Source organism: Vombatus ursinus, unplaced genomic scaffold (assembly GCF_900497805.2).
Source record: "Vombatus ursinus unplaced genomic scaffold, bare-nosed wombat genome assembly UNPS02005659.1, whole genome shotgun sequence".
NCBI classification, from domain to species: domain Eukaryota; kingdom Metazoa; phylum Chordata; class Mammalia; order Diprotodontia; family Vombatidae; genus Vombatus; species Vombatus ursinus.
The window spans coordinates 18309924-18382012 of NW_020945437.1; the positions used below are offsets into that span (position 1 = coordinate 18309924).

The window sequence follows — 72089 nt, forward strand, 5'->3', positions numbered from 1 at the left end:
GCTGGTGTCTATGGTCCCTTCCAGCTACATATTCTTCCATTTTCCCCCCTCCCTCCGCAACTTACCTCTTCAAACCTGGGAAGGGAAAGGAAGCCTGCAGCATTATTCTTGTATGCGCAGCCCAGGGAGGAGGCTAAGGGAGGATGCAGGGGGTGCAAGAGGCCAATGGGTGCAATGCCTGGAATGCACTGCGGTGCATACGCACTGTCTGTCTGGCTGGGAGACAGCTGCGTTCAGTGCTGCCGCCGCCGCTGGATGTGTCCACAGCGCACAGTACCAGGGACTTCTGCAGCCGGCAGCACTGACCGCAAGAGCTGGGAGATGTGCAGAGGGGAGAGAGGGAGGGAGCACAGGGGGGAGGGGGGGGAGGAGATGCTGCTGGAGGGAGGGCGGACGCCGCAGGAGAGGGGCGGAGCTGGTGCTGAACTGTGTGGGGGAAGGGGGAAGGGGGAAGGGGCGACGTGGCTCAAAGACCCTTCCCAGGCTTGGTCCCCTTTAACTGCAGCCGGCTAGCGTGCGCTGGGGTGGAGAGAGATCGCCGCAGGACTTCCTGGGAGATGGAGTTCTAAAGCTGCGGCTGGACTGTGGCCGAGTTGGGGATGGGAACTACAAATCCCAGGAAGAACTGCGCCTGATATTGAGCCACCTCCCCACCACCACCTCCCTCCCCTAGCTGGGCTCAGCTCCCCCACTCCTCCCCCTCCCACTTCCCATTTCTGTGCTCCAGCGCCCGGCAAGGGGAGTCTCCGGAGCGAGGGGGAGAAGGTGGGTGCGGGGGGGATCATGGGCTGGGACTGGGGCTGTGCTGGGAGGGAAGCTCTGGGCATCTTTCTCACCTGGCCACCTGGCCCGGGGGTGGAAGGTGGCCGATTAGGACGGGGGTGATACAGGGAGCGACCGGGCTGGATTGGAGGATACGGGGCATGATAGAAGAGGACAGAATGGAATTGGCGGCGACAGGGCGGGATAGGAGAGGAACAGGGCAGCATAGCAACCTAGGAAAAGAAGAAACCAGGAGAGGGCTACGATAATAACAATTTTCTTTCTCCATAGCTTTTCACGGTTTACAAAGCACTTTTCTCCTAGGGGCCCAAGAAGTAGGGAATGTAAATGTAACTCTCCCAGTTTGAAATATGAAGAAACTGATAGTCAGAGTGATGATATGATTGACCCTAGGTCCACTCACTAATTCATGAGTTGGTAATCTTGAAGACTAGATACCTGTCTTTAGATCCAGGTTAGTCGGGGGCGCGGGGGGGGGGGGGGTTGGAGAAAATAAAGAATTAGGATCATTAATAATAGCTAGCATTTCTAGGTGCTTAGATGCTTGTACAATTTAATTAGAACTTACTAAGCAATTTCTTCATTTTATAAATGAGGAAACTGAGGCTCAAAAAAGTTTCATTATTTGCCCAAATAGTAAGGAGCAAAGCTGGAATTTAGACACAAGTTTTCTGATTCCGGTGCTCTTTCCACCATTCCGGCTGTCTCCGGCAGGAAAGAGTTAAAAGTATAGTAAGATCCTATGGAAACTGAGAAAGTTTTAAGTGTTTTTGTCCCATTACCTAAAGTAATGAGACAGATTGAATTGGGTGGATGTTGGTTAGCAGAAGGGTAAGTTATAATCTGAGGCATTGTGGGTTGGAGGACTGGATGTAATAAGAAAGTTGGGATTAATAATGGAAACCAAGCAAAGACTTAATATATGATAAGAGAAGGGACTTTAAGATGAATGGAAATGAGTGGCCTTCTGAGGAATGAGTGGACTAGAATAGGAAGCAGAGTAGAAAGTGGGATAGTGTTGGTCATTGCTAGGAAGCTGTAGTCCCTTCCCTGGTCAGAACCCACCTGGAGTACCTTTCATTCTGGGCACACATTTTAGGCTATTGATAAGTTTCAAGATGACCAGGGTGGTGGAGGATCTGGAGATCATGCCAGGTGAAGATCCATTAAAGGAACTGCTTTGTACAAATTTTGTATTTTTGGGTATTAGGTCATAGACCTCCAGCTAGGAGGGATCTTGGAGGTCATTCGTCCAGCTCCCTCATTTTACAGCATAAGAAACTGAGAGCCAGTAAGTTAAGTGACTTGCCCACACAGGTAGTAAATTCCAGAGGCAAGATTTGAACCAAGATCCTCTGACTCCAGGACCAATACTTTTTATGTAATTTGTTTGTGTGTATGTGTGTATGTGTGTGTGTATAACATATACATACATACATGTGTATGAATTACTTTTCTGTATATGTGTTCCATAGACTATAAACTCCTTGAGGGCAGTAACTTTCATTTTTGTCTTTGTATCCCCAAAGCACCTAGCACAGTGCTTTCTGCCACGTGGTAGACACTTAATAGAAGCTTGTTGATTGAGAAGAAAGGATTTAGAGGAGACAAGAAAACTATCTTCCTTTATTTGAAGAACTGCCATGGGGAAGAAGGAATAGTTTTTTTCTGCTTGGGCACGATGGGCACAATAGAACCTGTGGGCAGAAATGGTCCCACGAAGGGCTATTCAACAATGGAATGGGCCGTGTAGTGAGATAGTGAGTCACTGCCCCAGGAGGTGGCAAGCAGAGTCTGATGGCTGCTTATCAGGGATGTTGTGAAGTTGGCTCTTGCTTCCCGGCACTGGTTAACTTACATCATCAATGAGGTCCCTCCCATGATCACTTGAGTTCAAAACCTAACACCAACACTTACTGTGTTACTCTGGGCAAATCACCTAACCTTGCTGAGCTTTAGCCACCACACCTCGGACAATAATGTTTTTATTACCAGCCTTACAGGGTCATTATGAGGAAAGTGCATTCTAAAGCTATAAACATGTGAACTCTGAGAGTCTGTGTTTCTATATATGGACTGGAGAGTCTTGCCAGACCAAATGCGCAAAATGCCTTTTGAGCTTGAACTGGACAATTCATATTCAGGGCAGCTGGATATTGGCCCGCTCTTTTCCGTCTGCCTTCCTATGCAGACAGGAAGAAGAGTTGGAACAGCTGTAGTGTGTGTGTGTGTGTGTGTGTGTGTGTGTGTGTGTGTGTGTGAGAGAGAGAGAGAGAGAGAGAGAGAGAGAGAGAGAGAGAGATTACAGAGGAATTAAGAGGAGGGTGAATAAGGGAGTTCCAGAGTATGTCTCTACGTAACTTGTAAGACTCCTTTGCAGGTAACTGCATGCCATAAAAGGATGTGATATTGTGCTACAAGTTCCCAGCTTTTCTTAGTCACATCTAGGCACAGAGGTGGGGGTAGGAAAGGCAAACTGTGGTCTTAGTCATTCAATAAACACTTATTTGGTATATGCAAGGGCCTATGTTTGATTACCAAGACAGACATAACATTAGTCCTTTTGTCAGAGAGCTCACAATTTCAGGAAGGGGAAAAGATATGTATAGAAATTATCATGATAAAGGGAGAAGGAAATGAGTGGAAAGGAGAGATCCTGATCAAGTGCTATGGGAAATCCAAGGAGGGAGAGATTCCACCCTGGCTTGGGAGGGTGGGGCCTGTTTGTTGTCAGGGTAGGCTTCGTGGTGGATTTAACCTCTGATTTGGGCCTCTAAGGATGGGAGGGACTTCAGTGTGAGGAGGGCTATTCTAGATTATTCTAGGATCAGAGAGTTGGAAGAGACCTCAGTCCAAATACTTCATTTTAAAGAGGGAAAGAGCTGAGACCCAGGGAAGAGAAAATGACTTGTCTGGTTTTAGTAATAAGTATTACAAGTGGGATTCGAACTCAAGTCTTCTGACTCTAAATCCATTGCTTTCATTCCATTCCTCTACACTGTAAGACCTCAGCATGCACAAAAACAGGGAGGAGAAAGAGCAGGATAAGAATCTGGTTCAGTAAATTGTCCAGCCTGGGGAATAGGGAGAGATAAGACTGGAGAGATGTTCTTTGGGTCCCAGTTGTTGGGGGTCTTGAATACCAGAATAAGGAGTTTACACTCTCTTTAGTAGGAAGTGGAAAATGCCATGTAGCACTAAACCTAATATAGATGGAAAACTGTAATTTATGGGGGAAATTTTTAGCTTTGATATTTTAATAATTTAATAGTTCATGAAAATTACCCAACCTGCTTCTAAAATGGGTGATGATTCCATGACTGAGATCTGACCATGGGTTTAAGTGAGCCACTTTGACCTCAGTTAAACCAAGTTTCTTGTGCTTGGGGATAGGCAGTGTAGTATGGTGTTAAGAATGTTGGATTTAATGTTAGAGGACCAAGATCCAAATCCCGCCTCTGCTACTTAGTATCTGTATTACCTTGGCCAAGTAGCTTAACTTCTCTGGGCCTCAGTTTCCTCATTTATAAAATGAGCAAGTTGAACTAGGTGACCTCTCAGGTTCCTTCTATCTCTAAAACTATGATCCCATGACCTTCCTTGCCTATAAATATGGTAGTGTTGTATCCTCCCTTAGACTGGCACGAGTTTACCAGTCTAAAGTGAGAAAAATGATGATACTGAAAATTAATAATAATTATTATTTCAGGGAAGGATCTGTAATTTCGTCAAAGTGGGGAGGTCCCTCTGCCGAGAAAGATTGTAGCCTATACACATTTAGAAATAGTCCTTTATGAGTTGTCTGACTAGGAACAAAAAAAAAAAAATTATCCAGTGGCCAGTCTCTGAATTGTGATCCTTTTTGCATCCTTTGATGATAGGCACATAGTTTTGTTGTTGTATAGTCATTTTCAGCATCCAATTCTTCATGACCCTTTTTTTGAGATTTTCTTGGCAAAGATACTAGAGTGGTTTGCCATTTCCTTTCTCCAGCTCATTTTACAGATGAGGAAACTGAGGCAAACAGGGTTAAGTGACTTGCCCAAGGTCACACAGTTAGTAAGTGTCTGAGGCCAGAGTTGAACACAAGTCTTCCTGACTCCAAACCTGGCACTCCATCCATTGTGCCACCCAGCTGCACATAGTTTGGCCCAAGCCAAAGCCACTCAGAGCCTTTCCAGTGTGTTAAGGTATTCTAGGCCTTGTAATCCAATGGCATAACCTTCAAGGGCCAGTGTCACCTCCAAGCCATGATGAGGCATTGGAAGAAGACTCATGACAGATCAGTGGATTTGAAATCTTATCAATGTGGGTGTTCCCTCCATTGATACATATAGCAACCCTTCTGCCAATCCTCTGTCACTCTTGTCTAGGTCCTCCTGTAAATCCTCCAGAGTGGTTCTACTCACCATTCTGGGACCCTTCCTAGATCAGTTGACATTGTGTGGACAACAAAAGAGCGTGCCAGGTGAATAGAAGCTAACGCCCTCTGTGGCTGCATAACCGAGCCATCTTTTTTCTAGTCATCTGTATCTCTGATGACATACTCCATATCCATTGCTCCTGAATAATGCTTCTTTTTGTACATGTTGCCACCTGCTCAGGCCCACTGCTTACCTCTTCAGTGCCGTTGGGTGACAATCAACCTCATTTCTTCAGAGACCATAGTATTCCATACAGTGCCTGGCACATTGTGGCCACTTAATAAATGATTGTCCAACTTTATGGCTTATGGCTGTACAACATCACCGATAGAATATAGGTATTTGGGGTTTTTTTTTTTAATAGGCCTTTGTTTCAGAGAGAAGTTTAGTCTTTGAAGTTTTGAAGTATTTGAAAGAACTTTGCCATTCCCCAAAGGCCATCCATCCCAGCATATTTTCCATATCATACTTTATCCCCCTTGATCCTTTCAATAGCTATGAGGAATAACTATGAGGTAGGGAACATCATAAATCATAGATTTAGAGCCAGAACAGACCTTAGCAGCCCCTTTATTTTACAGATGAGGAAACTGAGGCCCAAAGAGGTTTAGAGACTTAGCCAGGGCCACACAACTAGTACGTATCTGAGGCTAAAATTGAACCGAGGTCTTACTGATTCTGAGTCCAGTACTCTGTATACTGCATCTCCATGAATTCCTTGTCTCATCAGTGTGAGTATTGCATGGATACAAATCTCTACTCATTCATGCCCCTTTATCCTCTTGTCCATCCCCTTCAAAAAAAATAATCTGTAAAGAATCAACCCAAAGCACTGGAGGCCATCTTTGGGGTCTTTGAATAAATTATTAAGGGTTACCAGTTCAGATAAGGAAACTGAGGCAAATAGTTAAGTGACTTGCCCAGGGTCACACAACTAGTCAGCGTTTGAGGCCAAATTTGAACTCATGCCTTCCTGATCTAGGTCCGGCCCTCTATCCACTGTGCCACCCAGCACATACGGGTTATCTATATGTTATTCATTACTATTCCTTTATGACTAGCCCTCCTTTTCCAAACATACAACTGTGATGATGCCTTACATATAACTTGCATGCGAGCCATCATCGGTACCATATCCCAACATGCTACTTACAAACACCAGGTATCTTTTCATTGCCCTTTTGGGTTATCCACAATTTTGATACTTTAGAAACTGTGGTATTTCATGATTTGCAGAAATTCAGCGTCATGTTAGAATATTAGTATTGAAAAGATGGACATTGGTATTGGAGGAATGGGGGGCAGGAGTGACCATCAGAAGTACTATGCACTGTCCCAAATGCAAGCTAACTAATTCTCCTCCTATTCCATTTTGGGCCCAGACCATTGTCTCGCTGCTCTACCTGTCCAAAATCTGTGTACTGATAGACACTGCCTGTCCATCAGCAGCATGTCATAATCTGAGCAACATGCCTTCTTCATTGACTGGCTTTCCTCCTGGGGATTGCAAGGCTGATCATTTTTTGAGGTGCTATGGACCAAGCCAGGAAGATCCTAGAGTATTAAGGAGTTTGGTGCACCGACATCTACAAACTAGAGCAATCAAAGAATCTCCTATGTAGGAAATCTGTCTTCTATTTGGATTCTACAGAGGGCATCCTCCATAACACTAGTCAATACTTTTGTTGAGCATCCATCTCCCTGTTTTATTCCTGTATTGATACTTAGAATCAAATAGCTGTTATTGATCTTCTGTGTGGGTGCTTCTTTCAAAGAATCATATGATCATGACATATACAGAGTGTCCTAAAAATCTTTGGACATTTTTAAGGTTTTAATAATAGAAAACTGTCCTAAGACTTTTGGGCCACATTGTATACAGAGAAGCTGTTTTGGTCTGCTGAACCAAATGCTTCCTTGTAATATAGTAAACACAGTGGGCTCTTGTATTTTCTGTACCTCTCTGGCAGGAGGATGACTGATGATGTAATCTTTTCTGGAAAACCATCTGTGAAAGTCTGCCTGTTCTCATGTTTTCACAACTATATGTGTTATAGGCCATTTTTAATAGGGAAAAAAATAGGGACATGGCTCAGTAATTGCTTGTTTCTCATTTACTTGAAAGGGTCTATTACACAGACTGTAATAAATAATCTATAATCTTTTCCATTTTTTAAAATCTTCCCTTTCAGATACCTTGAAAATTGATCCCTGGGTACCTTTAAATTTTGTTACCTCTAGACAGATTTAGCCTATGTATTATTGGTTAGGTCTAGCCTCTCTTCCAAGGACAGCTAGGTGGTACAGTAGATAGAGTGCTGGACCTGGAGTCAGGAAGACTAGTCTTCTTGAGTTCAAATCTGGCCTCAGATACTTACTAGCTATGTGACACTTCACCCTGTTTGCCTCAGTTCCTCATCTGTAAAATGAGCTAGAGAAGGATATAGCAAACCACTGCAGTATCTCTGCCAAGAAAACCCCAAATGAGGTCACGGAGAGTCAGACACAACTGAAATGACTCAACAACAATAACAACGAGCTGGAGAAGGAAATGGCAAACCACTTCAGTATCTTTGCCAAGAAAATCCCAAAAGGAGTCACGAAGAGTTGGACACAACTAAAAAACCAAACAACAAACAAAAACTTCTCTTCCCTTCTGATCTTCTTAAGTGACATTTCCACTACCCCAGATAATATAGGTTGCCAAGGTATTAGTCAAAATATGGTGCTTCCATTGTCATCAGTGATGAAAATAGCTATAGAAACGCTGCCAAATATATTCCACTTTGGAATTATTTGTTGTCCTTTTAGTTTCACTTAAAAATGCTCTTGGGGATGTTTTGATTTTTTGGAGCCTCATGCCAAACTTTCTTTAGTTTCATTTTTCCTATCTTGCCTCTTTCTGTTTTGTGAGACATTAACAATAGACATAATTTTGAACCATCTTCCTCTATGACACTTTGCAAATGAGACTGTATTTTGCTTGTATGTGCTGACTGATGGAAGCAGCTTCTACATTCATTTGGCCTCATTGGCTTTATACTCTAAGAAATGGTGATAATCAGGGTCAATGTCTTTACTTTTATCCATTTCTCTTTTTATCACAGCCAACAACTTGTTTGAATAAATGAGGCTAGAACTGTGGTAGCTGTATGTACTAGTATAAATTTTTTTTTCTAATTTGGTGTTGTTTTTGATCTTCAGTCTTAACTAATTAGAATATGTGATATTATACAGCTATGAGAGGTCTTAGGCATCTATAAACTATTGACATCTTTGATTTTTTTTCCTGAACTTTTTTGAAAAGGTTTTCAAACTTTTTCTACTATTGTCCCCAGGGTCAACCTTTGATTGAAGAAATCATTTAAGATGATTTTACTTGGTTTCAAGGATTTTGAGTTTTTCATAATGTTTCTTTATTTTTTTATCCTCTGATATGGATGTGGGCACATAAGATACAGTTATTTTCATGGTGACCTATGTGTTTAAAATTGTTATGAGCCCTGCAAGGTGAGATGACCAAATATCCCATGAAATGACATTTCTTATTAACTTTGAGTATCCAATGAAATTAACTTCTTTATTTGCCTCTCTGAGGAAAACCTGTCAGTCATCCTTCCTTTTACTTACAACTTCCTCATGTCTTCTGATTGTTCATTGGACAAGTATTTCCCACTTAGAGTACCACCAGTTAAATTAATATTTACTACATTAATATATTAATATTACTACAGCTATTATCATCTTCATTTTACAGATGAGAAAGCTAAAACTCAAGAAAGTTGTGACTTACCAAAGTTGTCCAGTTAATGAATGCTGGAGCTGGGATTTGAACATAGATCTAAATCCATTGTTTTTTCCTCTGTACCATAGCTGACTTTAAAAAAAAAATACTGGCTAAAATACAGGGAAAAGTTCTGCCTCAGTCTTTCCCCTAAGAGTGATCCTCATGTGTCATAGAAGGGCCCCTTAGACTAATGTCAGCTGAATGATTTGTGATGGCTAACTGATGAATGAATGAATGTGATGGCTGCTTATGGTCTTTGAAATATGATAAAAATTGGGAAAAGTACAATAGTATTAGAGTTGGATAAAAGTTGTTCTGACTTTCAAAAAAGCCAAGAGATTCACCTCTCTCAATTATAGGTAAAGCAACTTGACTTTAATTCCTGGTAAAATTCTAGAATGAATCATTAAAGGGATGGTTTGTGAGTATTTAGAAAGGGAAGCAGTGATCGCTAAGAGCTAGTATGACTTCAGTGAGGAAGAGGTGTGCCTGACTAACTTAATTTATTTTTTGATAAATAGTGTAAGGTAGATAGTGTAGGAGATTGGAGGAATACCATAGGCATGATATACCTAGATTTCCACAAGGCTTTATATCCAAGTGGACAAGATAGAGAAATGTAGGCTAGATGATAACTTTGGTGAATTCAAAACTGGTTAAATGACCAGACCCAAAGAATGACTAATGGATCAGTGTCTTATTGGAAGGGTGTTTCTCACAAAGCAGTTGCCCCAGGGATTTGTTGTAAATTCTGTGCATTTTTATCAGTGGATTGAGTGAAGGTTTAGATGGTATATACAAATTTGCAAATGACACAAGACTTAAAAGCATAGCTAATACAGTGGATGACCTTAACGGACATACAACTCTAAATCTGTGACACTACATATAACTGAGGGTTGAGCTCAGAATAAAGAATGATTGATCTACATTGACTAGACAGATAAAATTTAGTAGGGATAAATGTAAAATCCTACACTTATATCCAAAAAGTCAATTACGTGGGGTAGACATGGCTAGACAACAGTTTGTGTGGAAAAGATCTAAGAGCTTTAGTTCATTTGAAGTACAGCATGAATTAGGAGGGTGACTCAGAAGCCAAAAAAAGCCAGTGCCATCCACTGTAGGCTAAATTGAAAAGTAGAGCTATCAGAGCAAAGGAGGTGATAGCCCTGCAGTCCTCTGCCCTGGACAGACCCCATATGGAGTACTGCATTCGATTCAGTGCCCTAGGACATTTTAGGAAGACATTGACGTATTGGATGAGGCCCCAGAGAGGGCAACAAATTTGGTGAAGGAAATGGAACCATGGCATACAAGGATCACTTGAAAAAAATGGGAATGTTTAGCCTCAAGAAGACTAAGGGGAGATAGAGTAGCTATCTTAAAGTTCTTGAATAAGTATCATTATAAGAAGGATTAGATTTGTTGTTCTTGGCTCTGAGTACAGAACCAAGAGCAGTGGTTGAGTATTATAAGGAGAGGTTGAGTATTATAAGGAGATGGATTTTAGCTTGTTCTGAGGAAACATTTTCTCCCAACCATCCACAAGTGAAATGGATGGCAGAACCACAACCAGGTCTGGGCAACCAGAGCCTTACCCCCAGGATAAGATTTTAATAGGGTGCCTGACAGCCCTGTCTCATAAATGTTTCTTCCCCTGCCCTCCTCACACTGCTCCCTCGTAGGCAGTAGCAGTCTTTTTCTAGGCAAGGTTTCATCCCCGATCAACAGCTTAGAAGCCTTGTCCTATCCTAGGCTGGGCTTCATATACCCCCATGGCCACATCTCAGGGGAGCCTCTGCTCCTACGCACCACTCTTGCTTGCCTCAGCTTCAAAAATTATTAGTTACAACTCTGACAGTAGATAAGGAGCTTCTCAAGTGGTCTTCAAGCAAATGACTGTCTGAGGTGTTCTAAAGGAGATTTCTGTTCAGGTACAAATTAGACTAAATGACTTCTGAAGTCCCTTTCTCCTCAGTGACTGGAATTCTGTGAGTTTATTTTTTAAAATTTGGGGAGGAAGTAAAGTGCCCTCCTGCAGCCGGTGAGTGACTGGGCTGAAGACGCAGGACAGCCAAATGCTACGTGGACTGTGATCCTTTGCCAGCTCTAAGGGCTCAGCTCTTCTTTAGGGACTGCCCAGATTCCTGGCACTCCTGGCCTCCCTAGAGTTAAGCAGGCTCCTCCACCCTTTAAGCCTGGTTTCCTTCCAGATCTGCAAACCCAGAGGTCCCTTAGAGCTGAACTGAGCTGGCTCCAAAGGGGGTTGGAGGTGGTGGGAGATACAGGGAGCTCTTGACTCTGGCACAGTAACCTTGGACAAGTTGTTTCAGTTTCCTCTTATAAAATCAGAGGGGGTGGACTAGCTGATTTCTAAAGCCCCTTTGAATTCTGACCTTTTATGTTCAAAAGTCGCCTTCCACGCCAAGATTTTATGTTCCGAATTCCTTTCCAACTCTAAGGCCCCCTCCAGCTCTGACATTCTGTCTTCTGTGTTCTCTCCCAGCTCTGACATTCTATGTTCTGAGGTCCCTCCCAGCTCCAACATTCTGTGCTCTAAGATCCCTTCCCAACTCTGACATTCTCTGTTCTAAGATTCCTCCCAGTTCTGATATTCTATGCTCTAAGGCTTCCTCCAGTTCTGATATTTTATCTTCTGTGTTTTCTCCCAGCTCTGACATTCTGTGTTCTGAGAACTGCCGCAGCTCTGAAATTCCATGCTCTGGGGTTCTTCCCACTATCTCTAACATTCTATATTCTGAGGTCCCTCCCAGCTCTGATGTTCTGTGCTCTAAGATCCCTTCCCAATTCTGACTTCTCTGTTCTAAGATTCCTTCCAGTTCTGACATTCTGTGTTCTCAGAACTGTCACAGCTCTGAAATTCTATGCTCTGGGGTCCTTCCCAGCTTGTCTCTTGACATTGTTCTGAGGTCCCTCCCAACTCTGACGTTCTGTCTTTTAAGGTCCTTCTCAGCTCTGAAATTCAGTGTTCCAAGGTTCTTTCCAAAGCTGACATCCTATGTTCTGAAGTCTTTTCTAGTTCTGACATCCTTTTTTCTATGGAGGTTCCCCCCTTCTCTAACATTCTGTGTTCTAAAGTTTCCCTGCTCTAACAGTCCTTGCTCTGTGGTTCCCTCCCTCTTTAACATTCTATGTTCTAGGGTCTCTTCCAGCTCTAACATTCTATATATTAGCCTCCCTTCTGTCGTTCAGTCATTTCAGTTGTGGTGAACTCTTCATGACCCCATCTGGAGTTTTCTTGGCCAAGATACTGGAGTGGTTTGCCATTTCCTTCTCCAGTGGATCCATTTCGTCAGGCAATCAGAGGTTAAGTGACTTTTCCAGGGTCACACATCTAGGAAGTGTTCAAGGCTGGATTTGAACTCAGGTCTTCCTGACTCCAAACCCAGTGCTCAATCCTCTAAACCACTAGTTGCCTCTGAAGCTTCCTTCTAGCTCAAACATTTTGGTTTTTTTTCTGCATCATCAAAAAATGGAAGCAACAGGGCGGGATGGAAAAAAAGCCCTGATCTTGAAGTCAGGAAACCTGAATTCTGGTCTCAGAATTTCCTCTAATTTGCTGTGAGCTATTGGTCAAGCCAAGGCGTGACATAGTCACTTCTTTCTGGGCCTCACTTTCCTCACCTGTAAAGTTAATGGGAACTGGTAGAGATTGGTCTTTAAAGGCCCCTCCAACTCTATGGTCTCTGAGAGGAAAAAAAAAAAAGCTCTCTTTACCCGCTGGGTTCCCACTCTCCCCTCCTGAGAACATGAACCCAGGCAACAAATATTTCCTGAGCACCTTCTCTATGTAGGGGCCTGTGCTTGGAGCTGTGGGGAAAACATGAAGAAGATACGATCCCTGCCCTTGGAGAGTTCCACAGACTGTTTGAGAGGAAATCAGCCAATCAGCAAGTAGGTATTAAGTGTGCCAGACTCAGGAAATACAAAGCCAAAAATGAAACAATTCCTGCTCTAAGAGTTCTCATTCCAGATAACATGTACATACATAAATAATTACAAGGTAGCATTTAGTAGAGGGAGGAATATATATGAAGATGTAGCTAACACAAGGCTGTATGTACTGAGAGACAAAGGAGTAGCATAAACAGTGAGCATTCTAGGATTGTTTCATAGGGTTGTAAATTTATGACTGGGAGATCAGTCCATCAGTAAGCATTCATTAAGCACCTTCTGTGTGCCAGGGTGGTGGGTGATGGATATACAAAGACAGAAGTGAGACAGCCCCTGCCCTCGGGAGCTTATATTCTAATGGGTAGAGGGACTCTTGGCCAGGAAAGGAAGTTTTGATCTTGGCAGTCACAGAGATTAGGAGTAAAAGGGGAATGATTGCCAAATAGAGGAGTTTCCATTTCATCTCAGGGTCAGTTGAGAGCCATTCTCAACTTGGCCTTCTGGAGCCAGGGTGAAGCCTGTACTTTAGGAATATCAGCTTGAAAGCTGTGAAACTGATCAGTAGAGAGTTATAATAGTCCCAGTGAGGGCCAGGGCTAGCTAGGGTGGTGACTGTGTGAATGAAGGCTTGCCTCTCTGGGATCTCAGAGCCCCTGGTGTCTCTGCCCTTCTAGGGCAAGCTTGAATCCCCAGATGAAGGGGGACCTTTGATGGCTTTAGCTTACAGAAGCTAAGGATCTCAGAACCCAAGGTCCATCATCAGGCATTGAAGCCAGCTTCCTAGCATTGCTAGTCTATAGCACCTTAAATCTTTCTAGTTTTCATCTGGCTTGGCTGTGGGCCTTTGGGTGGAGATATAGGCCAGAATGGGTTGGCAGAGGTGAGACAACAGAAAGAACACTACACAAGGAGTCAAGCCCTCCCTACCACTAACTTACTGGGTGGCCTTGGTCAATAATAGCTAACAATAATAGTAATAACTAGTCTTTATATAGTGCTTTAAGATTTGCAAAACACTTTGTGTGTTATCACATTTGATCTTCACAGTCATCCTGGGAGGTAGGTGCTATTATCATCCTCATTTTGCAGTTGAAGAAACTGAGGAAAGCAGAGATTAAGTGACTTTTCTGGAATCAAACAGCTAGTGTCTGAGGCAGGCTGTGAACCCAGGTCTCCCTTACTCCAGGTCCATCACTATCCACCATGCCATGCTACATTTTGGGCCTTTCTCCCCTGGGTAAAGGAGGCGGCTGGACTATATCAATCCTCTTGCAGTTCTCAGAATGCAGGAAATCGGTCCAGGTGGTTGGTGGGGGTGGCTTGGGTAGTGTTTCTGCCTCTCCCCACCCAGTTGGAATCCTGCCCCTGAACCAGACAACTCTGCAGCTAATCATTGCACTACTCACTGGGTGTTAAATTTCAGGAGTGGGGCCAACTTGACTACTTAAAAATCCAGGAAACAGAGCACCCAATGAAATTAGCATCCCCATTTCCTGAAGGCACATCTTGACCGTGGCAGCGCTCCAAGGTCTGCCTTAGACAGGCAGCCACCCAGGCTGTGGGTGGGCCCCCTCTCCTTCCTGTCTGCTTCTCCTCAGAGGGTCTGTGGAAGCAAGCTGGCAGAAACTAGGTGGTTTCTGTGGTATTCTCCCACAGGGTTCATCATTTTCATCACTCCCACTTTTATAGCTCTTTACAGGGTTTTGTTTTTCTCATGATGAACCTTGTGAGAGTAGTAGTGGGAATGTTGTCAGCTCCCTTTTACAGATGAGAAGACTAAAGTTTGTCTGTGTTTTGCACACAGTAGGTGTTTGGCTTGCCCAAGATCACGGTAATGGTCCATTTGTTCGCTGTGGTGTAGTGGAAAGACTGCTGAATTTGGAATCATGAGCCATGAGTTCTAATTCCAGCCTTGAAACTTACTTCTTGGTGATGGTGGTGGTGGTGGTGGTGGTGGTGGTGGTGGTTGAGTCATTTCAGTCGTGTCTGACTTTCCATGACCCCATCTGGGGTTTTCTTGGCAAAGATCCTGGGGTGGTTTGCTATTTCCTTCTCCAGTTCATTGTACAGATAAGGAAACTGAGGCAAACAGGGTGAAGTGACTTGTCCAGGTTCACATAACTATTAAAGTGTCTGATGCCACATTTGAACTCAGGTCTTCCTGACTACAGGTCCAGCGCTCTATCTATTGTGCCACCTCTAGCTGCCCCTCACTTCCTGGACAAATCACGTAATCGCTGGGTCTCAGTTTCATCAGTGAAATGGAGATTTGATGACTTGACTCCTGAATGCCCTCCCTATGAGATTACCTTCCACTTAGGTAGTATGCTTGTACATACCTACTTATTGCATGTCGCCTCCCCATGCCTGCCTACCTCAGTTTCCTCAACTATAAAATGGGGATCATAATAGCCCCTATCTCATAAGGTTCTTGTGAGTATCGAATGAGATAAAGCATGTAGAATGCTCTCACCTAGTGCCTGGTACTGAATAAATAAATGCCTGTTCCCTTCCTGTTTCCCTTCTCCTTCCCTTTACCCATTATAATGTGAGCTTCTTGAAGGCAGAGACCACGTTTTAGCCCTTTTTTGGTATCCTCAGTGCTTAGCCCAGTGCCTAGCATATAATAAGCACTTAATAAATACTTGTTGATTGACTGACTGACTGACTAGTTCTCTGATACCATGACTTAGAATTGTCCAATAGAAAAAATTGCTAGATTTAGAGACAGAGGATCTGAGTTTGAATCTCTGTTCTATTCTTTACTTCCTCTATGACTTTAGACTAGTTCTTTATCCTCTCCCTCAGTTTCCCCATCTTTAAAATTAAGGAATTGAACTCGTTGATCCCTAATTCTGGCTCTAAGTCAATGAGCCATTGCCTCACAGAGAGCAATTCACCTGGTTATAGCTTATTGATAAGAAAGGCTGCAGTGACGCAGTAAGCCAGGCAACGTCTGGCATCACCGCTGCGCCGGACCTTTTTGCTCTGATTCGATGACATTCTGTAGCAAAAACGAGGTTAGGTGAGGAGTTCTTCCCCTCTGCAAGGCCTGCACACTCACCTGAGCGGTTTGTCGACATTAGGGCCGGTGCTTTTCTATAATCAAGAGAATGGGGCTATCGCAGAACACTGGAACCCAGCTCTAGAGCTCTGGGCCTTCGAGGTCATCCAGGCCAACCCTTACTCAATAGAGGAGGAAACTCTGCCCTGAGAAGTTCAGTGATTTCCCCACATTCTCACAGCTTACTACCTGTGGCGGAGCTAGTTTTTGAACTCGGGTCCTGTAACTTTTTTCACTGTGACCATTTCACCTTTCACAGATGCGGCAATCTAGGGTAAGCAGATACCAGGCAACTTTCAATAGATCAGTTGTAACTAGTAAGGCTAATATCTGATATCAAATAAGAAGAAGAAGCGGATGTTTATAGAGTGCTTTAATATTTGCAAAGCATTATCAGACAAAGCAAATGCGTTATCTTATTTGAGCATCACAACAATCCTGCCAAACAGGATTTGCAAGTATTATCATCCCAAATGGGATCATTGGGGTTATATGCTAGGTAATATAGTGGATAGAGCACTGGGCCTAGAGTTGAGAAAACCTGAGTTCAGATTCAGCCTTAGACACTAGCTGTGCAGCCTAGGGCAGATCACTTAGCTGCTGTTTGCCTCGGTTTCCTCAGCTGTAAAATGGGAATAATAATAGCACTTACCTGACAGGGTTGTTGTAAGAATCAAATGAGATATATTTGTAAAGTTTAGCATGGTGCCTGGCACACAGTAGGCACTATCTAAATACTTACTATTATTACTATTATTATATTTGTAAAGCACTTAGCACAGTGCCTGGTACATAGTAAGCACTATGTAAATGCTATTGTTATCATTGTTATTATTATACTTACATTAAAAAGCACTTACCACAATAACTGGCACATAGTAGGTATTCTATAAATGTTACTATAATAATTATTATTATCATATTTGTAAATCACTTAGCACAATGCCTGGTACATAGTAGGTGCTATATAAATGCTTGCTGTTGTTATTGTTATTATCGTATTTGTGAAGCACTTAGCATGGTACCTGGCACATTATTGGAGGTATATAAATGTTTGCTATAATTGTTACTCTTAACTACTATTACTATCATCATCATCTTATTATTTTATTTGTGTTATATTTTATTTTTATCATTTTATCTTATTTTATTTGTAAAGCACTTAGCACAATACCTGGCACGTAATAGCCACTATATAAATGCTTGCTGCTATCATTATTATTATTATTATTATTATTACATTTGTGAATCACTTAGGACAGTGTCTGGCACATAGTTTATAATGTGTACATGTTCAAATAAATGTTTGTTCTCTTCCTACCTTCATTTTACAAATGAAGAAATTAAGGCTTAGAGCACTTAAATGACTGTCCATGATTATTACATAGCTAGTAAGTGTCAGAGCAAGGTGAGATAAAAACCCAGGTCTCCCTGACTCTAAGTATGGTGCTAGATCTGCTTAACCAAGTAAGCCAGCTAAGAATGCACACAAAGGTTGGCATAATTTGTTCAGTCCTTATGGATTTCTCAGTAACTCTAGCTAAGTCTTATGTGCTTCAGCCCCTCCCCCCTTCCCGTCCCCACCTTTGGAGGAAGGGCTCTAATATCATCAGCCTTCCTGAGTCACACAACTTTTAAGTGGTTGAAGTAACCGGGAATGTCTACCCTCAATAAGAAACAATTTAAGAGAGACATAATGATTATTTAATTCACTTATCATGTATTATTTGGTATTAGAGCATTAAGATTACAGAGTTCAATGGGATCATGCCTTCCTCAATTTAAAGATGGGGACATTGAGGCCCCGAGGCAGGAAGTGACTTGCATGAGCATGGGTTGCAGGTAAGCAGCAGAGCTGGGAGTCTTCTGACTGCAAATCCAGCATTTTTTCTACTCCATCACTTTGTGTATGTCATGGTCCCCTCCTCGACCATCACTTCCACAAGTGCAGGAAATTTGTTCTTTATTTATACTTTACATTTTCCCCTAGTCTCTAGCAATGTTTGGCACACTATCGGTGCTCAGTAAGCATTTCTGGAATTTGCATTGTATTGAATTGGAGAAGAAAAGACAGTGGATGGGAGACATGATTGCTATCTTTAAGTATCTGAAAAGTTGTTATCTAGAAGGTAGATTTTGACTTGTTCTGGGGCAGAAGTTATGGGGAAATAGATTTCAGTTCAATAACAGGAAGACCTTTCTAACCATTTGTTGTTCAGTCATGTCTGACTCTTCATGACCCCATTTGGGGTTTTCTTGGCAAAGATGTTGGAGTGGTTTGCCATTTTCTTCTCCAGCTTATTTTATAGATGAGGAAACTGAGGTAAACAGGGTTAAATGACTTGCCCAGGGTCATATAGCTAGTAAGGGTCTGAGGCTAGATTTGAGCTCAGGTCTTCCAGACTCCAGAGTCAGCACTCTATCCACTGCACCACCTAGCTACTTCACTTCTAACAATTAGAACTGTCTAAAAGTAGAATGGATTGACTCAGGAAATAATGAGTTTTTGGTCACTGTTGGTGTTCATATGGGGGCCAGATGACCACTTGTTGGAGAGGCAACTAGGTGGTGCCATAGTGCACAGAGGGCTGCACTTGTAGTCAGGAAGACCTAAGTTCAAATCCAGCCTCAGATACTTAACTAGCTGTTGGTCTCAGTTTCCTTATCTGTAAAATGGGGGCAATAAGACCTATCTCCTAGGACTGTTGTGAGGATAAAATGAGACAATATTTGTAAAACACTTTGCACACTTTAAAGCACTATACAAATGCAAGTAATGATGATGACAATGATGATGGTGATGCTATAGAGATGGTTCCCATCCTTGTATTCGGTCATGGCCAACTCTTTGTAGACTTCATTGTCCATGGGGTTTTCCTGGCAAAGATACTGAAGTGGTTTGTCATTTACTTCTCCATTTTCAGGCAGGAGTTAATTGACCTGCCCAGGGTCACATAGCTAGTAAGTCTCTAAGGTCAAATTTGAATTCTGGTCTTTCTGACTCCAGGTCCTTATCCACTGTGCCACCTAGTCAAACCTCCCCGTCCCCACCCAATTTTGATATGTGTTGGGTTAAATGGCTTCTAAGATCATAAGTTCTAGAGGAGGAGGAGACCACCCCCATCCCCCTACACACACACACACACACACCCCCTACACACACCTGAGAAAACTAAAACTCAAAGAAAAGTTGCATGATCTGCTTAAGCTTATACAAGTAAGAAGTGTCAGAGATATGAACCAGTAGGCTATTAGGCCCATAAATTTAGAACTAGATGGGACCATTACATTTTAACATAAATTACATATTTTTAGGAAAAATAGCCATTTTCCAAAACAGAAAAAAAAATTAGTGAAAAGAATGGCATTGTTTTACAAATGCTTTGCAAATCTCTTTAATGTCTGGCCTAAAAGAAGACAGCTGAATTCTCAGATCTGCTTCTTTATTCAATCTGTTTTGATATGTCACTTTGGTTAAAGTATATGAAGAAAATCCGACCTCACACAGATAATGTAGTTGGAAAGGGGAAGAGTGTTTTAATAGGCAAACAATGTCTTAATATTATTATAAAAATAGTTTTGACATGAGGACCCCCTGAAAGGGTTGCAGCTACCCCTAGGGGTCCATAGACCACACTTTGAGAACAACTATCTTAGGTTGAAGGATTCCTGGTATAATAATAAATGACATGAATGACTTTGCATACATTACCTCATTTGAACTTCCTCATAACCAGCCTGTGAGGTCAGTAATAGAGGTATTGTCTCTGTCAAAGGCAGCTAGGTGATGCAGTGGATAGAGCATTGGACCTGGAATCAGGAAGACTTGAATTCAGACACTTACAAACTGTGTGACCTTAAACAAGTCACTTCACTACTGTCTGCCTCAGTTTTCTCCTCTGTAAAATGAGGATGATAGTAGCACCAACCTCAAAGGGTTATTGTGAGCATCAAATGAGATATATTTGTAGTAAAGGACTTAGAACAGTGTCTAGCATTTAGTTAGTGCTTAATAAATGCTTGTTTCCTTTCTTTCATTTTACAGGTGAGGAAAGTTAGATTCGGAAAAATTAAGGGCCTTGCCCACAGTTACACAGCTAGTAAGTAAAAGGCAGAATTTCAGGCCACATCTTACACTCTGACCACTATGCCTCACTTGTATAAAGGCAGGATTACAATAACATTGCTGCTTTATTCGTTTCTTTTTAATGAAATTAGATTACTTTTGTTTGAAGAAGTTCACAATATTCTGGACATAAATGATTAGACCTTGGGAGTGTATTAACCAATGATTTTTTTTTATTATTGTTGTTATTTGTTATTGTTGGCAAGTGGCTTATGTTCCTCATAGCCTGGGGAAGCTTAATGTAGAGCAGCATATAAAGGTTCGTCACCATCACCCTGCATCTGCTGTTAGCTTACCTCTGCCAAAAATGTAATGTGTGACCCACTGTCATTGTGGGCCTCAGTTTTCCTATCTGTAGACTGACAGAGTTGGATGAGATCGAGGCTTCTCAGCTCAGGGTGCAGGCACTGTTTTTTTTTTTTTTTTATTTTGATAACTCTATTTCAGAATAATTGATTTCCATGGTAATCTCGTGTGTCTTATTTGATGACGTTAAAAGCCATGCTCTGAAAAGAGTCCACAGACTTCACTAGACTGTGGGGGCATCACACACACACACACGCACAGACACACAATTTTGATATGTGTTGGGTTAAATGGCTTCTAAGATCATGAGTTCTAGAAGAGGAGGAGGAGACCACCCCAGTCCCCTTACACACACACACACACACACACACACACACACACACACACACACACTCACACCTCCACACACCTGAGAAAACCAAAACTCAAAGAAAGGTTGTGTGATCTGCTTAAGCTTATACAAGTAAGAAGTATCAGAGATGGGATTTGAACCTAGATTCTCTGACTATGTAGCTAACTTCCCCTCCCTCTCCTTCCCATTGTACCATAATGCCTCCTTCCCTTTTGACTTTGGGAGGCTATGAACCAGTAGGCTATTAGGCCCATAAATTTGGAGCTAGATGGGATCATTACATTTTAACATAAATTACATATTTTTATGAAAATAGCCATTTTCCAAAACAAAAAAAATTAGTGAAAAGAATGACATTGAAAAAAATTGGCATTTTTTTAATTTTGATAACTGTATTTCAGGATAATTGGTTTCCATGGTAATCTCGTGTGTCTCATTTGATGACGTTAAAAGCAATGCTCTAAAAAGAGTCCACAGGGTTCACTAGACTGCAGGGGCGTCACACACAGACACACACATACACACACACATATTAAGAGCCTCTGGCGAGATGATCTTTAAAAGTCCCCTCCAATTCTGACATTCTATATTCTGAGGTCTCTTCCAGCATTAACAGCCGCATCTTCTGTGTTCTAAGATCCCTTCCAGCTCTAACATTCTATGTTCTAGGGGCCTTTCTAGTTAATCAGTTAGTCAACAAACATTTATGTAGTGTGTACTATGTACCAGGCACTGTGTTGAGGGTGAGGGGTGGAAATAAGCATTTGTATGGCGTTAAGTGTCAGGCACTGTGCTGGGGATTAGTTGGGAGTGAGGGATGAAAATAAGCATTTATGTACTGCCTACTATGTGCCAGGCACTGTGCTAAGCTCATATGAGAATAAAAATACAAGTAAAAAGAAAGACAGTCCTTGTTCTCGTGGAGTTTACATTCCAACAGGAAAAGACAGCACATAAAAAGAAACTGAGAAGGAGCAGGGGTGGGGGAGGGTGGACAATATGATGGAGTAGTTCAAGTATTATAATTATGTATATGTGTGTGTATATATGTATACATGTGTGTGTATGTATATATAGGATACACACACACACATATGTATATATACATAATATAAAAATAACCAGATTATACTGGTGAGAAATGAAGAGATGACAGTCCTGGGTTCTTTATATTCTAAGGTCCCTCCTAGCTCTGACATTCTGTGTTCCATGGTCCCTTCCTGTTTTAACAGTCTATTTTCTAAGACTTCCTTCAAGTTCTGATAGTTCTATGTTCTAGGATGTCTTGTGATTCCTACATTCTATTAAATATTCCTTTCCAGTTCTAACATTTCCTTTTCATAGGACTATAGATTCAGAGCAGGAAAGTCCCTTAGAGGCCTTCTGATTTCACTCCCTTATTTTGCAGATGAGGACCTGAGGTCCAGAGAGGTGTTATATGACTTGCCCAAGGTCACATAGGTAGTAAGTTGTGGTTGTGATTTGTCCTTTGTTCTTGAAGAGGACCATGACATCAGGGAGGTGTTGTCATGACTTGCAAGTGAATTGGATTACAGTGAGGAAGGGCTGTGCAAAGGCACCAGCCTCACTTTCTCCTCCGGAGCCATCTGGGTCCAGTGGCCAGATATAAGATCGGGACGATTGGAGATGGCCCCAGTAGTAGGTGACAAACCCAAGATGGAAAACCATGCCTTATGGCTCCAAATCTGATACTCTTATCACTGCATTGCTTCTCTATTTTCTGTGTCCTAATATTTTATGTACCAAGTTACCTTGTAGCTCTTTCGTTCTATGTCCTAAGGTACATTCTATCCCTAACATTCTATGATTCTACAAATCTTTTTGGAAGCAACTTTACACGAGGCCTGGGTCTTCAATATCAGCCCCTATTCTTGGAAGCCGTATTATGTCCTAAATCATGAGGCCCTGGCCTTCCCTTCACCCCTACCATGATCATGTCTCCATTCCTAACGCTAAGGTTCTTAACCTTATCTCGGTTCCTCTTACCGCTCTAGGCCCTGAGTGCCCTTAGGAATTTCTCTCTTCTGCCTTCCATTTCTTTTATCCTTTTCTCTAATCCTGCCCCCAATCTCTCCCCCTTCTTGAGAGACTAAAGGAATTACTTCTTCCCTGTTCATCCTCAGACTATATGGGTATGTCACTTGTTCTCTCTTACCCTTCTCTCCCCTCTTCCCATTTGTACGGCTTCCCATTGTTATTCCCACCTACAAAAGCTTATAAGCTTGTAAGGAAAGGATCAAGGGATTTTATTCATTAATTCAACTCCTCCACTTTTGCTTCTCACACTCCCTTAAATCTTTAGCTCTTAGGTCCCTTTTGTCCTCGATGATGTCTCTTTGTACTTTCCTTTACCCCATAGATCAATTTTCCTCTTTAAAAAAAAAATAACCTATAAAACCTGAGAGCATTCGTTTTACTTTTTAGTCTTCTCTTGTTAATCCTGCTTATTCTCCTTTTCTTGTGCTTCTGTAGTTTGGGGTATTTGCAAGTCAATTCATCTGTTCAGCTGCTTTTTTACTTATTTATTTTTTGCAGAAACACCTCCAGTGTCTCTCTTTTGTTTAATATTTATTCTTTTTTGTTGATTACATGCTCAGTTTGGGGCAGCTAGGTGGCACATTGGATAGAATGCTGGATAGACAGCTGGGCCTGGAGTCAGAAAGTCTCATCTTGCTGAGTTCAAGTCTGACCTCAGATACTTACTAGCTGTGTGACCCTGGGCGAGTCACTTAACCCTGTTTGCCTCCGTTCCCTCATCTGTAAAATGAGATGGGGAAGGAAATGGCAAACTACTCTAGTATCTTTGCCAAGAAAATCCCAAATGGGGTCATGTAGAGTCAACACGACTGATATGACTGAACAACAACAAGGCTCAGTTTTGAAGGATCTGTTATTTGGGATGACATCTTGAGCTCTTTTGCATTTTGCAAGCATTTTGTGATCTTTCTAGAATGCAAAATAATCTCATGTCATTTGAATTACCTTTACTTCATATTTGAAGATATTTCTCCTGGTTGCTTAGAAAATTTGTTGTTTTTTACTGAAATCGTTCAATTTAACACTATGTCCCTTGACATTTGAAGAACAAAATTCTTTCTGGTGGTGATCTGTGAATCCTCTTGATTACTATGTGTATATTCAGAGATTCTGGACAATGTTCTTGCATTATTTTCTGCATTGTGGTATACGGGTTTTTTTATCTGTCATGTTCTTCAGAGACATTTCTAATCTTAAATTATATCTTGTGCCTTATCTTCAAAGTCAGTTGTTTTGGCTTGTAGAGTATCCATGTGTTCTTTTACCTTTGTTGCCCTTTGCTTCTCTTTTGCCAAATTTTTCTCCACTTCAGTATTTTTGTGTTTCAAATGTATTGTTCTCTCTCTCAAAGCTTCTACTTTTTTTAGATAGTTTTTCCATCATTTATTCATTTTTTTTCTGATCTGCTATTTGTGTTTTTTAATTCTTTTTTAGTTGTTTGTTTTTTGTTTTTTTGTGAGGCAATTGGGATTAAGTGACTTGCCCAGGGTCACACAGCTAGTAAGTGTCAGGTGTCCGAGGCTGGATTTGAACTCAGGTCCTCCTGATTCCAAGGCCGGAGCTCTATCCACTGAGCCACCTAGCTGCCCCTGTTTTGTTTTTTTTTTTTTAATTCTGAATTAGAAGTTCTGATTTCTGCCCTAAATTCAATTATATTTTCTTATTTTAAGAGGCTTATTGCTCTTTTGAACTGTTTTGAAATTTCTTGTTTTCTCATGATCTCTGGGGAGAGGATTCTCTCTTTTCTGTGGTAATACTGGTTCATTTTTCCAAAAAGCTATAATATTTGCTCAGTAAGCTTTGATTTCTTTTTGAGGTTTTACTTTCTCTTCCTTCTGTCTTTAAAATCCTCTGTTGGTTACCTGCTTATGGGCCGGGTTTTTATTCCCCATCACTCACCTTTGGAAATCCTCCTTACTCTTTAGCCCCTATTCCTTCTGTTACTACATAGACTCTTGAGACTGAGCTCCTACTGAGTGGTCTCAGCCTTTTCACACTGGGTGATACGACAGTCCTTTCCGTGGATGAGCTGGAGGAAAAGACTGGCCTCAGCTGGATTTCTGGTCCCCTTTTCGTCAGGCCACACCTTTTGTTCCCTTTAACCTGTAGCTCTGATCGTCATATGGCACATCTTTCATTCTGGGGGAGTTTTCATTTTTCCTTCCTTCTTCCCTTGGAGTGACTGGGCACAATCAGTGCCTGTCACCTATTTTGGGGTTGGAGGGTCAGGGACAATTTAGCAAGAATCGTTGCTGTGGAGGATCACTTTATCTAGACCCCTAATTATTAAGTGGTTCAGGCTTACTTGTGCTTACTGGTTAGAGCTAGGGGACTGAATGAGAGCTGTAAGTATTAAGCATTGCTCGTGTTGACCCCTGAGGTTTGTGTTGAGGTTCTGAGTGCTTATGGTATTTTGCGGTAATTACTCTATATTTGGCATATAATTCCTTTCTTTTGGGGCCTGGGGTTTGAAAGAAGTTTGAAGGAAACGACTCTTGACATCTTGCTGGTGGCATCCTCCTCTGTCATCTTGTCAATTGTATGATGCCTAGAGTCATTGAGAGCCTCTAAATGTGCCAAGGCAAGGACATGCCCAAACCTTCACAGGATAAGCAGGAAGCCCCTGAATCCCATTCTCTTCAGCCAACTGAAGTCCAGATTCATGGATAATAGTAATAATAATAATAAATAACCACGTTTCTATAGGACTTTAAAGTCTAGAAAATGCTTCCCTCTCAACACCCTCCAGGATTGGCAGGGTAGTCTTATCAAGGCTATTTGTCAGATGAGACAGGATGTGGAGGGGTAAAAGAGCTAGCAGGCTTAGTGCCAGAGCGAGAACCTAAGCCCAGGTCTTTGGCTCCAGGGTCCTTCAGCAGCCAGCATGCTCACCCAAGAGTCTCGTGCACACATGCTGCACAGGAAGCTGAAAACCGTGCCAAGAAGGGATGCCACCACCTGCTCTCTCGCATCCCCTTCTGAATTTCTGCCCAGAAGGGAACAGCTGGGATGCTGATGCTGTTAACACCAAGGGCTTAGGCGGGAGGAGAGGGGATTAGCAGCACACTGCCCTAAGGAGGCTCCCTCAATCCCAGACATCCCACAGATGAAATGGAAACAGAGATGCTTTAGGAACAGGTGCACGGGGTTGGTGCTAGCTCTTATTCCACCAATCACAGAGCTCCTGTGCCTCTACTTGTCTGCCCAGTTACAAGAGGGGCTTCTTGGACACAGGAATTTCAACTCTGGCTTAGGTTGCAAGGGGACTGATTTAAGCTGAACGTAAGGAAGCAGTGCTGATCGGTCACAGCTGCCCTGAGATAGAGTGGGAAGAAATGAGCTCCCTGTCACCAGAAGGATTCAAGCAGAGGCCACCGGTGGAATAGACAGGGTTCTCTCGCTGGGTAGAAGGTTGGAGTAGACCATAAGAAGGAGCCCTAGAGGTCATCCAGGTCAGCCCTTGTCTAACCAAGAAATCCTTTTACAACATCCCAGCCAGCTCTGCCTGAAGTACCCAGTGACTGGGAACTCACTACCTCCTAAGGTAGCCCCTTTTACTTGTGAACAGTTGTGACTCACAGAAGTTGCTTTCCTCATCAAGGCTCAGGGTACTCTCCTGCACCTCCCACCTCTTATTCCCAGGTCTTCTTTAGGATCTACCTCTTTTACTTCTGATTCTGGGACCCAGGTCTTCCTGCTTCACATCCGGGCCACTTTGCCTATCTTGAAAATCCCTGTGCCTTCCCTCTGTTAATTATTTCCCCTTTTATCCTGCATATAGCTTGCATTGTATGTATGCATTTGCATATTGTCTCTCCCATTAGATTATAAGGTCCTTGAGGACAGGGACTGTCGTTTGCCTCTTTTCTGTATTCCCAGAATTTAGCACAGTGCATGGCACATAGTAGGTGTTTAGTAAATGTTTACTGATTGATCCCAGCCACCTGAATGGGCCAGAGATCCTATCAATCATCCAATCCAGTCCCTTTTAGAAAGGAAGGGAAGGAGCCTTTATTGAGTACCTACTATGTGCCAGGCACTGTGCTAATCACTTTGCAAACATTATCTCATTTGATCCTCACAACAACAGTTGGAGGTAGGTGTTAGTATTATACCCATTTTACAGATGAGGAAACTGAGGCAGGCAGAAGTTAAGTGACATTCCCAGGATCACACAGCTGGTCTGTATCTAAGGCTGGATTTGAATTCAGGTCTTCTGACTCCAGGCCCAGCACTCTGTCCAGTATCTAGGGTTGTCAGACACTTCTTGATTGCTGATACCAGTGGAGTACAAGCCAATAAGACAGGCAGACAGAAAGAAACAGAGATTGTTAGAGCTGAAAAGGACCATAGACCATCTACTGTAGTCTCCCATTTTACAGAGGGAGAAACTGAGGACCAAAGTAGGGAAGGGCCCTAGAGCATAGTTCTTCGCTTACAGAGCAGATTCAAACCCAGATCCTCTAACTGAAATCCCATACCTTTTTTCCTACACCCCATTGTGGTAGGCTAGGCCAGACTCAGGCTGGTGCCCTGGTAGTATAGATTTGGAGGCTAAATGAAATGAGACACTCATAGATGATTTAACACAGTTAACAAAGAGAGGTTTACTTAGCCGTAGCAGTAGAGACACCATGTTGATTCTGCTGAAGACAGTTTGTTGGTGCCAATCATACTGTCGATCCACAATCAGAAACCTCAGAGAAGGAAAGATGGAGCTCCTTCTGGCCCTTTGTAGTCAGGCACTGAGGGAATAAGAGCCAGTTCTCCTGGTCAGTCAGGTCTTAAGGACAAGAAGGAGCCTCAGCTGCATAAAGAAAGGCCTTAGGAAAAGCTAGCCCAGCCTACAAGGCAGGGTCCTAGGCATTATTTCTCCTGTCACATACACTAAGGTAGAATGAGAGGGAATCTTCTCCCCAACACTTTTAAACCTAGCATTGTTGTTTGTCCTTCCTTCTTGAAGAGGACCATTGACCTCAGGAGGGTGATGTCTTGACTTGCAAGTGAATTGGATTTAAGTGAGGCAGGCTGTGCAAAGTCATCAGCCTCCCTCCCTCCTAAATACAAGATCCAGGAAGCTCAAAGTCTCCTGCCTCCCAGAACAGATGGCTGAACCAGGTCATGCTTTTTAAAAGCTTTTTTTAACACATGAATTATTAAGATACATTTGTGTACTGAGTCCAGTGGGGAAGAAGTGAGAGTCAGGAGACTTCAACTCTGGTCTTGGCTCCAGGACTGACTTTCTAGATGACCTTGGATGGGTCACTTAACCTGTTAGTTTAACTCTGTGAAAAATGGCAATAGAACTTGACCCATAATTTTATCATAGAAGGAGAAGAATTGGAGACATAATCTGGTGTGATGGAAAGAGTGGTAGATTGGGTTGGGAAATCTGGATTAGATAAAGGCAGAACTGGAAGGCTTACTACAGTTGTAGATGACCCCAAACCCTGGAAAGGATTACTAAGATGCTAGATGACAGAATCCAAAAGGATCTTAACAGGATAGAAGGATGAGCCTAATCTAAGCAGTTCTAATTTTATAAGGATAAATATAAGATCATATCTGGATTCAAAAAGACAATTGCACAAGGGCAGAATGCAGGAGTTAACAATTAAACGACAGTTTCTGTGGAAGAGATCTGGGGGTTTCAGTGGACCACAAACTCAACAGGGGTCAATAGTGTATTGTGGCACCCAAAAAAGCTAATATGACATTCAGATGCCTAAAGGAGCTCATGTGGAGCTAGTCTGAATCAGCCTGAACCAGCAAGCACCAATTGTTAAATTTTCAGTGTGAGCATTTTAAACTTGGAAATCAGCAAATATAATGATTTAGGGTTTGATTTATTATTTGTTGGGTTCTAGACTTAAGAAAGTGATGGAGAAAATGTTAATAATGCAGATTAAATTTTAAGTGTTTTGTATGTATATTGGTATTTTTGAGAGCTGATTGCGAAACAATCTACCAGCACACCCATGGTCCCCTTGTACCATACCCTGGTTGTACAATATTTGGTGTGCTGTGTTCAGTTCTTGGCCTCACATTTTAGGAAGGGCATGAACAAGTTCTGGTTTGTTCTGGTGAGGGAACAGGAAATCATGACACATACAGATCATTTAAAGGAAGGGAGAACACTGATCTTGGAGAAGAGCAGCCTCAAGAGGGCCATGCTAAATGTCTTCATATATTTGGAGGGTTGTCATGGAGAAAAGGGATTAGATTTATTGTGCCTGGGCCCAGACAGAAGAACTAGGAGCATCACAGGTGCATGTGCGTATACCTGCACATATACTTACATTTGTGTGTATATATACACACATATGTATGTTATTATATAGGTCTATATGCACGTATACACATGTGTACATATATGTATATGCATATTGTATTGCATTGTTATACATGTATATAAATGCACGTTGTACAAAACATGTATATTTTATGTGCACTGTGTGCATATGTACATTGTGTGTATGTGTGCACACAATACATTTGTGTGTATGCACATATTTACAATACATATATAGGTGCTATGTGTATTTCATATATGTGCATGTATATATATATATACACGTACACATTTGTGTGTTGTGTGTGTATATACATTTGTGTGTACACACATGTTTCCTCAACAAGGAAGGGAAAAGCAGCTGCCTCTGAATTTCCTTCTAAAGTTTTATCATTTGAATGAAGCCTCAGCCATTTTTTTTGCTTGGCTCTTTCCCATTCCTGGTGCCAAAGGACGTGGTTAGGCTGATGGAGTCATGGCATGACTGGCCTCCTTAAAATGAGGCAGACTAGGAGCACAGCCAGGCCAACAGGGCCGCCTGCTGGGGTGTCATCTGCCAGGGGAGGGGGCATTTGGACAGACCCGACCAGCGTGGCCCCCACAGGGGCCACGTGGGGCTTTGGGAAGAGCAGTAGGCGCGGAGTTAGTCCCTCTGTTACCTCCTCTTTGAAGCACGGGGGCAGGACTCAGGCCCTCTCTGTAGACTTCATCGTTTCAGTTCTGCATGATCTTGTGTCCCTTGAGAGGCGAGGTGGCCCTGGTACGAGGAAGACAGAGAGCTAGGCCCAAATCCTGCCTATGGCACATACAAACTGTGGAACTGGCCACGTCTGTGAACCTCTTAGTCTTCTAGGAAACGCCAAAGTCATAAGGCTTAGAGAAGGGGCCAACCGGCATAAGAAGAAGGGGTTTCTCCATCCTGGAGTTCCCTAGGTTAGTGAAATCACAGGTCTGGCCCCCGTCCCTCTCCCTTAGAAGAGCACTGGAAAGAGTCAGGAAACCTGGCTCCCACAGCTGGCTCAGCCAGTAACTTGATGTGTGACCTTAAGCAAATAATTTCCTCCCTCTAGGCCTCGTTTCTTCAGCCAGCCCCTAGGTTCTGTGTTCTCAGCTGCCTTCCAGCCTCGTCATTCTGGGCCTGCGTCCTGAGGCCCCTTCCTGCTCCACAATTAGGACCTAGAGCAGGAAGAGGGTTGGAGAGTGTATCTCCATTTATCAATAGAACTCCTTCTGCCGCGTCCTGTGCCACGGGGTGATGGGCAATAGAGTCAAATGGGCCTGAGCTCCAGTATTGGCCAGCCTTGTGACCTTGGGCAAGCCACTTAACCCCTTTCAGCCTCAGTTTCCCCATTTGTAAAATGGCAATAATAATGCCTATACTCCCTACATTCATTTGAGCCTCAAGGCAACCCTGTGAAACAGGTACTACAGGTACGATTATCCCCATAAGTAGGGACCAGATTGTAGAGGGCCTTGAATGCCAGGCTAAGGGGCATGGACTTCTAGTAGCAATGAGGATTAATTGAAGATATGTGAGAAGGGGTGTGACATGGTCTCCTCTAAGAAAGCAAGAACCATTGCTAAGACTTGGCAGTTAACATCTTTTCATTTCTCTATAACTCCTTCCCATGAGTTTCACTGCTGCGCGAAGGATATTGGTCTTGGAGTCACAAGATCTGGATTCTAGTCCTGATTCCAACACCCACTGTGTCATCCTGAGTAAATCACTTCCACTCACTGATTTTCAGTTTGCATTTGTAGGAGTTGGAGTCTTACCTGGTTCCACTACTTACTTATGAGTCATTTGATCTTTTTTTTTTTTTAAGGCAGTTGGGGTTAAGTGACTTGCCCAGGATCACACAGCTACTAAGTGTCTGAGGCTACATTTGAACTCAGGTCCTCCAGACTCCAGGGCCAGTGCTCTATCCACTGTGCCACCTAGCTACCCCAAGTTATTTGATCTTAAGCAAGTCATTTAAATGCTCCGAGTTTCAGGTTTCCTATTACCTCCAAAATCACATAGAAAATCCTGTTTGGCATTTTATGACCTTCACAGCCCTGTCCATTCCTGCTTTTCCAGTCTTATAATTTACTCCCTTTTTCTGTATGCTCCAGTGCACTGGCCTACTCATTCTTTACCCATGAGTCTCCATCTCCAGATTCCATGTCTTTGCATTGCACTGATCACCTCTGGCTGCCTCCTGGCTGCCCTGGCTTCCTTCAAAACAGCTCAAAACCCACGTACTGCAGGACCTTTCCTGGTCCATTACACCCCATCCTCCCTCCAAAATTTTTGGTGCCATCCTTCTCTGGAATGACCTTCCGTATACTCTGTCTGCATCTTATCTGTACATAATGAGGATGTGAGCTCTTGAAGCCTCTTTCTTTGCATCTCTAGGTCTTAGAACAGTTCTTGTTCTGTAAAGATGTTGTTGTTCAGTCATTTCAGTCATATTCCGACTCTTCGTGACTCTTTTTGGGGTTTTCTTGGCAGAGATAGTGGAGTGGTTTGTCATTTCCTTCTCCAGCTCATTTAACGGATGAGGAAACTGAGGCAAACAGGGTTAAGTGACTTACCCAGGGTCACACAGCTAGTAAATGTCTGAGGCTGGATTTGAACTCGGGAGGATGAGTCTCAATGATTTCAAGCCCAGTGCTCTGTCTACCACACCCCCTAGCTGCCCTCCTGACACCTAGTAAATGCTCCTGAGTCCTCCAAGATTATCTCTAATTTATCTGTCTTCTTTGTACATAGTTGTTTGAGTGTTGTCACCCCCGGCAGACTGTGAGTTGAGAGAACTCACAGAGCAAGGGAGATATTTTTTCTTGTAGCACAGTGCCTGGCACATAGTAGGTGCTTGACCAGTGTTTGTTGACTGACTGACTATAAGGAGTGCATTGGACTTGATTTCTAAAGACCCTTCCAGGTCTATAGTTCCATGATCTGAAGTCACTTAACCTCCGGGGGTCTTCAGTTTCTTTCCAGATAACATAGAAGGTGATGTTCAGTGGAAAGGGAGCCTCAGGAATTCAGATCAGAATTCGAATCCTTGCCCCAGTGGTTTTTAGCTGGGTGACTGTGTGCACGTTGTGTAAAATGGGGATGATAAGACCTACCTGACAGGGCTCACATACACAGTGGGGTTACAGTGAGGAAAAAAGCATGTTGTAAACCTTAAAACACTAGAGAAATGTGAGGGGTTATTATGACCTACCTCCCAGTGTGGTGGAATGAGCAGAATGCTGAACTTGAGTTCAGGATCCCACCTTCAGCATTTATTAGCTATGTGACCTTGGGGGGTAAACACTTAATTGCTCTGACCTTCAGTTTCTTCATCTATAAAATGGGAATAAGAACATCTGAAGCACCCACCTCACAGGGTTGTTATAAGACTCAGATGAAATCATATATGTAAGCCTTAAAGCGTTATACAGGGTGTCCAAGCTATTCAGAGTTTAGGCTTTAAATTAAAGCTTAAAACTTCACTAAGATTTTTGAGACACTGTATGCTTATCATTATTATTAAGACAGTGCTTCGTCAACCATAAAGCACTAGAGAGATAGGAATTGTTATTGTTTAAACTCTCTTAAAGCATTTGTATTCTCTGTGCATTTCAATTAAATTTCCATAAATGAGAGGCACCATTAAAAAGATTTGTGGGGGCAGTCCCTGCCCTCAGGGGTAATACCATATAAGCAGGAAGACCCAGTCCAACCAGTTTAACCCAACAAGAGCTCTGCTCAAAACTGTAGAAAAGAGGCCTTGACTGTCTGAAGTTGAATTACTCTCCCTGGTGTCTCTGCCAGGTTCCCCTCTGAAAACCCTGAAGCAGAAGGTTAGAGGGGTAGCCCCAGTACCTTGGACACCCACGCTGTCATGCCAGAGCTCGACTGAGCAGACAAATCCAGCTGGCTTTGGGAGTGAAGGCAGGCCGGTTCCAGTCTAGCCAGAGTCACAGGCCCTGGGAGGGCCGCCATTCCCCCCCCCCCCCCCCGATTGCCAGCTCCCCAGTGAAGATTTCAGCAGTCTTCTTGGAGCTGAGCACAAGGGAGACCTCCTTCTCACTGGTGTGAATTAACCTCACTGCAGAGCTAACAAGGGAAGGACAATCAGCAGTAAGTACTTGGGTGCTGTGGTTAAGCCCTAGTTCTAACACTTAAAAGCCATATGGTCGCAGGAAAGTAATTTCACTCTCTGTGCCTCAGTTTCCTCTTTCTCCTTAGCTGACATTTTCTGAGGATTCACTTTGGTTCCTGCCTGACCCTCTTGGAGGTCAACGTGCTGGGCACATAGAAACTCAGTAAACAAAAATAGTAATTATCATTATTGTTAGTAAAAATAATTCCTATTTTTTGTAGCACTTTTAGTCTTATAAAATACTTTTTTCACAGGAACCTTTTGAAGTAGGCATTGTAGATATTTTTCTCCCATTTCACAGATGAGGAAATTAAATTTCTGGAATGAAATTAATTGCCCTGAGTCATAGCTAGTCGCAAAGCTGGACTTCTGAAGTGGTGAGTTCACCGTCACTGTCGTAGGGTCATTGATTTAGAACCAGAAGGGACCTCATCTAGTCCAACTCTCAGTTTAGAGATGAGGAACCTAGGATTTAGGAGTTCAGATAGAAGCTGGTTCACTACCTATAAAGAACACTGCAGGCGGTATTTGCGCTAGGTCGGAGGGTGGTAAGCTAGATGATCCCTTGTGGCCTTTTTAGTGTGAAGATTTTTATCTTGTCAACTGACTGATGATTGTGTCTACAATTCTCTGAGCCTAGGATTTTAGGATTCCTTGGTGATTGATAGACGGAATGATCTCTGTGTGATCAGATGGCCAGTGCACAGCTGACTTGATTTCATCTCCATCTTAGCCACCATCCTTTGTAAGCTCTAGGAGCGAGGAGGGGGCGGTGGATGGAAAGCAGCATGGGAAAGCTGGGGGAGCCTACAGCAAAGGCTCCTTTGCAAAATGTTATTAGGGAACCAGAGGTAGAAATAATGCCCAATTCCCAAGACTAAATATTAGGACATAGTTTGTTAGAAAACAAAACATACACGCAGTGGATAGAACACTGGCCCTGGAGTCAGGAGGAGCTGAGTTCAAATCTGGCCTCCACATAACACTAACTAGCTGTGTGATTCTGGGCAAGTCACTTAACCCCACTTGCCTAAACAAAAAAAACAAAAAAAAAAGAAATAGAAAAAGAAAAAGAAAAAAGAAAACAAAACGTAAAAGGTCAGAGCTAAAAGACACCGGAGAGGTCATCTAGACCAACCCCTTGGAAGGGCCTCCTGAGGGCCCTTCTAGCTCTGATATTCCATATTCTGTGTTCCAACATCCTGTATGTGTCTTAATGTTCTGGATTCAGTGTTCCAGCATTCTTTGTTCTCATGGCTTTCCTAGTTCTAATACTTTGAAGGTCCCTTTGAATTCTACCTTTATAATTTTAAGGCCCCTGCTAGTTCTAACGTTTGAAGATTCTATGGAAAAAGGCAGACTCTCAGAAGAAATGCAAGTGAAATTTAGTAGACAGCCCCCCATTGTACTGTAAGGTCCAGAGAGCACAGTGAGTGCTAAACTTTGCATCTGCCTAATCAGGGAGAGAGGGGATAAGCATTTATTTAGTGCCTACTGTGTGCCAGGCACTGTGCTTATCACTGTACAAATATTATCTCAATTGATCCTCATGACAACCCTGAGAGGTGAGTACTATCATTACCCCTGATTTATAGTTGAGGAAACTGAGATAGACAGAAGTGAAGGGATTTACCCAGGGTCACACAGCTAGTAAGTGTCTGAGGTTATATTTGAACTCGGGTCCTCCTGACTCCAGGGCTGGTGCTCTATCCACTGTGCCACCTAGCCACAGCTTCCACTGATCAAAGATTTTTTTTTTTAATTTGAAGTGAATTCCAAAGAAGAAGGCCCCTTGGAATTGAAAGTATCCCACAATAGATTTGGGGGAACTGGTTGTTGTTTCAAACTGGACTAATTAAATAACAATAGCAGTTTTGTTCAGAGAGAAGTGGAATTCTGGAATTTTCATCATCAAATCCGATTCGCCCATCTGAAGTAGTATTCACATAGTCTTCTGGATTTAAAATTAAAACAAAAAGAGTTCAAAGTTCTGATTCTCTAGGGAAAAAAAAAAGAAAACAAAGATGAGGGGCAGCTAAGTGGTGCAGTGGATAGAGCACTGGCCCTGCAGTCAGGAGGACCTGAGTTCAAAACCAGCCTCAGACACATAACACTAACTAGCTGTGTGACTCTGGGCAAGTCTCTTAACTCCAATTACCTCGACCAAAAAAAAGAAAGAAAAAAGAAAATGATTCTCTAGAGATGACTATGCGTTGTGTACATAATGAGCCAATTTATTATTGCTTATGGATTCACTGATGTTTCCCCTCTAGGTTTTTCTCAACATCCTAGCCTCTCACCATGTCCGACCCCATCACTCTGAACGTTGGAGGAAAGCTCTATACTACCTCCCTGTCAACTCTGACCAGTTTTCCTAACTCCATGCTGGGAGCCATGTTCAGTGGGAAGATGCCCACCAAGAAAGACAGCCAAGGCAACTGCTTCATTGACCGCGACGGCAAAGTCTTCCGCTACATCCTGAACTTCTTGAGGACTTCCCACCTGGACCTCCCCGAGGATTTCCAAGAGATGGGGCTCCTCCGGAGAGAAGCAGATTTCTATCAAGTGCAGCCTTTGATTGAAGCCCTTCAGGAAAAGGAGGTGGAGATGTCCAAGGCGGAGAAGAACGCCATGCTTAATATCACCCTGAACAAGCACGTGCAGAACATCCACTTCACCGTCCGGGAGGCACCGCAGATCTACAGCTTGTCCTCTTCCGACATGGAGGTCTTCAATGCCAACATATTCAGCACATCAAGCCTTTTCCTGAAGCTCTTAGGCTCCAAACTATTCTACTGCTTCAACGGCAACCTGTCTTCCATCTCCAGCTACTTGCAAGACCCCAACCACCTCACTTTGGATTGGGTGGCCAGCGTGGATGGCTTGCCCGAGGAAGAATACACCAAACAGAATTTAAAGAGACTGTGGGTGGGGCCGGCCAACAAGCAGATCAACAGCTTCCAAGTGTTTGTGGAGGAGGTATTGAAAATTGCACTCAGCGATGGCTTCTGTGTGGATTCTTCCCACCCGCATCTCTCTGATTTTATGAATAATAAGATTATTCGATTAATAAGATACAGGTAGAAAGGTCCAGCTTCCAGCACATACGCAGTCTACAAGATAACACAAGGTCAGCAGAGTGTTTCTCTTAAAGCACCAGCTAAGAGACACTCACCAGCAGTGTGATACAGAATCATATACTAATATGTATTAATCACTAGGCAGGAGTTGATTTTCCCCCATAATGTAGCTATCTGTATGCCCCTTCAGAATATATGTGTTCTCTAGTCAGAGGGAGCATTCTTCTCCAGGTTTGTCAGGGTACTGCTAATGTATTACCAGGGATGGAGGGTCTCCTGATATTCTTCAAAGGAGACAACTGATGGTCCTTATGGCTGGGGAAAAGGAGCATCAAACTCTTCCCATGGGTTGCCTTCCCACCTCAACCATTGGCCAGGACCTCAGTTAACTCATCTGCGCTAAGGGATAATGCCATGTTGGGGGTGGGGTGGGGGTGAAAGAGAAGTGTGAAGCTTGTAAAATCTATTCACTGCTCTAGGATCCTGGGTTTCAAGCCAAGCTTGTCTCATCCATAGCAAGTGAATTTCTGCAGCCCCGTAGTTATTTACATAGAAGGCCAAACATGTTTGGCTTCATTGGAGCTGTGTTGTATTCACGGAAATTTTCTTTTCTGCTTCAGCAATAATCTCCAGGGAAGGGGGAGGAGATGGGAAGAGATTGCAGAGGCAAGTTAGAGCAGAAAATAAGCCATAAGAAAGACTCGAGTTTTGTTCTAAGCTTGGTTACAGCTTAGAACAAGGACTTTAGTCACAGACCTTAAGACTATTGATTGAGAGTGCCTGGACCTTTGGGGAGAAGAGATGCTCGGTTATCACGATGTTGTTACCAGATTTCACGATCTTGGTTCCCAGTGAAAAGGGGAATTTAACAGACAGACTAGCACTTTATCTATACATCTAAATAAGTGTAATCCCTTCATAGCAATCATCTAGGGAACTACATGTTTCTGCCAACCATATAGCCTTTGCTCAAGGCTTTTTCTGGGCTCCTCTTTCAGAATGTCCTTAATCAAGCAGAAGTTGGAACAGGGAGTGGAAATCACAGGGGATGGGGTGGAAATTTCAGTCTGGGATGAGGAAGACCTTCTTAACAATTGGAGCTTTGTGGAAATATGTGTTGTCTTAGTATGAAGGGAATTCTCTGTCGCTGAAGTGATGACAGAGTTCTTAGAAACACAGAATCTCAAAGTCAGCAAGGACATCAGAAGCCCATCTAGCCCAAATCACATTTGAATAAGAACCTCCACTACTCCATGCCCAAAGGGTGGTCATCCAGCCTTTGCTTCAACATCTCCAGTGATGGGCAAACCACTGTATTCCAAGGCAGCCCATTCCAATTCAGTACAACTCTTAATGATTAGGAAATTTTTTCCTCACACTGAGCCTGAATTAGTTCCATTTTAATTTGCACACATTGGTCCTAATACTGGGACCAAGCAGCAGAACAAATCTAATCCTTCTTTCATATGATGACCCATCAAAGACTTGAAGATGGCTAACATATCCCCCCACTAAGTCTTCTCTAGAGTAAATGTCCCCAGCCCCTCTAACCAATGCTTGTGTGGCATGATCTCCATTGACTTCCTCTTTGCTATCCTTGGATGTGTTCTAGTTGCCACTGCTCCCCCTAAAAATGGCACTGAATAAAATATTCCATTTGGGATCTGACATGCCATAGGACAGTAGGACTATCATTTCCCTCACCGGACATTCCATTTCTTTGTGCTCATAGGGCCCTGGAAATAGGGCCATGTTCCTTCTCTCCTTATCTCACCAATGCTATTAGCTGACAGAACTGGTGATCCGTATCAGGTTGTCAATGTTCTTCCTCAAACGTGGTACCCAGAACTAAACACATACTCTGGAAGATGCCTGACCAGGGCAGAATACTGCAGGACTTACCACCTTTCTGCTTCTGGAAACTATGCTTCTGTGAACACATCGTGAGATCATGTTTATTGGGTGTACCATTCTTTTACATATTGGAAAGTCAGTCCTGCTGTTTCATAGTCACACCTAGGACACATATTGTTTGGGTCAGGTACAGGTCAAGAAGGCCAGGGGCGAGGGCACCCTCCTGGCTCTGCAGAATCCAGCCGGTGGTGAACGGTACACACCACCATGCTGCACCCCATGAGATGCCACTGGGCCAGCAGCCTTAGGACCCCCACTGGTCCTCCTATTTTTGTTAAGGCTCACTCAGCTGAGCTGCAAAAACTCAAACTTGGATCATTCCTCTCCATGACAACAAAGCACGGGAATCCGAGATGCTTAATTTGCTACTGGCTAGTGCTGGGCAAGCTAATGGTTCCATGGGCCCCTGGAGAAACCTATATAGCTACATTCTCTGTGGGGCCCTGGGCAAGTATAGCTTTCTTTATGCAATAAATTGTATGGCTTTAATGCAGCACAATTCTTGAGTCTCTGTGGAATTTGTTCTCATGTTTGAGAGCCTGTTTTGTTGGTGAACTCTGGGATGAAGCCAAAACCTGGCTTCGGGTACCACCAAACATTGCATCTGGGCACCTAGTTCTGTGACCCTGGGCAAAGCACTTTGTCTCTCTAAGCCTCAGTTTCCTCATCTGTAAGAGCCAGGTAGGTGGTACAGTGGGTAAGAGCACTAGACTAGAAGTCAGGGAGATCTTAGTTCAAATCCTGCCTCAGGCACTTAGCTAGCTATGTGACCATGAGGAAGTAAGTCATAGCCTCTTAAAGCCTGGATCCTCATCTGAAAATTGGGGATAATACTAGCACCTAGCTCCCAAAGTGGTTATGGGGGTAAAATGAGATATTATTTATAAAACACTTTACAAACCTTAACATACCATGCAAATGCTGGTTATTATTATCATTATCATTATTATTATTATTACCATTATCAAAATGGGGGAAATAATATCTATCTCCCTCCCAGCCCAGGGTTGTTGTCCAGAAAGCTTTAAATCTTAAAGGCGATAGAAATATGAGATTATCAGGTACCTTGGTATAATAGAAAGAGCCCCACTGGGCCTAGAATCAAGAGACTTGGGTTCAGTCCCTAATTCTGACACTAGCTGTGTGACCCTGGGCAAGTCACAGCTTTTCTTAGCCTTAGGTTGGTAATCTGTAAAATGGGGATAAGACCTGCACTAACTACCTCACAGGATTGTGAGAAGGAAAGTGTTTTGTAAACCTTAATGTGCTATGATTTGCTCAAAGTCATTCCACTGATTGACTGACCCAGTAATAAGCAAACCCACAACTCTTTCCTCCTAATCCAGTCCCTTTCTACAATACCTGCGCAAAGGATTCTGTTTCCAGAGCCATGGATTCTAGCCTGTAGCTCTGCCACTGATGGGTCATTTGACATTGGGAAAGCCAGCTTGTCTCTCTGGACCTAGCCAGTGTTATTTCTACTTGTACCCACTCCTTTACTTAATTACCTTTATTTCCCCTTCTTCCTTCTTCCCCTATGTGACACAGTCTTTTTGCCCTTAACAGACAGATGTCTCCCTCTTTATTGAGAAGACTGAGGCCATCCCTCATAAATTCCCTCGAAACTGCTAGGCCTCTATGTCTTCTCTCATCTTCTTCCTTCCAGAAGATGAGATAGTCCTCCTCATTGCCAAGGATAACATTGAATCAGACTTAGCACTGGAAGGGACCGTAGAGGTCGAATCCAGCCTTCTCATTGTACAGATGATGACAAAAACTTATGTCCAGTGAGGTTAAATGACTTGCCCGAGGTGGAGCAAGTAGGAAATGTCAGGCTTAGGATCACTCGACTATTCGTAATCTAAATCCATCTCTCTTTCCACCCCACCGTGCTATTTTTGTACCCTTCATTCTCCCCCGACACACACGTACACTCCACATAACACATCTTTGATCTCTTCCTCTTCATTGATTTTTATTTACAAACATTCTCAGACCTCCTCATCCTTAAAAAAAAAAAAGACTAATTAAAAACCACTTTCCTTTGACTCTGCTACCCTCTCCGGTTCTCATGTTATCTCTTTCCTCCCCTTCACTGCAAACTTCCAGAAAGAATTATCTAGACTCTTCTATCTAAATATTTTCTCTTTCTCATCATGTACTCACTCTTCAACACCCCAGCAATCTGGCTTTCTGTTCCCACTATCCCTACAGAAACTGAGCTCTAAAAAAAAATCAACAACAATCTGCTAATTCACACACTCCGATGGTCTTTTCTCATACCCAGTCCTTGACTTTTCAGCAACATTTGCCACTGGTAACCACTCCCTTCTTCCTGGATATTCTCTCTGACACTGGTGACAGTTACATTTCTCTCTCCTAGTGCTCTTTTTACATGCGAATTAGTTAAAAACAAAGCAAAGCCTTTTTTTAAAGCGCTCACTACATGCCAGACTCTGCTAAGTGGGGGATGGAAAAGGGGATGCATTCCAGGGTGAGGAGGTCACTGGGGAAGTAGGCAATTCTAGGGCAAGGAGGCCCCATATGCTGAAGGAAGAGGTTCAGAATTAGAAGGCATGGTTCTGAAGTCCAGAAAGTTAGGGACAAGGCCAAAAGGAGAAAGAAGGCAGGGCAGCCTGGAACCTGTGAAATGATCCAGAAGAATATCGAGAAAGACTGGTCAGATGAGTAGGAGGAGAACCAGGAGAGAACAGTGTCAAGAAAACCTAGAGAGAAGAAAGTATCCAAAAGGAGAAGGTGATCAACGGTGTCAAATGCTGCCGAAAGTCATAAAGGATGAAGACTGAGAAAAGTCCGTTAGATTTGGCTATTAAGACATTTGGAGACTTTGGTCTCCACTTTGGAGAGAGCAGTTTCAGTTGAATGATGAGGTTAGAAACCAGATGGCAGATGCTTTAGAAAAGAATGAGTAGAGGCCCTAAGTGTAGACAGTTTTCTTAAGGAGTTTAGCCACTAAGATATAGAGATGGAGATGGAGAGATAAAGAACGTTAGCTAGTAGGGATGGTTAGATCAAGCAAAGTTGGGAGGTTTTGTTTGTTTTTTTAAGGATGAGGCAGTAGGTAAGGAGAAATTAAAGATAGGAGTGTGGAGGTGATCTGCTGGAGAAGGTGGAAAGGGGTGGGGTCAAAGGTGTATGTAGAGGAATTAGCTTTGGTAAAGAGAAGAGTCACTTCTTCATGGAAGACCAGAGTGAAGGAAATAGTGAGAGAAGAGGTCAGAATGATATGAAAGAGGAAAAGAAGAAAAGAGAGAGCTCATGGTGAATGGCCTTAATTTTTTCTGTAAGCGTGAAGCAAAGTCCTAGCATAGAGAATGAGAGGAGGCCATGTTGGGAAAGGCTTTAGAAGAGATGGAAAGGTTTAGAACAGCTATTGTGGAGAATACAATAGTGAATTGATTAAAGACGAGCAGAATAATTGCCTTTCTCCCTGATAGCTCAGTTGAGAATATGTAACTAATTTATAATAGGCCTATTCAGCAGAGTTTTATGATTTTCTTTAGCTCATATGAATAGGAGTAAAGGAGGTGGATGGTGAGAGTAATCCAGGGGTGGGTTTTGGCAGGGCATGACGAGTAATGGGACAAGGGATAGGAGAATAGAGAGAAGATAGTGTAAAGTTCAGTTGATTCACCAAAGTGTTAAGACAGGGAAAGTAGGAGAGTATAGCCAGTGCAATGATGGTGGCTTGGGAAAGAAGTAAGAAATGGAGATGGTGGTGAGGATGAAGAACGGGGGGGGTGGGGGGGAAGACATAAGGAAAGATGAAATGTTAAAAGACTATGAGAAGATAAAGGAATTTTGTGAACAAGGAAACATACACGTGCTGTCAAGATCAAGGATATTGCCATCTACTGTGTAGCTGAGGTAGAGTGGAGGAGTAAATCATGGGAATTGAGTAGATTGAGGAATTGGGAAGGGAAAGTATATGAGGGAGAATCAATATATATATTGAAGTGCCCTAGTGTGAGGGGAGGAGATGGGGAGTCAAGAAAGACTCAGAGCAAGGCATTGCATTCGTTGGAAGAAGGAGGAAGACCAACTGGATTGGGTAATAATTTTGTACAGAATGATCTTCAAAGAATGAGAAGTTGCTTAGTGAAGATGGTACAGGGAAAGTCTAGAAGTGGCCAGTGGGAGAGAAAGAGGTATATTAGAAAGGATAGAGAAGGAAGTGTCATTATAGGAAGGAGCCAGGTCTCAGTGAAGACTAGAAGATGGAAATATTTAAGAAAGAAGTTTAAAATGAAGTCATTTGTTCATTATGGAGGAAGCATTTCAAAGGGCACAGTGGAGTGGAATATTGGTGGAGGGAGGTAGAGTTGAAGCCAACAGACACCCTGGAGTGGCAATTTAGGGATAGAAATGAGCATTTGTGCAGCTGCTCCTGGGAGTTCAAAATCCTTGCCATGGTTTGAGTATAAAAGAATGGGAGTATGCTGATCATTAGGACAGCTAGGTGGCACAGTGGATGGAGTGCTGAACCTGAAGTCAACCTGAGTAAAAATTTGGCCTCCGACTTAACTAGCTGTATGACCCTGGGCATGTCACTTAGCCCTATTACTTCAGTTTCCTCATCTGTCAAATGAACTGGGGAAGGAAATGGCAAGCCACTCTAGTATCTTTGCCAAGAAAACCCCAAATGGGGTCACGAAGAGCTGGACACAACTTAACAACAACCAATGCTAATCATTGAGGACTGAGTCTAGCCAGAGTATCAGGGAGGGAGAGCGGTCCATTGAGGGAGGCTTGAGATACAGCTTCTCCATTGAAGTTCAACCTGGGGGCAGCCTTATGTTGCTGTGTCTTTTGAGACCCCAGGAGACTTGCCTCCAGCGGACGGAGCCCATGGAGGACTGGGAGACTCTGATCAGCAGATTGGTCTGCCTTCCTTGTGCTGGAGAAGGCTCTGGGGAGACAGAAAAGGGAAGAGCTTGTCCCCAGGAGTCAATGGAGCACTGGAAGTTGTCCTGGGACAGGCTCCCCACTGCAGCGGGAGGTGGACTGTGAACTCCTCTGTGCTACACCGGAGAGGGCCCCGTGTTAGGGTTTGATGCAGAAGGTAGTAGGCAGCAGGAAGGTCTTGTCAGGATCGGCAAACTTCTCAAACTCCTTTACTGGTTCATCATCCTCTTCCTGCCCCCTAAATGTGACTCTCTCTTGACCCTTTTGTTTTCTTTCTCTATACTCTGGCCTTTGGTGATTTTAGTCACTTCCATGATCACCTCTATGCGGATGACCCCTGAATCTACATACTCAGCCCCAAACTTTCCCCTGAGCTCTAGTCCGGAGTTTCCAGTTGGTTGCTGGACACATCCACCTGGTTGTCTTGCCACTATATGAGATTTATGTCCAAAACTGAACTCATCATTATCATTCTCCCCACCAAGAAGAAAAAAAAACCTGCCTGTCTTCCCAAATGCATTATTGATTTACGTTGATGGATCATTATCCTCTTAGTCATTCAGGTTCAAGACTAGGGAGTCACAGAATCCCAGAATTTCAGTTCGATGTAGCCTCAGCTGCCATCTAGCCCAATCCATACCTGAACAAGGATCCCTTGACAGCTTACCCAATAAACGGTCATTCAGTTTCTGTTTGACAACCACTAGTGGAGAGCCCACCTCCAACCCATTCTGCTTTTGAATAGCTCTAATTGTTAGGAAGTTCTTGCTCACAGAAAGCCCAAGTTTGTCTTTTTGCAATGTCCATCTTTTGCTCCTAGTCTGCCCTCCTTTCAGGGTCAAGAGAAAGAAGTCAACGGGCAGCTAGGTGGTGCAGTGGATAGTGCACCAGCCCTGGAGTTAGAAGGACCTAAGTTAAAGTATGACCTCAGACATTTACTAGCTATGTGATCCTGAGGCAAGTCACTTAAGCCCTACTGCAGAGAGAGAGAGAGAGGAAGGAAGGAAAAAAGTCTAACATGGCTTCTTGTGGTGACATCTCTTCAAATACTTTAAGACAGCTGTCATATTCCCCCCTTCATTCTTATAATTGCCTTAATTTAGTAGTAACTAGATTACTACAGCTTTTCTATATAGTTCTTAGTACCAAGAAATGATCACAATACTCCAGATATGGTCTGACCAGGACAGAGTACAGCAACACTCTCTTCTTTTTATTCTTGAAAATCATTCCTCTCTTAACACAGTTTAAGATTATAGTAGCTTTCTTCACTGCAGTTGCCTTGTATCGAGCTTGTAGCCCTCCAAGACCCTAAGATCTTTTTTAAACAAACTGCTCTCTAACCACTGCTCCTCAAGCTTCTACTTGTGAAGTGGACTTTCTTTGAACCTAAAAATAATACTTCATATGGATCCCTATTACAATTCATCTTATTGCATGTAGACCAATGCTTTAGTTTAAGATCTTTATTACTATTAATAATAATATCTAGCATTTATATCGAGCTTTAAGGTTTGCAAAAGAACTGTGCACATTATCTCATTTGCTTCTCACAACAACCCTGGAAGGTAGACACTATTATTATCCCCGTTTTGCAGATGAGAAACCTGAGGCAGACAGAAGTTAAGTAATCTGCCGAGGATCACATGGCTAGTAAGTGTCTGAGGTTTGATTTGAACTTAGATCTTCCTTACTGGTATTCTCTCCACTGTCACTTAACTACCTCTCTATCAAATTTTAGTCCATGGGATCCTACATGTCTTTTTTTTAAATCAACCAATTGAAATTTTCTTTCTTAAAATCAGGGTTGCATGTCATATATTATAAACTCTCTCCTCTTCTACCATAAACTCTATTTTAGATCAAGTGGCCCCTTCCTCCCAAGGTTCCCATATTTTCTACCTCAGTTACTCCTTGGGGAAAAAAAAACAGGAAAAGGAGTTCCTACAAATTTTTTTCTATGATACAAATATAGTCTTGATACCTATATCAGAGGGTCAAAACAGAGAAAGAAAATTATAGACCAATATCCCTAATAAACTTTAATGAAAAAAAGATTAAACAAAATATCAACAAAGAGACCATAGCAACATAGCACCATGACCAGGTTGGATTTATATCAGAAATGTGGAGTTGGTTTATTACTAGCCAAACTATCAATAAAATGGACCATATTAATAACAGTAAAAATATGATTACATCAATAGATGCAGAATAAAACTTTTGGACAAGATACAAAACCAATTCCTATTTATTTTTTCCAGTTTCTATTCACAAGGAAAAAAAGTTCTAATCTATCTTAATTTTTTTTAATTCCTGACATTACAGAACTAAACTGAAGTGTAATAATATTCCACTCTTACATTTCAATGACAAAAAAAAAACCAAAAACATAAAAAAATTCATGAGCCCCAAAACAAAAAACAAGACAGGGAGAAGATTATAAAACTAAATATGGTTCTCAGCCTTAAGGGGTGAACAGAGAAAGGAATTAAAACGCTGTAATTTTAAAAATCACGAGTGGATGATAAAATGTAGAAACTGAAAATTTACAAATTATTTAAAACCTGGAATCACTAACTGTTCAGAAACTACACAGATGGCTCATGGGCAGTAAACAGCAGAAGGGGCGTATGGGTGAATCTGCATTGTTCTAGCTGTTCCCCATGCCACTCGTCTCAGAGGAAAGCCTGACATTGATCAGATACTGGGCCAGGCTAATGCTGGCAGCAGATCCAATGATGGTAACCTGCCTATCAGTAGGTCCTTCCACTGGATTGGTAATTTTGATTTCAGCCCCAGATATCTGATGAATCTCATTGATTCTGATGCCAGATTATGCAGCCAATTAAGTCATCTGGAATGGTGAGTTCGTGAGAAGTAGTCTGAGCAAATGCACCCAAACCTGCACCGAATCCTGTGTTGCCATGTGTCATGGGAAAGCGAGACTTGCATTGCCACCTGGTGTAGCTTGGTCCACTCTAGAGGCGGCCCCTCCAGGTCGTGGAGGGACATGGATGGGGTGGTGTGGGGAAAGTTCACACTGTCACTCCCTGTGTTGTACCTGTCCTGACCACCTGCAAAGACGACTAGAGAGCTAGACGTCTTGGGCCAGTACAGGATGGTCACTCCCTTCGGGGGAGCCTCCAACATGACCACAAAGATCTGTTTTACACACCCAATGATAGATTGCGGGATGCCAGCAATAGTGATGGCCCGCCCAGTTGAGTTTGGTAGCATATCCCCTGCCACCTGGACCTGATGAATCCCTGTACTCTTGTTTCCTTGATCTCGCATCCTCCTTTTCCAATGAGAGAGCCACACTGTCTAGCAGGGACCACAAGCCTCAGGGTGATTGGGAGTCTATTGGAAGCTGTCATAGATCTGCTGATGGCCTCTTCCAGTTTGTCAATAATCATATCAAAGGCTTTAAAGATGGCATTGAAAAAATAAATAAATAAAGATGGCATTGGTGGGTCCAACAAGAGTAATTATTTTCTCAGGACAATTCCCTTTTGAGATGTGGATAACACGCACCACTCTTCACACGTTTTCGCGACCGGTTCTCCTTACTTTCCAATAATGTTTCCAACTTCCTTTCCATGCATAAGTAGCCGGATAGTGAGAGTGATATTTATCTACTTCAATCACACCAGTGTCCACGTCGAGCAGTGTTCTGGGGCTTTGGATTTTGTAAAGTGGTCAAGTCTTTGGTCACTGGTGGGAGTGGAAGCCAAAAACTTCGGGCGCTACGGGACTGGAGGGAAAAGGGGAAGCGGGATGGAAAGGGAAGGCAGGAGGCCAGGTGTGAACAATAGGGGTGGGGGGGGAAGGCGAGAGGGCACCCACGGTGGCGGGGGGGGGGGGGAGGGGCAAAGGGGGGCGGGGGGGGGGGGAAGAAAAGGGGGAGAGAGCGAGCCTGGGGCGGGCGGAGGGCGGGAGGGGGCGAGTGCTGCGGCTGCTCCTGCTGTTGCCTCTGCTGGTCTGGGTCCTATTCCTGTTTAAAAAGGAATTCTTAGAAAGTCAATTGACAGTGACTTAAGATAGGCAGAGAGTATCTTTTGGTATTGTCACGCAAAACCTTGCACAAAGTAAACACCGAATAATTTTGAAAATGGAATTGAACTTTCTACCACATCACCCTTCTCAATTATGAATTATGTCTCTCCTTCCCCTCCCCTATCCAGTGACTATCCTCGTGTTTTTCACCTAATAGACTCTTGAAAGATAATTGTTGAATTAAATTGAATTGAATCCACCCTTTGACAATTCGGATCGCTGAACTATGTTCCTTTGCAAACTATCTTCTGAAAAATGGAAATAATAAAGCTGGCAAAGCTCAGTCCTTATTTTTTTTTTCTTAACCATTTGTTATGAAAACCCTTCCCCTTTCCTTATTGTCTAGGGCTCTATTGTATAAATGCCACTGGGAGAAGGAAACCACTGGGGAAAGGAGACATCAGGAAATTGACACTCCATGTACATTTTTAAAGTCGGGAAGTCTTTCAAGAATGAGATTCATTGGCTCAGATACGTAGGCTCTAAAAGCAGGAGCCTTTGAAGACAAACCTCAGTTATGCAAGTCATGTTGTATCATTACTGAGCAGAAATGCCATTTATTTTTTGGCTAGTTAAGATAGAATGGAGACTTCTGCGGAAATTCAGAAAATTGATGGGATATTTATCAATCCAGGTGGACCAGCTTCCTAGAATTACAGAAAGGGAGAGCTGAAAGAGTCCTTACAGCAAAGAACAGAGAATATCTGGAAGGGAAAGGACTTCAAAACACAGAAGAGAAGATTTTTTCAGGACTGCAAGGGACCTTATCATGGCAGAGCTTGAAAAGGATGTTAGAACACAGACCATAGAATGTTAGAGGTGGAAGGGACCTTGGAATATCAGAACTGACACGGAATGTCAGCTAAGAAAGGCCTTAAAACATAGAATGTTAGAACTCCAAGGGAACTTAGAATTCAGGAGCTGGAAGAGATCTTGGATCAGAGAATGTTAAAGATGATGGAGTCCCTCAGAGGCCACCTAGTACTCCCCCTCACTTTACAGAGGAGGTAACAAATCCAAAATTTTAAGGATTTGCTGAAGATAACCCAACTAATTGATGGTAGAAGGTGTGCTAGAGTATAAGCATCTTGAGGGCAGAAAGCATGTTTTTCTAGCCTCAAGGACACTATCAAAGTGAATTATTCATATTACCACAGCTCAAGAAATGTATGTTAAATTAATGGTACCCAAGGTTCCCTGGTTACCAAACTACTGCTTTTTCAGCACTCAGAATTCAGGTCTTGATGGCTTAGAATAGCCATTCATACAGGTTACAAAATGCTTTCCCTGCAACATTGTGGTGCCTGGAATACAAATATTTCTACCCCTGTTTTACAGAAGAGGAAATTGAGAATCAGAGCTGAAGTGACTCAACCATCGTTCTTCAGCTGGTAAGTAATGAATCCGGGACTTACACCCAGGTGTTGTGTCTCCAGGGCTAGTCCTCTTTCCTCTGCATAGGCTGCCATCCTGCTTCTAAATTTTACTGCTTTTGATAGTTAAATCCAATCCAATGAGCATTTAGGTGTGGAGCGTTACACTAAGCAATTGAGAGACAAAGACAAAACCAAAACCAGTCCTCCCTTCAAGGAGCTTACATTCTGTTGGGGTGGGGGCCTATGCATGTCAACAGATAAGAGTGCCCAAAATAATTTGAGAAGGAAGAGAGCACTAACCCTAGAAGGAAACAGGAAAGGTTTCCTGCAGAAGGCAGCTCATGTACTGAACCTTGAAGGAAACCAAAGGTTCTAAGAATCAGAAATAAGGAGAGAGTGCATCTCAAGCTTAGAGTCATGGAGGCCTGTTCAAAGGGTAAGAATTAGAAGGCCAAGTTTGGAGAATGGCAAATAGGTCAGTTTGCAACATGAAATACATGAATTGTAGAAACGTAAAATATGCCTGGAAAAAAAGGTTAAAACCAGATTATGAAAGGCACAAAAAACCAAGCTGAAGGGCTTGTATTTTGTCCTAGAGGCAATAGGCAACCAGCCTCTACTCTGCTCCAATCCATCCTCTTTATAGCTGCCATAATGATGTTCTTAAAGCATATGACATTATCCTGCTGAAGAAGCTTCAGATGCTTCTATTGCTCTAGGATAAAATACAACCCCTTCCTCAAACCCCATCCTCGCTCCCCCTCCCTTGGCATTTAAACCCCTTCATAATCTGACTCCAATTTATCTTTCTAGGCTAATTACAACTCCCCTCACCCATTCTACAATCAAGCCAAACTGGCCTACTTGTGGTTCCCCATGCTCAGTTGTTTTTTCAGTCATGTCCAACTCTTCATGACTCGCTTTGGGGTTTCCTTAGTAAAGACACTGAAGTGGTTTGCCATTCCCTTCTCCAGCTCATATTACAGATGAGGAAACTGAGATAAACATGTGACATGCCCAGGGTCACACAATTAGTAAGTGTCTGAAGCTGGATTTGAACTCATGTCTTCCTGTCTCCAGGCCTGGTGCTCTATCCACTGGGCCACCTAGCTGCCCCATACATAACATTATATTTACATTTCTTAGCTTTTGCATAAACTATCCTTGGTTACCAGAATATTCTCCCTCTTCATTTTAGCCTCTTAGAAACTTTAGGTCACTCCAAGGCTCAGACTGAGTTCTAGTTCGTTCAAAAGGTCTTTCCTGATTCCCCTAAATAACAACTCCTTTCACCGACTTCCAAAATTACTTTGTATTTATTTTTCACCTTTTTTTATTTAGGTGTCTTAGTACATATTTCTCTCCTGCATCCCAGGAGAATGTAAGGCCTTTGAGGTTAGGGGCTATTTTATTTTTGTCCCTGTATTCCTAGTGCCTAGCACAATACCCAGCACACAGTGCTTAATATATGATTGTTGAATTGGTCTGAGCCCCTAAAAGTTCTTGACCAGAATAGTGTCATGGTCAGAACTGTGTTTTGGGAATATTAATTTGGCAGCTTTATGGAGGATGAACTGGAAAGGGAAGAGAGTTAGGAAGGAAAGAAACAAACATTTACTAAACCATTCTAATGTACCTGCCAGGCACAGTGGTAAATTCTGGGAAGAAAGTCCCTGCCCTCAAGGAGCTTACATTCCATTCCAGCACACAAAAGGGAACCGAAAAGAGAAGAGGAGACCAGCAGGAATGACTGTAGAGAGAAGGGAGAAGAAAGACTCACAGATGGCTCCAAGGTTGCAACCTGAATGATGAACTACCATATTGATCTTAATATAGACTAACTCCTTGAAAGAAGATATATTTGAAAAGGAAAAATATATTGAGAGCTATCCACTGGAAGATTTATCATGCATTCATTCATTCATTCATTCAACAAACACCTGCTACGGGCAAGAGACACAAGGTTCACCTGGTTGGGGTTGGGGAGGGGGAATAAAAACACAAATTCTGTTCTCTAGGAACTCATGATCTACAAAGGGGAAAATCATATTGTTTAGAGCTGGAGGGGACATTAAAAATATATGTACTAAGCGGACATACACACATATATCTCTATATAGAGAGATATAGATATATAGATATAGATATATACAAATATGACAGAGTGAGCTAAGGCCAGAGAAGTGAAAGCAAAGTGCTATGGGAAACCTACAGAGGGAGAGATCACTTTCTGCAGGGGACACAGAGGTGGGCCAGGGAAGGCTTTTCAACTGGACGGGAAAAAATGGAGGGATGCCAGTAGATAAAGATTATGGGAAGTGGAAGTCTGTTCCAGACATGATTGGGGGTGTGAGCAGAACAAAGGCGATGATAGGACAAGGACAGAAGAAAGAAACTGAATAGTCTAGTTTACAAGCTGGCCCCTATACTCAATAGAAGAGAGAAGTAAGAGAGAAGGCTGGAAAAGCAGATGATAATAAGAAGAAGAAGAAGAAGAAAGTAGATAATAATCATAATAATGCCTAGTATTTATATAGCAACTTAAGGTTCAAAAAGTGCCATATATATGCTATTATATTTGATCCTCACAACAACCCTGTGAACTAAGTGCTATTATTATCCCCATTTTTACAGATAAAGAAACTGAGGCTGGGAGTTTAGTGACTCACCTAAATATAAATAAAGTCACATAAATAATAAATACCTAAGGTGGGATTTTAACTCAGGTCTTCCTGATTCCAAGTTCAGCAATCTGTCCACTTCATCACCTACTGGCTTCTATGTGATAGAAAACAGACCTGCACTCAAGTTATAGACAAACAAGATATGGAGCAGGAGGGTGGGAAGGAAGGAAGGAAAGAAGGAAGGATTTATTAAGTGCCTATTATGTGCCAGGCACTGCACTAAGCACTTTATAAATATTATCTCATTTGATCCTCACAACTCTGTGAGGTAAGTGCTATTATTATCCCCACTTTACAGTTGAGAAAACTAAGGCAGATAGAGATAAAGTGACTTGTCCAGGCTCATGCGGTTAAGTGTCTGAAGCTGCATTTGAACTCATGTCTTCCTGACTCCAGACCAAGGGCTCTATCCACTGCACCACAAAGTGAGACCCTTAAGAACAGAATTCAGCAGTTTACAGGGAGCTTAGAGATCATTTAGAGAAACATTCACCTTTCCATTTTACAGATAAGCAAACTGAGGCAAAGAGAAAGGAAGTGACTTTCCTAGGATAATAAAGTTAAGTGGAAAAGCCAGGAAAAGAACACAGGTCTCTTGACTCCCACTCCAAGGTTCTTTCCTTTGCTCCAATAAGGGCATTAAAAAAATGCCAAATAATCTAATAACAATATTCCAGAATCTCAGAGTTATGAGGGCCCTCAGAGGAGATCTAGTACATCCAGAAGCTGAATAAGAAGCCCCTCTAAAAGAATTCAATTCAATTCTACCCCTAGTGATTAGGTGCCTATTATACGCAGGAAACTCTGCCAAAGTCCCCAAACCCCTGTAACGATGCTTCGCAGGGTTGAGTGACCTACAACTCTGACGATGGAGCTCAATTTCTGGCAAGCCCTACCTATCAAGATGGAAAAATTTTAAGTACAGGCCCAGTGATGGACTGCATTTGTTAGCTAAGGACCTAACCCCTAGCTAAGGACCTAACCCCTAGCTAAGGACAGAGAGACTAAACCGACAAGGAGGAAAAAAATTAAACTGGGACATGGTGGGATAATCAGTGCCATGAAATCACAGTGATTTTGAATTATTCTGTATTTCAATACTTCAGGCTTCCATGACTTTATTGAGGTGAAGGCCTCTCCTCTTCCTTTATTAATTGTATCTCAGCCCTTCTGTGATTTAAGAGATGGTGAAATTTGCATAAGACATGTGATTGACATACTTGACTTTGACCTCTCTAATGGATTTAACATATATTTTAGTAATCTGTACTTGGGTCTCATCCTACTACTAGACCATTAGTCCCCAGAGGGCAAGTACATCTTATCTAAGCTTTCTATCTCTCCCAGTGCTAGCTCAGTGCTGTGACATGGCAAGCACTAAAATGGATGGATTGAATTGAAATATGTAAGAAGCAGAGCATTATGTTAGGCACAGGCAGTGAGGGAACAGAGAAAGATCAGCAAGACAGGGTTGCTGCCTTCATGGAGCTTACAATCTAGAAATGGCAGGTGCTTCCATTCATGAATCACTTGTGATTACCATCTTGTGACTTTGGGCAAGTCCCTTAACCTGGTCCAATTGCATAGTCCATTTGTAAAATGAGCGATCAGACTAGATGAGGTGAAAGGTCCTCTCCAGCTCCAGCTCTGTATTCCTACCTAGCTAAACTCCTCCAATAGGTGGTCTATACCAGCCTCACCTCTGCTCTATTCTCACTCTCTTCTTAACCCTTTGCAATCCAGCTTCTGATTTTATCATTTCTGCTCTCTCCAAAGTTATGAATAATTTCTTAGTAGCAAAACCAATGGCCTTTTCTCAATCCTCATTCTGCTTGACCTCTCTGCAGCCTTGGATATGATTGATCACTCTCTTTTCCTTGATACTCTCTTCTCTCTAGGTTTTTGGGACACCTCGTTCTCCTGGTTCTCCTCCTACCTATCTGACTGATCCTTCTCTGTCTCCTTTCTTAGATTTTCCTCCAGATCACCCCCTCTAACCATAGGTGTCCCTCAGGATTCTTTCCTGAACCTTTTCTTCTCCCTCTACACTCTATGCTTGGGGATCTCATTAGCTGCTATGGACTTAATTACCATTTTCTAGGCTGACAGTTCTCACACCTACCTATCATGCTCCAACCTCTCTGCTGATTTCCGGTATCATGTCTCCAATTGCCTAGTAGACATCTCAAACTGGATGTCCCAAGGCCATCTTAAATTCAACACTTACAAAATGGAACTCATTCTCTTTCCCCCTGAACCCTCCCTGCCTCCTACCTTCCCTATTACTATAGAGGGCAACACTGTCCTTCCAGCCCCTCAGGCTTGAAACCTAGGAGTCATCCTCTATTCCCCATTATCTCTCATCCCCCAGTATCCAAGATATTACCAAGACCTATTGATTTCACCTTTGCACACCATCTCTCGTATATGCCCCGCCCCCTCTCTTCTAACAACTCCACTGCCCCGTTTCAGATCCTCATTGCTTCATACCTGCCTCCTGTTTAATCTGCCTGTCTCAAGTCTCTCCTCACTCCAATCGGTCCTCCATTCAGCCACCAAAGTGATTTTCCTACAGCACAGGTCCAACTATGTCACTGCCCCCAAACACACACTCGGTAAACTCCATTGGCTTTCTATTGCCTCAAGGAGCAAATACCAAATGCTATGTTTGGCATTCAAAGCCCTTTATAACATATCCTGTTCCTATCTTTCCAGTCGTCTTACACCTTACTCTCCAAAATTCACTCTTTGATCCAGTGACTCTGGCTTTCTGGCGTTCTATGAACAAGACCCTCTATCACTGTGCTCTGGGCTTTTCTCTGGCTGTCCCCTATGCCTGGAACACTCTCCGTCCTTATCTCTACCTACTGGCTGCCCTGGCTTCCTTTAAGTCTTAAGTAAAATCCCATCTTTTGTAGGAAGCCTTTCTTAACTCCACTTAATTCTAACACCTTACCTTTGTATATAGCTTGTTTGTACATGTTTGTTTACGTGCTGTCTCCCCCATCAGATTGTGAGCTCTTTGAGGGCAGAAACTGTCTTTTGCATCCTTTTGTATCCCCAGCACTTAACATAGTGCCTGACACATAGTAAGCACTTAATAAATGTATATTGATTGGTTGATTGATACAAGGTGTCCCAAAAGACTTAGTGCACTTTTAAGCTTTAATAAGTTTATTAATTTTAGCATAAGATTACTACTTTCAGGACACCCTGTATATAGAATAGAATCACCAGTTGGAAGGGACATCAGAATTCATCTAGATTTGCATGCAACTCTACAGAAATCCTTTCTACAATATGTCCAATGATTGGTCATCTAGCCTTTGCTTGAAGACCTCCAGTGAGGTGGGAACTCACCACCTTATCAAAGGCCCTCATTCCACTTTTGGAGAGCTCTCATCATGAGGAAGCTTTTCCTGACATTAAGCCTAAATTGTCTTACTTGCAACTTCCACTCACTACTAGCCCTCTGGGACAAAACAAAACAAATCTAGTATGGCAGAGGTGCCCCATAAAGGTAGACCTTCATGACTTCTCAGGCTTCTCTAGCTCTGAAATTCTGTGGTTCTGGGTAACTCCAAGCTTGGTTCTTTGTAAATCTTAAAAAGCTATAGAAATATGAGTTATTTTTATTATGGCATCCTATTCCCCCCAATCTTTTTCACAGATTGAACTTTTCCCTATATAAACATTTCATGAGGTTTAGAGCTGAAAGAGACCTTAAAGATCATCTATTCCAAATCCTTCATATTTTAAATTATTCTTTATTTCTTTACTTTTTATTGACATTTCTCTACTTTTTAATTGATACTTTTGGTTTTTAGTTCACCTTCACTTCTGACTATATCCCTCCTCCCTTGCCTACCCAGAAAACCATCCCTTATAACAAAGAATAAAAAAGAAAGAGGAAAAACGCAGTTTATTAAAATAAGCTCATACATCAACTGAGTCAAACAATATATGCAATATTCCCCTCTATAATCCCTCCACTTCTGCAAAAAAAAAAAATAAGGATGGAAATGTATTTCCCTTTTCTTTTCAATGTTTATTGACACTTTTTGTTGTTCATCAACCTATATTTTCCCTTCCCCTTACCCAGAAGGGCATCTGCAACAAAAGAAAAAGAGAAAGGGAGGAAAAGGTTTAGCAAAATTCAACAGTTACACACCCATAGACCCCCACTTCAGCAAAGAAAGAAAGGAGGTACATTTTCTCATCTCTTCTATGGGACCAGGGTCAGGCATTAATTATACATTAATTAATTATTGTTTGGTTTGTTTCTTTCCGTTTACATTACCGTAGTCAATAAAAAAATTGTTTTCTTGGTTGTACTCACTTCACTTTGTATTAGTTCACCTCAGTAGGGCTGTGCCTCTCTGAAGTCATCTTTGTCATTGTTTTTTGCAGAGCAATAATATTCCATTATATCCATATCCCACAATTTGTTTGACCATTGCCCAATCACGGAATCACAGACTCATTGAATTTGAAAGTTGGGAGGGATTTTAGCAGCCATTTAGCCCACCCCATACACAAAATGAATCCTCACTGTCACCTGCCTGACAAGTGACTCTCCAGCCTCTGCTGGGAGACATCCAAGGAAAGGAAATGTGCCACCTCTCAGGGCAGACCATTCCACTTTGGGATAGTTTTCACTGGTAAGAAGCTTTTCCCAATGACGTCAAGCTTAAATTTGCCACTCACTACTCCTTATTTGTCCCTCTAGGACAAAACAAAACAAGTCTATTTCCTTTTCCCTTTGGTAACCCTTCAAATTCTTTTCTTTTAATTCTATTTTCAATTCGTGGGACGAAGCAAGCATTTCCATAACACAGTACAATAAAAAAGATGATTGTCCATGAAACTGCAAATCTACCATGCACAGCTTGCTATTCCCTCCAAATATGCAACACAGTTATCATGTAAGTTTCTTCCCCCCCTTTTTTTCTTTCCTCCTCCCCGACCCCCGACCCCCGACCCCCTCCAGTCTTCTTTTCTCCAGGCTAAACATGCCTAATTCAATCAATCTTTATACGTCATGTGATGAGGTAGAAAAGAGTGGTTGAGGCAGATGGAACAAGCAGGATGCAGGTTGTGAGATATGAGAAAAGATGCAGGATGTGACCAGCCAGAAAAGGGATCAAAGAAGACTATACATTAAAGCCCCCACTGTGGACTTACCTGTGCACTTTCACAAAGCACCCCCAATTAACCTGACATTCCAGGATAACTCTTCCCCTTTCCTTTCCTGTTTTCCTGGCTTATGTGTATGACAAAAGCACCTCCAGACTACCTGATATTCCAGGCATTTCAGGGCTGTGCTTGCCCCTCCTCCCATTCTCTTGTTCCCCTTCCCCCTATTCTGTAAAATTGTGTCTGTCTCTCCCAAGTGAAAGCAGGGCCTGCTTGGGTGCATCACCCCCAATGAACCCCTTTCTTTAACTTGGACAAATGTCCGAGTGAATTCCTCAGCACAATAGAACCCACACATCTATACTCATCATCGTGAACCCGAGGCCCTTCACCATTCTGGTAGATCTTCTCTGGACAATCTCCAATTTATCAATCTCCTCTATAAAATATGGTGCCCAGAACCTAACACAATGATGGCTAAAGAGGATCAAGTACACTGGAGTGATCACCTCCCTATTGCTGGAAACTATGCCCCTCTTAATGCATAAATCAATGGATGTCTATTTTGTTTCTAGTTGTTTACTACTACACAAAGTGAGGGCAGCTGGGTTGCACAGTGGCTAGAGCAAGGGGCCTGGAGTCAGGAAGACCTGAGTTTGAATCTGACCTTAGACACTTACCAGCTATGTGACACTGGTCAAGTCATTTAACCCTATTTGCCTCAGTTTCCTCATTTGTAAAATGAGCTGGAGAAGAAAATAGCAAACCAGTATCTTTACCAAGAAAACCCCAAATAGGGTCACAAAGAGTCAGATACAACTGAAAAACAACAAAAAATGCTGTTATGAATATTTTGGTATATATAGGACCTTTGTGTCTGTTTTTAACCTCCTTGGGATACATGCCTAGCATCAGACCTCTGGATCAAAAATCATGGATGGTTTAGTAATTTTTAGCATAATTTAAAATTGCTTTGCAGAATTCACATCCCCACCCACCAACAATGTACTCATGTGCCTTTATTCCCATTGCCCTCCCATGCTGACTGTTCCAATTATTTGTCATCTTTGTCATTTTGTTGAATATAGGGTAAAAACTCAAAGTTCTTTTGATTTGGCTCTCTCTTATTATTAGTGACTTGGAACAATCTTTCACATGGTTATTAATAGTTTAACCATTTCTTTTTTGAGAACTGTTTGTTCATATCCTTTGACTACTTATCTATGAAGAAATGGCCTTTGCTCTTTTATATTTGTGTTGTTTCCCCATATCCCTTGGATATCAGACCATTAGCAGAGATATTTGATGCAATTTTTTTAATTTGACAGTTTTCCTTCTTATACTGGTTTAACACAGTGGAACTTTTACAGAGAGAAATATTTCAAATATTCAAACACACTTCCCGCAATGTGTGGGAGACTCCTTGCCTTCAGTCTCTGAAGAGGGGAAGGGAATTAGCTCGGTTCCCTAAGAGCACAGTCCCAAGTCCAGGGCCAGAGCCCCCCTTGGGCTTGAGTCCAGGGCACTCTGGCTTCTTAGGGTTTCCATATTGAAATGGCAGTTGCTACACCACCCCACCTGCAGTCTTGGCTCCAGGCTCCCTCCATAGCTTGAACAGTCCAGTAAGGATCCAGTGAGTCCAGTGAGGATCACCTCAAGCACCTGAAGCTGAGAACAAATAACACAAAGCAGAAACACCCCCAAGCTCATTCCTGCGGGAAGAAGAGTCCCTTCTCCTCTCCCTGTTTCAGTTCATGGCTTCTAATTGGGTGCAGAAGCTGGGAACACAACCAAAGGATGGCACAAAAGAGAGCAAACAGCTTGGTTAAACTACTTTAAAGACAAAGACAGCCAATCAAGGTGCCTACTTCCCACTCACCTGTTAGGAACACAATGGGCTCCATGTTTAGCAAACTAAGCATGCTCAAAAGCCAAGTTACACTGGTTTTGCTAGAGTAATCTCTATGTCCTCCTAGCCATAGCTGCAAAACGCACCTGATCTCCAGCCTCCTCATTTTGCAGAGAAAGAAACTGAGGCCCAGAAAGGGGAAGGGACTTGCCTAAAATCAGAGAGCTAATAGGTGGTGGAACCAATACATGAGCCCAAGTCTTTGACCCCAGATCTAAGTGTTTTTGTCACTCTCTCTCTCTCTCAAGCCCGAGAGAATTGCTTTGAGAGTGGGAGCCAGTGTGAAAGTTTGGACAAGAGTCCATCTGGCTGTTTTGAAGCAACAGGAGGACAGTGAGAACTCTCTGGATTGCTTTTGCTGACCAATTACTCAACAACAGTAGAACAAAAACACTTGGAACTTGGTATTTGGCTAGACCTTTCTGAGAACAATGAATTAGTCAAATTGGAAAGAATTTGACTAAATGGGCCCCTTTCTTTTTCTGAAGTAGTTGGAGTTTTGGTGGGGATGTTCCTAATTGTGGTTTTCTGGAGTCTTTTAAGAGGCAAAACACAAACCTACACTGTAGATTTCCCAAGTTTAAAACAATCCAGCTATTCCAGAGATTTATTGGGTTTCAAACAACAGTCAAAGGAAGTGACAGATTCTGAATTCTCCCTTCTCCACTACCCACAATATACGAACCATTTCCTGGGACTCAGCAATGTACCATGAATTTTAGTTTTCAGGCCCAGATATTCTAAAACTACATAATCATGATCACAATCATAAAGAACATTTACATAGCCTTTTAATGTTTGTAAGGCACTTTACATACATTATCTTGTTTGACCCTCACAATCAGTCCCTAAATCAACAGGCATTTACTAAGAGCTTGTGATATGCCAAGGTCATCTCTAGTTGTCTTGATCTATATCTGGCCACTGGACCCAGATGGCTCCAGAGGAGAAAGTGAGGTTGGTGACTTTGCATAGCACTCCCTCACTTAAATCCAATTCACTTGAAAGTCATGGCATCATCTTCCTGATGTCATGGTCCTCTAATAACAAAGGACAATACCACAACAACAACAATATGGAAGACACTGTGCTAAATGCTGGGGATACAAAGGATGGCACCAACAGTTCCTGCCCTCAAGGAGCTCACAGGCTAATGAAGGAAACAACATGCAATAACTATGCACATACAAAATATATACAGGAAAAAAGGGAGATCATCTCAGAGCAAAGGCACTAGCTGAAGGAGGAATCAGGAGAGCCTCTTGTAAAAGGCAGGATTCTAGCTGAGTCTTAAATGAAGCCAGGGTAGCCAAGAGGCAGAAGTGAGAAGGGAGAGCAATCCAGGCATGGAGGAGGGCCAGCAGAAAAGCACAGTCAAGCGCAGTGGATAGAGCACCGGCCCTGAAGTCAGGAGTACCTGAGTTCAAATCCGGCCTCAGACGAAACATTTGACACTTACTAGCTGTGTGACCCTGGGCAAGTCACTTAACCCCAATTGCCTAGAAAAACAAAACAAAACAAAACAAAAAAAACAAAACACAGTCAGGAGATGGAGTGCCCAGTGTGAGGAACAGCAAAAAGGCCAGTGCCACTGATCATAGAGTCTTTGGAAGGGAGTAAAGTGTAAGAAAATTGGGAAAAAAGGAAACATCCAGGTTATAAAGAACATTAAGCACTGATAGAGGATTTTCTATTTGATTCTGGAAGTAATAAGGAGATCCCAAAATGAAAACTTCCAGGAATATTATAGCCAAATTCCAGAGCTCGCAGGTCAAGGAGAAAATGTTGCAAGCCTCCAAAAAGAAGCAATGCAAATATTGTGAAGGCATAGTCAGGATAACTCAAGATTTAGCAGTTTCTACATTAAGGTATTAGAGGGGCTTGGAATATGCTATTAAAGAAGGGAAAAGAGCTAAGATTACAACCAAGAATCACCTGTGCAGCAAAACTTAACATAATCCTTCAGGGGAAAAATGTATATTCAATGAAATAGAGGACTTTCAAGCATTCCTGATGTGGCCCTTTGGGAAAGTAAGAAGTAATCTAGGATCCAGCAGGGAGGGGCCTGACGCTGTACAAGGAACAGCTCTGTTGCTCATACTCCCAAGCTGGGTCACAGACATAGCATGAACTGAGGAGGAGACCTGTGCTAGGGACAGCCAACTAAGACGATAAGGAGCATTCCAGGCCTGAGGCTATAGACTAAGCAAGGAGCAAGAAGAGAATCAGACAAGAGCTATATATGCTGTGCCCATGCAGTGAATCTCAGAGTTCACCCCCACCGTCCAGTCTGAGGCCTGCAGCTGAGTGACTAGAGCAAGAAGCTCAGATGAAGAGGAAACCTAAAGTTCTTACAACTAATTGATAAAGGGCTGCAACCAGGAGCAATTTACTGTAGCTTCAACCAGGGTCAGCCTACTTTTTCATTGCCCAGACCCAAACCAAGGTCACAAGTTTGCAAAGCTCAGACCAGGAGGGCAGCAATCAGAGTCTGACCTAAATCAAATCTATTTGGGCTCACTAAAAGTTTATAAGTACCCAAACTGAAACACCCCTGATATCCTTGAAGAGCACAGGACATAATACTCAGAGAAAGCACTAGCCTAAGCCTCAGAGAATACAAATCAGTACCATACAAGACACAAACATTCTTTTCAAAAGTGCACAAAGTCCGGACCTAAAACAAAGTCCCAATTCAAGAAGCAATGCTGGAAGAATGAATAAAAAACAACAACAAAAACCTCCCCCCCCTCCAAAAAAAACCTCCCACTCACTATAAAGAGCTCTTATGGTAAAATGAATGTTTAAGACACACTTAGAAGAAGAGAATTACTCTAGAATATCTAGAAGCCTTAAAGCCTCAAAGAAAAATTCAACTTAGAAATAAATTCAACAAGAATTCCTTAAAAAAATTTTTTTAAAGAATTCCTGAAAAAAAAATCAAGGTTTTTGAGAGTTAAAAATTGTTTTATAAGGAGATTAAGAATGCTAAAGGGAAAGAAGTAAAAACTTTGAAGGAAAGACTTAAGAGGTGTAAAACCTTATCTAACTAACAGATTCCTTGACAATTAGAATGGACCAAACAGAAGTTAATGACTCCATGAGACAACACAAAAATTAAAACAAAATCAAAATATTTAAAAATTGAAAAAATGTAATGTATTTTATATAAAAAACTTGAATTGGAAAACAGAAAAGGGAAAGACAACTTAAGAAGCATTGTACTATCTGAAAGTCAAGACCAAAAAATAACCTAGACAGCATGTTTCAAGAAATCATGAAAGGAAATTGCCTGGATCTATCAGAGCCAGAGGGCAAAGTAAAAATAGAAAGAATCCACAGGTCACCTCCTGAAAGAAAATCCCAAATGAAGACTCTCAAGGACATAATACCAGAACTTCTAGATCAAAGAAAAATACTGCAAGTAGCAAGAAAGTAATATTTCTAGTACCAAGAAGCCACATTCATAATCACACGAGATTTAGCAGCTACTCTAAGGAGCAGAGAGCTTGTAATATGATATTCCAAAAGACAAAAGACATAACCAAGAATAACTTATCCAGAAAAGTGTAATCTTGAATATAATTCTACAGGGGAAAAATGGACTCAATGAAAATAAAGAACTTCCAAGCATTTCTGATGAAAAGACCAGACCTAAGTAGATACTTTGAATAAAAACATAGATGTCAAGAGAAATATAAACCAGTACATATGCATAATTCAACAATTAGAAAGGCTAAAAAAAAAGATGAAAAATTTACATTCTAAAAGGGGAAGATGATACACAAGTCCCCTTAAAATTCTAATGTCATTAGGGGACATGGAGGGAATTAAATTTTAAAAGTCTTAGTGAGCTGCCTGGGACACTGAAAGATTAGGGAGAAATGGAAAGGGAACCAGCATTTATTAAGTGCTTACTATGTGCCAAGTATTATGCTAAGTGCTTTACAAATATTATCTCATTTGATCCTCACAACAATCCTGTGAAATAGGTGCTGTCATTATCCAGAATTTATGGTTAAGGGAAGATTATGTGCTTCACTCATCATCACAGGACACACAGTACAGGTTAGAAGCAGGATTTGAACCCAAGTTTTTCTGACTCCAACGTTGGCTTTCTATATGATATGCCTTGATGCCTCCCTAACTTTGTTTTATAGATAATAAGTTCTGAAAAGTGAATTATTTGTATAGTAGTAGTAAGTAACACAGCCTGAGCTAGGACTTCAATCAGATCTCTTTAATCAAGTCTAGTGGAATGCTGCAGGCAGATTATCAGGTACAGAAAACTATGAATTGGGATAACAAAACTTCCTGGCTTATTATTGGCATGCCTGAAGGAACACAGAGGGTCTGAAAAATAAGCATACAGTAGGTTGAACCCTGTGCACCGGATAATTTCTCTGTTTCCTTATTCCAGTTATGGACACACACATGATACTTGCCCCAAGGAGCACATGTATTACATACCCCATTGGTTGTCCTTCCCAGATGGGAAGTCTCTAGGCAGAGAACACACACTTATACAAAGAGAAGATAGCTGAAGACCCAGACCACTGCACTACACTGTCTCATCACCCGAGGATATTGTCTTGTTGATCTCTCTTGCTAATTCTTAGGTTATAGGATTACAGGTATCATAAAGGTTCTAAAGTTCATTGCTCTCTGTGGGTTGGAGTAAAAAAAAGTTTGGGTGGCAAAGGGGAGGTTCTACATTAATGATAAGTGAAATACAATGTCAAAAAGATGTATGGCATGTATGGATAGGAAGAGAAGGAAGTACAATCCTTCACCAGAAGGATTCTGCTGAGGAAGAGGAGGAGTTTAGTAGGGAAATATTGCCCGAATCTCCTACCAGTTTCTTTTTGAAATGGGCTTCCTCCCAACTCTGACTTTAGTTTTCTCATGTATGGCATTCCTTTAGAATTCCTGACCTTAATCTTTAGATAAATTTTTTTTTTCCAGAGCAAGTCAGTAATTTGTGATTTCATTACAGTGGCTTTGTGTTCGTTCTCACTACAAAACTTCTTGTTTGCCTTTGGATATTCCAGAATGTCCATTGGTACCAACTTCTGCTCAACATGCTCACTCTAAGAGCTGCGGAATTGCTGCCTCTATAGTCTGGAACTTAATAAATACTTGTTGGATTGAATTCGATTCAGAGTGACAAGAAGATGAGAATGAAGCAGTGATCTCACAGTAGCCTTATGCCTCATCTGAGGGGTCTCCAGACCAGAAAGTTTGACTTCTGCTTTAGACCACAACCAATAGGTCACCTTCCAAATGCCTAACAATCCATTTTATTTGATTCTCTTTGAGAATCAGGAAGAAAAGAAGATTTAGGATGAAAACAATTGTCGCCTTTAGGGTTTTCAAGATCTGCCATGTGGATAAGAGACTAGACCTGTACTGCTTGATTCGTGGGTGTAATGAGAGTCATGAATGGAAATTGCTGAGAAACAGATTTAGGCTTGATGTAAGGAAATGTCCATTGTTATTAGTACTATTAGAAAGCAGAATTGACTGCCTTGGTTTGATAACTTATTTAAGTTTCTTTTTTTAAAATAGGAATAAACTGACTCACCTTCAAATACATCAAAGCAATAGCAATACAAAGAGGATCCTACTCCTGGTGTTGTGCGACAGGTGTTTTCCAAATCTACTTTGATAGTTTCTTGGACAGTCTACAGGTGGGATATTTATGCAGCTGCCTCGTGTTCTAACCTACCTGCGTCTGCGAGTGCAGTCAGCTTCACGTAGGCTACATTTCAAGACTGGCTGAGTGATCTCATGAGATTTTTATGAAGCTAAGTCTTTAGTTTTCCTGGAGGCTCTAGCAATCTCCAGTTGGTCTTTCAGATGCTATGCTTTATCCCATTTGTTGACACCATACTTGTAAAAAATCGTTAGTAGTGTAACAAAAGATCTTGATCTTTTAAACTTTGCTCATTCTGTAACCTCTGTAACCCCCATCCCTTTTTTTCCTTCTGGGAGAAGTCTCCCAGCAGACTTGCTTCCAGGTCCTAAATGTATGATCCGGTATAACCTCTTGTTCTGCCTTCAAGGTCCCTGTGTTTGGAAACAACTAGGAACCAATAAAGAACAATTCTACTTGTTCAAGTCTCTCTCTGAGTGTTGTCCTAGACTTAAATTTCTTAACCAATTGTAGCAGCTCCACAAATTAAGGAAACTCCTTTCTGCTCACACATTGACAGGTGGCCTCCTTCACTTCCCTAGATTATTCGATTCAGATTCAGATACCAGATAGTTAACGCTTAGTCAGCTAGCTAAGGACTTTTACATATGTAGGCATTTTCAGTATGCCTTTTGAGTTTATTTTCTTCTCTGCTGCCTCGAGCTCTCTCACATTAGCTCTTATCTGAGTTATGATCAGAGAAATCCTTTTCAATTCATTTTATAACTCTAATCCCAGCAAATTATTTCCCAGGACTCCAGTTAGAATAGTACAAAGGAACTGGGTAAAATTATGGTGGAGAAATTCTTTCAACACTTGCTCACCTATACCCCTCATGTTCTATGCAAATCAGAGGTGCAACTGGATGAAAAAGACTAAAAAAGTTTAGCAACCATTGTCCCACTTCTCTCAAGCAAGGACATCACTGCCTTTTATTCTGTACTATGCCCAACATGAAAGTACTGGTTTCTCTCTACCAGAGCAATCTAGATGAGTCAGGTAAACAAACCCTTGGTGATAGTTCCTAGGCAAAGAGGGAAAACACAAGGGTGAGATTCCCCATTAGCTAAATAGAATATTTGCATATTACAAGCCAAATACCAGCAAAATGAATGTGATGACTATTGTGTCCTGGCAAGTTGATTTATCTATCGTCCCCCCAAAAAAAGACCCATCTCACCACTGGGAATCTTCAAGAGGAGACTAGAAGAACACTTGTCAGAACTGATGTAAAGATGGGATACAGATTAGACTAGCTCTGAAATTCTGAGATTCTCTGACTTGATTTGCATTGACTTGACTATGCAGTCCTTTGCAATGAATCTTGTTGGTTATGGCCTAGGGTACAAGTCACTAAACTTTGCAATGTGGAGAGCAACATATAAGCAAATTACATTATTCTCTTATTCTTACCACTGTAAAATATAACAATTTTAAAAAGTATCATCATCTGTTCTTGCTTGAATAATCATTGTTACATTTTTTGAATGTTTGTCATTGACAAAAGAGTCATAAGATCCTAGGATCATAGAATCATAGTGTTAAAGATTGATAGGATTTGGAGCTAGAAGGGACCTTAGACATAATTCAGTCTAACTCTTTCAACTATTGGGCTTGAGAAGTCACTAGTTTGAACAAACCACATGTTTTGTGAATCCACACACCAATCACCTGGAGAACTGCCTTGTAGAATAATCAGAGGTGTTCAAACCACACTCTGAGAACCACTTGGGTAGAGAGTAGCACTGGGAGACAGAAAACAACAGACTTTCCAACTCTGAAGATTTACTGAAAGACTTTGGGCTAGATTTCCAATGGTTATTTGAATTTTTTCTGTACTTTAGTTTCTCCACATCTGTCTAATACTTGATTGATACTCTTCAAAGCTTGTATGTGAACAAAGCATCATAGTATCAAATTTTCCCCTAAAATGTTTGTCACTTGCCTCCCTCCACCTTCTGCTCTACTTCTCCCTATCCCAGTTTTGCAGAGCCCTAACAGTACCCCCAAAACTTTCTTTTTTCTTTCTTTCTTTCCTTCCTTCTTTCTCTTCCTTCCTTTCTTTGCCTGTGTGCTTTTTTTGAAAGTAGACTTTTTTATTTTTTTTCCATTCCAAATTCTCTCTCTCCCCTCCCACTGAGAAGAAAAGAAAAACAAAATTTGTTACAAATAGGCATAGTCATGTAAAACAAATTCCTGCATTTACCATGTTTAAAAAAAACAGAAGAAGAAGAAAGAAAGAGAAAAAATATGCCTCAACCTGAACTCTGGGTACATCCATTCTCTATCTGGAGATGGACAGAATGCTTCATCATGAATGTTTCGGAATTGTGGTTGGTCATTTATTGTTCAGAGTTACTTAGTCTTTCAAAGTTGATTATCTTCGAAATATTGCTGTTACTGTACAGATTGTTCTGATTTTGATCACTACATTTTGTATCAGTTCACACAGATCTTCCCAGATTTTTTGAAACCCTCTCCTTCATCATTTCTTACCGCACAATAGTACTCCATTATATTCATATACCAAAACTTGTTCGGCCATTCCCCAATTGATGGGCATCCTCTCAATTTTTAATTCTTTGCCACCGGAAAAAGAGCTGCTATAAATATTTTTGTACAAATAGGTACTTTTCCTCTTTTTTTAAAAATCTTTTTAAGGTATAGAACTAATAGTGGTTTTGCTAGGTAAAAGGAAATGCACAGCCTAATAGCTTTTTAGACAGAGTTTGAAATTGCTTTCCAGAATGTGAACTTTTTAGTTTACAGCTTCACTAACAGTGCATCAGAGTACTATAGCCATCTATAGCCCCTCCAGTGCCTCCAGTGTCTGTCATTCCCCTTTTTTGTCATCTTAGCCAATCTGATATGTGTGAAGTAGTCCCTCAGAATTGTTTTAATTTTAATTTCTCTAATTACTGGTGATTTAGAGAATTTTTCAAAATATGGCTATTGAAAGCTTGGATTTCCTCCTCTGAAAATTGCCTATTCATATCTTTTGACTATTTATCTATTGAGGAATGGCTCTTTTTCTAGTAATTTGACTCAGTCCATTATATCTTAAAAATGAAACCTTTAATAGACAAACTTGTGACAAAGATTTTGCCCCAGTTTCCTACTTTTCTTCTAATTTTAGCTGCATTGGTTTTGTTTGTGCAAAAACCTTTTAATTTTACATAATTAACATTATCTATTTTACCTGCTATCAACTTCTTTACTTTCTGTTTGGTCATGAACTCTTCCCCTCTTCATATATCTGACAGGTAATTTCTTTTATATTCCACTAGTTTACTTATGATATCCCTTGTCTAAACCATGAATCCATTTTGTACTTATCTTGGTATATGATATGAGATGCTGGTCTGTGGCTAATTTCTGACTGGCTTTCATTTTCCCCCAGCCCTAATCTTTGTGGAACTGACTTGCTGCCTTTTCTAGATCTGCCCACCCCTGGAACTGGGGTATATCTGTATACTAAAGGACATTGATAGCCACCCCGATTTTGCTGAAATTATTGCTTCAGAGCATGAACTTTCATAATGAAGCTGAAAGATAAGATACAAGAGGTTTAAGTGACTGAAAAGGAAGAGGAAGTTAGAGAAAAATAGAAGTGGGAGATATAGGAGAGACTTAGAAGCAGCAGGGTAACATATGACCGCCAATACTACCACAGAGCGTGTCCTTGATCATGGGGTATCACTTCCAGCTATTAAGGCATTAGTATTTTCTGCATTTTGGACACTGAGGTGGCAGTATCATTTGTGCTAGGAAGCAATGATTGCAGGCTGTTGCTTAGCTGTAATTCCCATGTTAAGAAGCCATGTTTTGTATGCAAAGCCCCATGTTTTTCTGCTGAGATACAATACTTTTTAGACAAATAAACTGTCAGAAATTGAGGCTCCTGAAGCTATCTGTTGGGCAAGTTATAACATGAATTCTGTGCTAACTTGTAGCCTTGTGCTGATGATAAGGCAGCATAAGGAACAAAGATAAGAGACTCATCCCTTCCTTCCCAGTACTGGGAGTATGGGAACAGATAGTTTTAAGATACCAGTAGTAATGTCTGCTTTTTAAATTAATTGCTCATTACTTACTTTGCATCCCATTTTGAGAAAATGTCCTTTTGCCTTACTATGATGTCATATGTTAAATTCTGGCAAGGTTAGAAAGAGATTGTGTTGGAAATGGGAGCTAATGTGTAGTGACTTTGAATAGATGGTAGACCCAAACAAGTTCTAGGAACATGCATGTAGCAGTTATTATTGTTTAATTGTTTCAGTCATATCTGACTCTTTATGACCCATTTGGGGCTTTCTTGGCAAAAAAAATGCCATTTCCTTCTATAGCTAACTTTATAGATGAGGAAACTGAGGCAAACAGGGCTAAGCAACTTGCCCAAGGTTACACAGCTAATAAGTGTCTGAGGCCAGATTTGAATTCAGGAGGATGAGTCTTCCTGACTCTAAGCCTGGCACTCTACCCACCATGGCACCTAACTGCCCCACATTTAGCAGTAGGACACTACAAATGTAAAATGCACCAACAAACATCAAACTCTTCACAATATAACATAATGGAAAGTCTACTGGATTTGGCATTAAGAGACAGGTTAAAATTCTGGCTTTAGCACTTAAAAAGATTTTTGAGGCTCAGCTAGTCATTTACATTCTCTAAACCTCACTTTCCTCATTTCTAAAATGAGGATACTATTTACACTATCTTCCTAATAGGACTGTTGCTAGGAAAACACTTTGTAAACCTCAAGGCACTATATAAATGTGAGTTATAATTCAATTCAACAGACATTTATCAAGTACATATTTTGTGAAAAAGCACTGCACTAGGTGCAAAATTTATGTAAGATATTGTTTCTAATTTCATGGAACTTAAAGGGAAAGAATAATGTGTATATTAAGCAGTCAATTAGGAGTCAAGAAAGACCAGGTTCAAGTTCTAGTGCTAACATTTACTAAGTTTGTAATTCCAAGCAAGTCACTTAACCTTTCTGTTTCCTCATCTGTACTACCTATCTCACTGGATTATTGTAAGCAAAGAGCTTTGTAAAATTTTTAAATGCTATAAAAATATGTTATCATTATTAATAATAAATTGATATCTACATAGTGCTTAAAGGTTTGCAAAATACTTTACATCCACTGTTGTTATTTATTATATTGATCTGTATGTACTAAGGAAAAAAATAACCCTGATAATATCCCTATTGGTTTTATCCCTAAGAATTAATGTCTCCAAGTTTCAAGTTTGTACATACCAGCTTATGGTTTGTAAGTTATTTTTGCCTTACCTTATCATGTAGATGTGAGGGGACTTACTTTTTGTGACTGCTCCTTCTATCTCTGGACACAGAAGGGATTCAGAACATAATCTTAAATGACAATCTATAGACTCATTGTCTACTGATTAAGCTGGAGTCAGTTCTCATCTGTAGCTGTCACCCTTGGTAATTTAACTAGCTGAAGATACACCCCTGATTCCATCTAGCCCTGCTTACAAACAGTCAGAAAGATACACCCCTGATTCCATCTAGCCCTGCTTACAAACAGTCAGAAACCTGTGAAGAGCCTTTTCTGTTCTGAAGACACAAAACATCCATCTCTTCATGATTAGAACCCAGGAAGAAACATGTAGCTGTCAGCACCATGGCTAGGGGCAGAGGTAAGACTAATTTCAGCTCACTTAGTCAGCACTATGGCAAGGAAAAACACCAAGCTTTTTAAAGCTTAACTGTATTGCACCATATATATGAGGTGTCATATTTTAGGAGGAAGAGAAAAGTTTACTACTAGTAGTGATAAAACTGACTGCTGTTAAGGAAAGTGTGTGTCTCCCAGAATGATGACACCTAGCAAAATGATTGGGGAGCTGTGTATGTATCCAAGTTTTCCCTCTGCCAAGCCATGTTGTGGGCTGTTGTTACATTTGGCTCCTTCACATTGGCTGAGGGTTATCCCTCTGGTATTAGGAAAATGAAAGAATAATAGATTTTCTGAAGACATTCTAGCTGCATCTCTGATGTGGCTGCTGTGCAATATTTTGTCCTATCAACTTCAGAGTATGATCCAGAGCCCTAAATGTGCAAACAGATTTTCAAAATGGGAGAGAAAGGGGGCCTGGGCTACTGGGTAGTGTAGGGCTGCATCTGGTGGTGGATAAATCCAAATGTGACTTTCCTTAGGATTATTCCTATTCCCTCAGAGGAATATTCAGCTATTCTCCACTAGATGGAAAGTGGTATCTTGTATTGGTTCCCTTGATGACTGTAGTAACTCCCTAAGAGGAAAATCTGGCAAATGGTTATCATCTACCAATTATGTAATCTCCTTTAATCTTTCCTTGTTCTGTTCTAGCTCATGTGAATCAATCCCTCTAAACTCTCAATAATTGTATAGCCTCCAGAACAGAACTCTTCTATGTGCATTTGGCCTAATGCTGCTACTTTTCCTGGTCTTTATTCTTTTTACATTTTTACCTCTATAAGCATAACTGAGGAGAGAAGGGGGAGTAGATCCAAGATTATGTTGTTAGAATCCAAGTGTTGGTGACACTACTATTCTTGACAGTAAAAACAACTGTTATAAAAATCTCTGTAGATCTTTTCCATATTTCTTTTTTTTTACCCATCTGTTGAGTAGATTGCAACACATAATAAGGAACTTGTTACATAAATAATTTATTTGTTTAAAAAAATAAAAGAAAGAAGGGCTGGTCACATGGTGAGAAAGTGACATAATATGCAGACAGCCCAAGTGCTCCACTGATATCCTCATGATGCTAGGAAAAATGAAAAAGGTGCCTGGCAAATTGAATGGGCCCCTTGTGGCAAACTTATGGTAGGACACGGACAGGTATCACACAAGATGGACGGCCATGTATATGATGTGATCTTCAGCACTGAAAGGAATGCTCACATCTATTTGAGTATTTTGAGCATTTTATTATAGAGAAACAACAAGGTTTAGTGCTAAATACTACCAGAGAACTTCTCAGTGCAAAAGTCAGTGGGATTATTACTGGTAGATATATATAACAACACTTCCTCTTAACCTAGGTTTATTTGCATGACAGTGAAAGAGAATCTTGGGATTGAGTCTTATCTCAGCATATGAATATCTTCTCTATATGGGTCCCTTAGCAATAAGCATTCCCTACATATGTCCCTCCCTGAGTATTCCCCTGGTCATATATGTTCTCTACGTGTATGCTCTTTCCCATTGGTGGTATAGTACCCATGAGAGAATGTGTCCCATATGTGCAAGAAAGGAAATATTTTTTCTCAAATTATTTGCTATATTATTTGATTAAATGTCTTTTGTTTTTAATTAACATGTCTTCTGGCTAGCATACTAAAGTAAACACAGGGATTGGTGGCTTATAATATTACATGGTGAATAACTGCCTCTTGCCTACTGTCTACCATCAGTTAGTCAACAAGTATTATTAAGCCCTTACTATGTTCCATGTACTATACTAAGCACTGGGGATATAAAGGAAGACAAAAACAAGGGCAGAGACAAGATGGTAAAGAAAAGGCAGGGACTCACCTGAGCTGTCCCCTAAATCCCTCCCAACAATTTTAAATAATGCAGAACAGAAAAACCCACAAAAGGACAGGGTGAAACAATTTTCCAGCCCAAAACAACTTAGAAGGCAGCAAGAAAAGTCTGTTGCATAAGGGTAAGAGTGCAGCACAGTCCAACAAAGGCCAAGCCCCAGCAAACCAGCAGTAGGCCTTGGGGGTGACTGAATCAATGGTGGTAATGGTGGTTTTAGACTTTTCAGCCCACAGATGGTAAGAAGGTCAGACAACTGGTCAAAAAGAGATTACAGGAGCCCCTTTGCTGATACCATGGGCAAGGACTATGTTGCATTGCCCACACTCAGATCCAGTTCATAGTCCTGGATCATAGTCCTGGGTTTCAGTCCCAGGGTGAGGAGGAGCATTAGCACACCAGAGTTTGAGGCCACAGAGAAATGGGGCCCTGGTCACAATTCCAGGACAGAAAAGAGTGCTTGTGGTCACTCACAGACAGGAGCATGGGC

The 72089-nt window shown here is 41.8% G+C and overlaps 1 protein-coding gene and 1 pseudogene across 3 annotated transcripts; one reads left to right on the forward strand and one right to left on the reverse strand.

The window, feature by feature from the left end:
- Positions 1–681: 681 nt before the first annotated feature.
- KCTD21 (potassium channel tetramerization domain containing 21) lies at positions 682–38742 on the forward strand. 3 transcript variants are annotated; one of them, XM_027848008.1, is made up of 3 exons: positions 707–765; positions 12813–12912; positions 35523–38742. In XM_027848008.1, the coding sequence occupies exon 3, from the start codon at positions 35551–35553 to the stop codon at positions 36331–36333; it is 783 nt and encodes a 260-aa protein (XP_027703809.1). In that variant the 5' UTR covers positions 707–765; positions 12813–12912; positions 35523–35550; the 3' UTR covers positions 36334–38742. The 3 variants fall into 3 exon arrangements, with proteins under 3 accessions (XP_027703808.1, XP_027703809.1, XP_027703810.1); XM_027848007.1 differs by lacking the exon at positions 12813–12912 and having other exon boundaries at positions 682–765; XM_027848009.1 differs by lacking the exons at positions 707–765; positions 12813–12912 and adding an exon at positions 33131–33227.
- A 6850-nt stretch (positions 38743–45592) lies between these two features.
- Positions 45593–46862, reverse strand: LOC114032822 (annotated as a pseudogene).
- Between the last annotated feature and the right edge of the window lie 25227 nt (positions 46863–72089).

Coding starts and splice junctions, on each gene's coding strand:
- KCTD21 (XM_027848007.1), top strand. CDS start 35,551: ATGTCCGACCCCATCACTCTGAACGTTGGAGGAAAGCTCTATACTACC.